At 40.9% G+C, this 72,089-nt stretch overlaps 1 long non-coding RNA gene across 1 annotated transcript; it reads right to left on the bottom strand.

Annotated features, from left to right (window-relative positions):
* Positions 1-23,819: 23,819 nt before the first annotated feature.
* Positions 23,820-51,123, bottom strand: LOC126204417 (uncharacterized). The gene is made up of 3 exons (XR_007540497.1): positions 51,020-51,123; positions 41,097-41,201; positions 23,820-23,984 (listed from the first exon to the last, which is right to left on the bottom strand). It is a non-coding gene; the product is annotated as an uncharacterized LOC126204417 (long non-coding RNA).
* Between the last annotated feature and the right edge of the window lie 20,966 nt (positions 51,124-72,089).

Raw genomic sequence — 72,089 nt, 5'->3', positions numbered from 1 at the left:
AATTTGTTGTCTTTTATGGAATAAATTCCTCTTCTAAATTTACTATGGCGTTTCTGACTATCTGGGAGGAGACTGAGTAGTGGAACGTGTTACTTTTACACGTAAACAAGAACGATCTGTCACACTACTACACTTTAAAACACAGTATATATGTAATTCATGTCACACAGTCTCATACGGAACCTACATCCGCTTTCTGTTATATACTGTATATGATAAGGTACTGTCATCCCCCTTCCCTTCTGTGTGAGAGGATGAATGATCAAATGTGTTTGTAGTTGCATGCTTGAGGGTAGCAGACAAGGCTGTCTGCTAGAGAACAGTGGGACCAACGTCGGAACAGGTAGCTACGGTTCCTAAAAGCAAAGAGGTTTCTATTCTTAGTATGGTCCGGTCCGTCCCTTGTCATGTTGGTATAGGAAGCTGCCCCTCTGGCCCCTTCCGTTTGTCTTTGTGAGCGACCCTCAGGAAGCACGCTGAGCAGTTAGAGTTGCAGTCTGGCAGTAGGCAGTGGCAGTCTGGCGGTGGCGAGCGTCTGAAATGGTAAGATCTCCGGCTAAGCGCGTGTCTGCTAAGTCCGTAGGACAATGGATTTGTTAAGTTCAGCCTAACTGAAAGTTTAATCACCGTGATTTCAGGTTTAGCTCTAAAATATCTAATGCTATCTTAAATTGCAGCGTAGTGTAATTCTCGTGTCAAGTTCAGATTATTTTGCGGTAGTTGCTTTGTCATTACTTTGTGAGTAAAGTGGAACCACGTGTTGGTCAGTAACTCCAACTAAGATCAATCTTAAATGCGAATGCTTGTGTGATTATAACGTCTCGTCTTAACAATATTTTCAATATAGCAACTTTTCTTTATGTTCAACCCACGTGGGGTGTACTTTGCGAGACCAGTACCACGTGCTTATATAACTGTTTGACCCATCAGGTTAATAGTAAGACGTTAGTAACCAGTTCAAGGTTTTTCTTTTGTCAATTGCTTTTCGATCGAATTTATTTTATTATCAAAATTACTGTGGAGTTATACGCTTTCTGTAAACCAAGTTGACCACGTGAAGCATGTGGTGGAATCATCAAAGTAGCCCTCAGCTATTCTTCTTGGGAAGATTTCACAAAGAGTTAATATGAATTTAGTATACCAGTGTGTGGTAATTACACGACGGACAGGATTGTGCTACGAATGTAATTTCTTTGACTGAAAATTTGAATCTGTTGGTTGTGGTTAACTTTCTCTTGCATGTGTTTCAATGTTCTTTGTGTGTTGTTTTATGAATGCAGTGTTGTATCCAGTCTCCCAATCTTGGCTCCATATTTTATGTGTTCCGTAAGATTCCAATCTCACATTTTCACAATCGTAAATAAGGCACCAGCTCAGTATAACTCACGTATAATATGCTGAAATTTCAATGATCAATCTTAAAATAAATTTGCAAATATAAACTGATTTCTTTCTTTTTATTTAAATTCTCCTTTTTTATATATAGATATATTACCGGTTGTTGTATGACTGTAAAAGATTATAATCAATGTTAGTCTGTTTGGGAATTTGGTAAACCTAGACTAGATACCCAGTCGTGAAACTGTTGCTTAGTAATGCAAGATTAACTTCCCCAGACAGCTCACGGCTTTCAACCCGGTTTCATTGTCCATCAGTACCGTTAGCCAGCATTCCAAATTCAAGTAACAATATTACACATGGCGACCCTGTTCTGTGATTCCGCTAGACTCTGGAATCTCTGAAACGTTAGATTGCGAGCGTGTTATAATCTTAATTTTTTTCCCTACAGCGCTCAAACAACTTCTGCGTTGTTTCTGAGCAGACTTTCAAAAGATTCACGGCGTTGTTGATCGGCGTTGTGTTGTTTGTCTTGTTTTGTTTTCTATATTTGTGTGTTTTATATGTGTGTGTGTTTTTTGTTCTCGCTTGTACATTGTACTGTTTCGATCAAAGTTAAAAATTTGTTTTGCGTGTGAAAAAGTGCGTACTAGGTTGGGTATCTTTCGTGTGACTGTCGTAATTTTTGGGGGACACATTTATTTTGATTAGTGTGTCGCGTACCGGGTATAAATTGCACTAATGCAGACACGTAACCAAGCTAAAAGTAAGCGGTCCGACAACTTAAGCAACATGGACCAAGGGGATAATTTGATTTCGAATGTTAATGCGTCGGGCAGTTCCGAAAATACAATGGGAAATACTTCAGACGAAATGCAAAACAGGACGAACGGGCTCACAGCAGAGCCAGAAATAAATTTGCCTCCTACTAACCAAATTGATTTGGCAGAACTCTTGAAAACCTTATTGCAACAAAATAAAGAATCATCCGAAAAATCGATCCGCGAGGTAGGTGAACAAATGACGCAGAAATCAGAAAAATCGTTCCGAGAACAAAAAGAATCATCTGAAAAATCTATCCGCGAGCTAGGCGAACAAATAGACGAAAAACTAATCCAGCAGACAAATAAAGTCGACAAGTCGATGCAGAGAGTGTCCGATGATATCTCACAAAGAATAAACAATCTGGCAAGTGAAATAAAAAGTGATATTATGAAAGAATTAGGCCATACATTTGAACAAATCGATGACCATCTGCAAGCCCTAGAACAGAGCAAGCTGAGTGGCGAGGCCGAATCTAAAGAAAGCGAAGAACGGCTACTTAGGAATTTCCAAGAGCGGAGGGAAGAATGCCAAAGGGAACACCACCAGGTACTCTCGAGGGTCCAAGAGGCGGAAACGCATTGTCCCACGTCCATTAGCAACACAATAGCGGACAACAGTTTAGCGATCCACGTGTTGGAACAGCAGGTTGAACAATTGAAGCAGACTGGGGCGGAGGACAAGAGACAAATAGAGGATAAGATTGCGGCATTAGCGGACATTGTAGGCACGATGAAGCTGACAGAAAGCGAGAACAATAGTACACCGGTAGCGGCCGCAGAGACCGAAGAAGTGCGTTCGCTTCTTAAATTTCAGAAGGGACAGTTCGAAGTGAACAGGCAAAACAAAGCTGTAACAGGCGAATTAAAAGAACGCGTGGCGCATCTGGAAAACTGCATGGCGTGTGATTCCGAACTCGCCAATAGCACTAAAAATAGCCGTATGAACAGTGTAGAGAGGGACTCTGGCCACGAGGGAGATTTTGAAGACAGGGAAGAATGTATTTTGAGGGGCAGACATGAGACGAATAGAAACATTCAAGGGCCTCGCCAGGAGGAAATGCGGGGATTTGATTTCAAACATTTCCTTACGGTGAGAAAGTTTGAGATATTCCGAAATTCGCAAAAAGGAATACATCCACGAGCATGGCTCGAGCAATTTGAGTTTTGTCTTCCTCCCGACTGGGCAAGTTCACATAAGATAGAATATATGTGTGGCTATTTGGAAGGCGAACCGGCGATTCGCATGAGGTCGGCAGCGCGTCACTGCAACTCCACTCGGGAGTTTCGACAAGCCTTTCTCTCCGCCTATTGGTCGGAAGCGGCACAAGATAGGGTCAAACATGGCATAATTATGCTGCCAAATTTGAACCAGTCTGGTTTCGGCAGCCTTCACGCCTATTCGACCACATGCTGCAGGCAAATCAATTTTTATACGACCCATACGGGCCTGCGGAACTAATTAGGATATGCATCACCAAATTGCCGATGCACTTGCGGCACGTCATTCTTGCGGGACGATGCAAAGAGGACGTGGAAACGTTTAAAACACTTCTCCAAGAGTTGGAATACAATACAGGAGAATGCCCGTCTAATCAGGCACAAAGTTATTATGGGGCACAGCAGCGCGATCGCAGTCGTGGCCGTCGTACTAATCAACGGCGTGACCGGTCGTCGCGACGCGAACGGAACAATAATCGGGACAGGCCGTATAGAAACTGGGGTAACAGTCGCGAACACAGGTGGAACAGCGGAAATGATCGAGGACGTGGACAAGATCGTGAACGCTACAGGTACGGCAACCAGAATCGTTACTACGATGAACACGGTGGGAGTAGGATTGTAGGCGGAGCCCCACATGATGTTGAAATTCGGCCGGCCAACCCTAGACATAATCCAGTAAATGGAAATGAACGAAACCGGCAATGACAAATGATCAGCCCAGAAGGCGCCAAATCGGAACAAATGAGCGACATGGCAAATGAGTAGAAAGGACAGTGAGAAGTAGAGAGGACGGTGAGGAGAAAGAATTGATTAGTTTAAATTTGTGACATATGCATTTTGAATAATATGTTGGTAAAAATAATGATAAAGATGTTTCTATGTGATTGATTGAAGTGATGTTTTTAATTTTTTTCTTTCCTTGTGCAATTAGGATTTAGGTTGGTTCAAATGTGAACATAAAATGTTTCTTTGTGAACGAGTAAAATGCTGTTTATGTTTTTTTGGTGTGTAAATTGAATGGAGTCGCTCCTGAGAGAAGCAAGATCGTTGCTGAATTAGTGCAAAAACTCAGGGGAATATCCGATCTGTGGGTATTATGGGTCTGGCAAACCCAGGTCCCTAGCTGTTAGTAGCCTTGTTTCCGATTTTCTGCTTTCAGTGCTACTATCTATCTATTACTATTCTATATCTGTCAGTATAAATGAGGATCTCTTACTATAGTATGCGTGCTGTATGAATATTTTTAAGATAGGAGGACTCTGAGAAAGGAATGAGTAAATCTGGAATCTTGAAAACAGGATGTGATAATACGATTGTTTAACCATTGGCTTCCCAATATGCGATGATATGTTAATATTGATGATATATGTCTTTTTTTTGTTCTTTATAGCTGAGTACGTAAAGTGCTGTCTGTGGATTTCGTAAGTATATTGATTCCCTTCAAGGTGAAAGAAGAATTGTGGTTTGTGTAATTTACGTGGCCCTGAAATATTATTGTGGTAGTCAAATACGAGCAGTTTTTCAGCAAATGGAGAATGGAACGGAAATATGGATCCTTTTTGTAGTCTTGATTGATGTTGACCCAAAGCCTAAAAAATTATTCTGCGTTAATACTTGTCCTAGAAAAGCGACGTTTATGTGTTTTGCTGATGCTGTGAGCATTACAGTCTACTGTTTTCACTGGTGCGGGATGCACTGCAGCCTATATGATTTGTACTGAGGAAATTTCCCTCTTGAAGGTAGAGGATGATTAAATAATTTTGATTATGGGACGAAGGAAAGCTTGGTTTAAGGTAATAAGGATGAAGCAAAACATTTGTCATTTAAACTACAGGAGGATTCGAATCTTTTGTGTCTGTTGTAAGTTCAATATGTTAAGATGATACTGTTTTACAGAATAGAGGTGACCACAATTTTTGCCATTCATGAGAAATGAATCCAGAATAACCACCACAGGCGAAATAACTGATTTGGAAGCGAAAGGTAACTTAAGGAAGGAACGAAATCGCAGCAAAATGGGTAAGAAAATGTAGTATAACCTGTATAGTGCAGACATTTTTTTATGGTTCTCAGAGTCATCTGCGTGATTAACTCTTGTGATAACGTAATTTTACATGAAATTTTCTTACTGTTTTATGTGTGAATATATGAGTATGATAAAAGTATAATTGCGAGTCTCTTTTCAGGTGTGTGAACTGGTATAAATGTTTTGGCGTGTAAATAACCATTGTTCTTTTTAATGTGTATGTTTCAGGAAAGTCTCCATATTCATTATATGACAAGACGTATGCCGCGAGCGTCAAGAAGAGGGCGAATTAGAACATTGCTGTAGTGGTATATACACGGTGTTGAAATAGAATTGGAGTAGCTTGTGGGCTTAACTAGGAGTGGATAGAAGTAGAATTATGAGTAATGCATGTTTATGGGTAGTTAGTTTGTAGAATAGACAACAGGTCTGCATGTGTGTGTGTAAATAACATGTGAACCCTATGCTGTCCTGACCTATACTTGCACAAGGGATAATCCTATTCATTTTAGTGAATTAATAAGTAGCACTTGATTTATTAAAACGTAAGTGAACCACATTAGTGATGTGGATTTAAATATTATATTGTCAGTTCATTTAATTTTAATTTTTTTACATTGTCAAGTCATTTCACTTTTATTTTTTTTTACATGGTCAAGTCATTTAAATTTTATTTTATATTGTCGATTCATCTAATTATTTCTATAAAAAAAATAAAAAAATTAATTAAGTTTCACTTTGTTCTTAAAAATTGTGAAAGACAATACTAAGTGGTATTATGTATGACATTGTGTAATCACATAAGAATGATGAAAAATTTCTGTGAATGCAGTTGAGAACGTGAAAGCGAACCGGCAAAACTCTTAAGAGACAGCGGGAGCAGCCGGACTAGTTGTAAACTGGCGGGTTTCCCAGCAGGACACGCTGTCAGCCAGGCCACTTCGGGAGCGCGGCCGACAACAAAAGAAGGGCCGCCGCAAACACTTTCCCTTGTACCTGGAGCTAATGGGCGGCCACCCCGTGCGACCCTTCGTGAAGGCGTTGACCTGAGATGGGCGAGCGGTCCACCGCGCGGAAATCCATCTGCTGGCAACACACCACACGCACGCGACCGTGACGAGACGGCCGCGGTGAAACAAAACAAGGGGCGTGGAGCCTTTTGACAGGTACTGTCCAGAGAAACTTGCAGACGTCAATGACGCCTATCGACATTTCCTGAAGTATGCCTACTGTCAAGCGACAGTAAATCATGGTTTGATGTTCTCTGGTCGCTAAGGGTGGCACAAAAGAAGAGCCATTAAGTGTCATCCTTGCCCAAGAATATCAACCTGGCGTGTCAAACGAGGATACCCCACGAATTTGACAACACAAACATGGAACCAAATCGAGATGTACGTGACACAGACCACCAAGAGAAACTTCATGAGAGGGCAGAGACGGCGGGATTGCACGCAACAGATGGACAAAAATCCCTACTGACAGCTGCGGCGACGAACCCCCTCCCCCTCCCCTTATATTGTGCCTCGGAACAGTGGAACTAGTGAGTGTATCAGTGAACAGTGATTATACGGTTCTTAGTTCAATGCATATACGTGTGATTCTGTCACAGAAACTTTGACTCGTGTGTTTTGCAGGGACTCGATTTATTGGTGTTTATTAAACTCTGACTCTTGTATTTTGCAGGTGTTCTATATTTTTTTTAAACTTTGACTGTTGTATTTTGCAGGTGTTTTATTTATTGGAGTTTTGTTTTAGATGTTGACTATTGTACTGTTTTATTGATCAATGTTTGTTCTTGTGTTATGTATTAGATTTGTGACATTTTGTTTCGTAAATTCATTGCAGTGGCATTGCTTCGTTTATCAGTCAGATTGCTATTCATTCTCATTGGACTGTGATCGATTAGCCTTTGCATGGGGCATATTAATTGTGAGGAACAATCACATAATTATTGTAGTTTCAGTATAATGACACAGTGCTCATTGTTTGCTAGCTAATTGAAATATAGTAGAGTGATTAAATTAGTGCCACATAGTTATTTTAATTCTACAAATTATTAGTTTTGTAAGATATAGATTTTTTTTTGCGATAACCACTTTGTAAAACATGTTTTTTTTTCTTATCAATTTTTTTGCTTTTGCGAATTGTGCATTGTAATGTTCTGCTTTATAATACTGATGTTATTTCATGTTCTTTTTTTTAATTGCTGTGGCACCTTTGCTATTTTCATAAATTTTGCTTGTTAATAAACAGTCATAAATTTTTCTGTGATGATTTGGCTCTTGCAATGAGCAAATACTGGTGAACTCCATAAGGGTAACAACCAGAAATTGTTTTCATATTAATGACACAGGAACCATTGTTTTTACTTGCTGACCGATTTAGGTCCACACGATCTTTTAAATAGGTGTAACAGATTGTGTTTTTTTTTCTCTCTTTGAAATTGGTAGATTGTAAAGATGTTTGAAATTATTGTGTTTTAGCAAGTAGCTGGTGACCTTTTGCCTTTTCTTTACACTTTTGGTTTAAGTAGGGTGTGAGAAGCCTGCTTGGGAATGTCCTAGCATGGCCAGAAAATTCCCTGCACAGTCTTTTCCCGGAGCGTTGGGGTTATGAAAGGTCTCTGTTGGATTCCTTTCATGTTTAATTTCTCAAATTTGTTGTCTTTTATGGAATAAATTCCTCTTCTAAATTTACTATGGCGTTTCTGACTATCTGGGAGGAGACTGAGTAGTGGAACGTGTTACTTTTACACGTAAACAAGAACGATCTGTCACACTACTACACTTTAAAACACAGTATATATGTAATTCATGTCACACAGTCTCATACGGAACCTACATCCGCTTTCTGTTATATACTGTATATGATAAGATACTGTCATCCCCCTTCCCTTCTGTGTGAGAGGATGAATGATCAAATGTGTTTGTAGTTGCATGCTTGAGGGTAGCAGACAAGGCTGTCTGCTAGAGAACAGTGGGACCAACGTCGGAACAGGTAGCTACGGTTCCTAAAAGCAAAGAGGTTTCTATTCTTAGTATGGTCCGGTCCGTCCCTTGTCATGTTGGTATAGGAAGCTGCCCCTCTGGCCCCTTCCGTTTGTCTTTGTGAGCGACCCTCAGGAAGCACGCTGAGTAGTTAGAGTTGCAGTCTGGCAGTAGGCAGTGGCAGTCTGGCGGTGGCGAGCGTCTGAAATGGTAAGATCTCCGGCTAAGCGCGTGTCTGCTAAGTCCGTAGGACAATGGATTTGTTAAGTTCAGCCTAACTGAAAGTTTAATCACCGTGATTTCAGGTTTAGCTCTAAAATATCTAATGCTATCTTAAATTGCAGCGTAGTGTAATTCTCGTGTCAAGTTCAGATTATTTTGCGGTAGTTGCTTTGTCATTACTTTGTGAGTAAAGTGGAACCACGTGTTGGTCAGTAACTCCAACTAAGATCAATCTTAAATGCGAATGCTTGTGTGATTATAACGTCTCGTCTTAACAATATTTTCAATATAGCAACTTTTCTTTATGTTCAACCCACGTGGGGTGTACTTTGCGAGACCAGTACCACGTGCTTATATAACTGTTTGACCCATCAGGTTAATAGTAAGACGTTAGTAACCAGTTCAAGGTTTTTCTTTTGTCAATTGCTTTTCGATCGAATTTATTTTATTATCAAAATTACTGTGGAGTTATACGCTTTCTGTAAACCAAGTTGACCACGTGAAGCATGTGGTGGAATCATCAAAGTAGCCCTCAGCTATTCTTCTTGGGAAGATTTCACAAAGAGTTAATATGAATTTAGTATACCAGTGTGTGGTAATTACACGACGGACAGGATTGTGCTACGAACGTAATTTCTTTGACTGAAAATTTGAATCTGTTGGTTGTGGTTAACTTTCTCTTGCATGTGTTCCAATGTTCTTTGTGTGTTGTTTTATGAATGCAGTGTTGTATCCAGTCTCCCAATCTTGGCTCCATATTTTATGTGTTCCGTAAGATTCCAATCTCACATTTTCACAATCGTAAATAAGGCACCAGCTCAGTATAACTCACGTATAATATGCTGAAATTTCAATGATCAATCTTAAAACAAATTTGCAAATATAAACTGATTTCTTTCTTTTTATTTAAATTCTCCTTTTTTTATATATACATATATTACCGGTTGTTGTATGACTGTAAAAGATTATAATCAATGTTAGTCTGTTTGGGAATTTGGTAAACCTAGACTAGATACCCAGTCGTGAAACTGTTGCTTAGTAATGCAAGATTAACTTCCCCTGACAGCTCACAGCTTCCAACCCGCTTTCATTAGCAGTAACGCTTTCATCATACCAAAATTAAAGTTAAAACGTTACAAGTGTTACGGTATTCATCTTAACAGCAACTGCCTTGTGGTCGCTAATCCCTGTAACCGTCATGATACTCCCTATTTGTCTAGGGTCATTTGTTGCCAAGAGGACAAGTATGCTTTTGCAGTCATATACGCTTCGATTGGACTCATGTTCTAATTGTTCTAAATAATTTTCTGAGAAAGCATTCAGTACAATTTCGGGTGACGTTTTATGCCTGCCGCCCAATTTAAACGTATATTGTTTCCAGCATATTGAGGGTAGACTGAAATCACCACAGATTATAGTATTGGGGTACCTATTTGAACTGAGACTCAAGTTTTCTTTGAACTGTTCAGCATCTTCTGAGTCGGGGGGTCGGTAAAATAGTTTAGTCCGATTGTCAAGTATAACCTCTACACATACTATTTCGCAGGAACTATCTACTTCAATTTCACTAGAAGGTAAACTACTTCTGACAGTAAGAAATACTCCTCCACCAACTATATTTAATCCATCCTTTCTGAACACTGTGAGGTCGTTCGAAAAAGTTTTGGCTGAACTTATTTCTGACTTTATCCAGCTTTCCGTACCTGCAACTACTTGTGCTTCAGTGCTTTCTATTAGGGCTTGCAGCTCTGGTTCTTTCCCAACACAGTTACGACAATTTAATACTATAATATCGATCGTTTCTACAACTACCTTACTGTGTTTTACCTGCCCCCTTTCAGATGGATTCCTTTTCTGTGGTTTCCTGAGACCCTCTAACCTAAAAAACGGCCCAGTCCCTTCCACACAGCCCCCGCTACCCGTGTTGCCGCATCCTGTATGTAGTAAACACCTGACCTATTAAGCAGAACCCGGAAACCCACCACCCGATGGCGCGTGTCAGGAAATCTGCATCCTACACGATTACAGAACCGCCTGAGCCTCTGATTCAGACCCCCCACTCGGCTCTGAACCAAAGAACCACAGTCGGTTCTGTCGGCGATGCTGCAGATGATGAACTCCGCCTTAAACTTGCAAGCAAGGCTGGCAGTCTTTACCATTTCTGCTAGCCTCCCAGAACCAGAGAGAATCTCTTCCGATGCAAAGCGACACACGTCATTGGTACAGACATGAGCCACCATCTGCATTTGGCTGCACGCTGTACTCTTCATGGCATATGGAAGCACCCTTCGCACATTTGGAATGATTCACCCACCCTCCCCCCACAGTATGCACATGGAGTGAGCACTGGCTTCCTTCCACTCCTTGGCAGCCACGTTCCTAAGTGGTCCCATTACGCGCCTAATGTTGGCGCTCCCAACTAATAGCAAACTCACCCTCTGGGAAATCCCAGATCTTGTAGGCCATGAAGGTTCCTCTGGAACAGGGTGGACGACTGTATCCAGCTAGGAGACTTCGTCAGCCACAGACAACGCCCGAAACCTCTTCGTCTAACGGACCGGGGAGACCCTATGGTCAGCCCCTCGGAATGTCTTTTGCTGCCTGCCAGACTTTGGGATGATCTCCCACTCGACCACCGGTGAGGGGTCAACTTCAGTGCATGCAGTACCAGGGGCAGCCAGAGAAGTGGACCGATTGGGGGACACATGGGACGTCCTCGACGTCCCCCACATTTCCGCTTCTGACCCCCCCACAGTGACACCCCTTGGCAGCAGCCCCAGGCTGTGTGATGGAAGACAACACTGCCTGAAACTGTGATAAAAGGATCACCAACTAAGCTCGCATCTGCACACAGCAATCACAGTTCCTATCCATTACTGAAATCGCTCCTTTTTAAATATGTAACAAACGAATGGTGTACTGGGCTTATTAGCAGCACGAATTCGAGGTGCTCTCTCCTGACGATCTAACTGACACTAAGCTGTTATAACCAAAATAAACAAAAGTCTGTACGGTAAGAGGGTCGATACAAGGGTCCATAACAATGGCAGTACTGTACGCTACAGTCTGCAGCTCGTGGTCTAGCGGCTAACGTTGCTGCCTCTGGATCACAGGGTCTCAGGTTCGATTCCCGGCCAGGTTGGGGATTTTCTCCGCCTGGGGACAGGGTGTTTGTGTTGTCCTCATCATTTCATCATTATCATCATCATTTGTCAAAGTGGCTAAAATTGGACTGCATGAAGATTATGACTTTGCACAGGCGCTGATGACCATGCAATTTGGTGCCCTACAAACCAACCAGAATCATCATCATGCATGCTACACTGTTATTAAAATAAAATGTTGTGCATAGTAATCACTCTAACACACAAGAAATTACAAAAATATACTAGTAACTACACAGATAACCGAAAATAAGTCATTCCTGTTTGAAGCTCGTAAAAATATGTAACAAACGAATGGTGTACTCGCCTTATTAGCAGCAGGAACTCAAGGTGCTCTCTCACTGCAGTCTAGACGTGAACGCGAGGACATGCTGAGGATAATAATGAACGTGGTAATGAAGATAGGAAACGCAAGCATAGAAAATACGACGATAGGTATTAGGTTTTGATTTTAAGTGTGCTGTTGTGAACATTGAAGAGAGGCCACAACGTGTTTAGTGTCTGAAAGTATTTTAAATACGTTCTGTCTGGGGTGGGATTTTGGACAGCAGCTTGATGATGCCATTGATACCAGTATAGATTTATTTATTTATTTGTTCATATTAATCTCTTTTGTAGCACATATATCGTACACAAGGTATTGTATGGAAAACTGCTGTTGGTTTTACATCCATTAACCATATATCTTTTAAGTTTTTATAACAAATTGAATCTATACGGCAAATAACTACAATGTTTATAACATATTTCTACAATTAAATGTATGAATTACATGCTTCCTTGCATAAGGTACTGTCAGGTTGAATAGTAGCAGCTTTGCAGTAGGTGGGCTGTTATAGACTTTTTAAGGTTTTGTAGTTTAGGAAGACAATTTATATGCCTTGGTAATCTGTTATAAAGTTGCAAAGGATTCTTGCTACAAAGCTGACTTTAGGTAGTTCTGAATTTAGTAATGGGGTATGGGAGCTCCATTTAAGGTTTTCTAAGATACGAATCCTAAAAGATTTAGTTTCAGTGACAGCACTAATGTCTTGAGTATCTGTACATATTACCGGTTGTGCTGCATTTTTATTTTGATCTGTGTGGAAATTCGTGAGCGCTGTTTTTGAAGACTAACTATAGTCTGTTTCTGATAAATCACTCAGACACTTCCTTCGCAATATCTTTTGTAGTTGCAATAAGACTTGGTCCACATGGTTCTGAAAGATGTTCCCAGAGTTCATTTCCTTCTAAATAAGAAATTTCAGTTATCTGAAAGCTATCTTGCATATATGCTTTAATCCACTCATTTGGCACACATCTTCCACCATCTGTTCAAACTTTGTCATGAGCACAGAATGATCAGTCACATTAAAAACGTTTGTTAGGCCCAAGAATAAACCGGAGATTTTTCTTTTGTTGTCTACTGTATTTAACACATGGTCGTTCAGGTTGAAAGTGGCTGTTTCAGTTGACTGCAGTGCCCTGAAGCAATCTTGACATCCAAATATAATATTAGTGTTGTTGAAGAAAGTAGTTAGTTGTGAAAACAACAGTTTTTCAACAGTTTTCGAAAATCCTGACAGTAGTGCCAAGGGATATATTTGCCCATACATAGCTGATCACTTTTTTTAAGTAGGGGAATTACCTCTGCCATTTTCAGTTGCTGTGGGAGGGCACGACTTGATAGGAGTAAATTTCATATGCCTAATAAAAGAAGGAACATGTGTCCTGCTGTTTATTTTGTGAGATAATGTTGAATATCATCAATATCAGCTGAATCATTACCCATTAGTGAATTAATGCCATTTAGGACTTTCGTTGGGCCAACTAGATCAACGAAATAGATGGAAATTTTTTCAAGGCTATACTGGGTGGGTTCACAAACTTTTACGTCACTAAGTTCCCAGCTACAACTGCATAATAAGAATTGATGTTGTTTGCAACTGCCCTAGAATCAGTGACATTTTTGCCATCGTGCAATATCTATTTTTGTGAGTTGTGTTCTTCCCCATAATACTGTATACTGCCCAGTTTTCCACATGGACTTAGTTTTGTTGGCGACTTCATCATATATTTCTCATTTTCCTTACGTTTTGGCTCTTATGACACGTTTCGTAAGCATCATGTATTTTTTTGAAATAATTACAACATTCTAAATTACTGCCAGTTTTTGAGAGCAGGAAAGGTCCCGCTTCTTTTTACAAGATACTAAAATCCTTCTTGTAATCCAGTTTTTGAATCTGTCTATGATTCTGAAAATCACTTCCCGTTTTGGAAAAGCCATATGAAAGTTATGCTTGCAAATTTTCAAGAAAATTCCCATCTGTTCAATGATAAGAGAGGTATCATACACCCCTCTCTAAGATTGTTCACTGATTAGATACTGTATGTGTTCAATATTTTTCTGTCTATAACTCCATTTCAGAATGAAATTTTCACTCTGCAGTGGAGTGTGGTCTGGTGTATAACTCACTGGCAGATTAAAACTGTGTGCCGGAGCGAGAACCGAGACATATCAGTGCCCACTCTGCTGCAGAGTGAAAATTTCGTTCTGGAAACTACCCCCAAGCTGTAGCTAAGACTTGTCTCCGCAATATCCTTTCTTCCACCACTGCTAGTTCTGCAAGGTTCACAGGCTAGCTTCTGTGGTTTGGAAGGTAAGACACGAGATACTGGTGAAAATAAAGCTGTGAGGGGAAGTAGTGAGGCGTGCTTGCGTAGCTCAGGTGGTAGATCACTTGCCTCCAAGAGTCAAAGGTCCTGAGTTTGAGTCTTGGTCATTTAATCTACGAGGAAGTTTTATAAATCCTTTTATGTATCACATTTCGCACACTGGTTGAAATGTGATTTACTGATAAGGGTAGTAATTGCCAAAGGAGGAAACTATAGCAAGTATCAAAGTTTTCTGATGTGCACTTACCTGTGTTTACATATACCTGATCAAGGAGAATGACAGTAGTTTTTATTGCTCGTGTTGGAGACCTGACAGTTACACATAGACTGTAGGCTTTTATTTAAGAACTTTTCACTGTGAAGACAATGGCTCATAAAATCAGAATTAAAATGTGTACACAGTACCACAATTTTCCCAGTTGTCTTGAGCTTGCCTAAGGCAAGGTCAAATTTTTTGAAAAATGAGAAAGAATTTAAAATACCTATGTTGCTAACAAGAGATATGCACCCACACAAAATTATAGTTTTTTAGGGCAACAACTCAATAGCTGAGGTTTTAATGTCCCTTTCACAACCTAGTTGCATACAGAGGCTATACTCTGATAATCCACATTTTCTTTTACTTATATACAAGTTCCCTCACTTTTGATTACATTCTACAAATGCACATAGCAAGGTTAAAATCCAATATTTTTAAGTGAAGAAAATATTCATTTCATAACCAGTGTTCACACAAACATAAAACTGAGGAGTATGCGGGCTTTCAAATACAAAATGAAATGATGGGACGTGTGGCCCTCAACTACATACCCTCAGACTGAGAATTGAAATATTAAAAGTTTTGTCTGGTTGCGATGTCTAGGGGCTGGGATACATAGCTGCCACATTACAAACCAAATACTGCTGATTCAACAGTGTACAATATGAACATAAACATGAATCGAATGGGCAAAAGTTCCTATCACTCAGCAATTGCGAATGTAATGTAGAAATTTATAAATGAAGGATTGCAATTAAATAAAATCTGCAGGTGGTATTTTAACGACTTTAAATGATAGTAGAAGTACTTTTGAGAATGCAGTATATTTCTGCAAAACAATTATTGGTGTCGATGGTCCAGCAATTAAATAAAATATAAGTTGAATAACATGGAAACAATAGATTCCTACTTTTCATAATTAGTTATGAGCGACAACGTAGCTCACGACACATTCACTTCTAATCGCTTACTACGTGTTCACTGTAAAAACCATGGAAATCTCACACGTTCACAAGTCAGCACTCCGAAGTAGTTCTATGTCCCGTGATCATGTGAAAACCACTCCACACTCTCCAAGTCTTCCCTGGGACCGAACGTCCATAATGCGGTACTGTCCCTCGCCCCACACTCTTCCGAACTCTCTCGTGTCCTCTCCCATACTGTAGTCCTCTCCAGAACTCCTCCTTCATTCACTTTGGTAGTCGCCACCCTCAATAACGAGCGCTGTGATTGGCTAAAGCGCTCCCGTCATGTGTCACAAACATTTTGAAACACATTCGAAATACTGGATTTACATTTAAATAACTTGAAATTAAATAATTATTCCTATGGCTGGACCATAAACACACTCTAACACACATTATTAAATACATAAACAATTAATTAAACATATATCAAATGAATAGAAACAAATTAGAGCTATAGCCTAATGTCTCTGTGCTTTCTAAACACAGCAAATGTTTGACCAATTTCTTCATGAATAGTATATATTGGATATAAACAAAGACATAGACGAATAAATATATTTATAAGCATGCTGCCACCGGTTTTTTTTTCGTGTGACTGTGGAGTACTTATGGTCTGACGCGGTTGATAGTAATCAGCCACTTTGGTGTCCAATAACGCATGTACTATTCAATTTACATGCCTGTAATTTATACCAAATTAGGTTTACACTAATAGCTTTCTACAGCCACGTCGATCGACAAAATCGGATGAGCCATTTATATTTTGGAAATTTGTTGCTGGGTGTTACTTGTATAATTTACAGTCAGATACTAAACTTTAAAGTAATAAAGATACTAAAAATTTAATAACAACATCAGAATCATCGTGCAAATACTGGTAATGTACATGTTTCTTTTTGAGGTATCATGATTCATCTGGTTACTATTAATATCTATACGAACTGTGAAATGTCTGCCAGTAAGGTTTCACAAAGTCCGCCATCTTTGGCACTCCTGGCATGTCTCCTTCATCGACACAGCATCACCATGGAATTCCCAGCCATGTGGTCCCTGGACCCTGGCTAATGTATGGCACCACGTGCCCACCGACGAGCCACGGCCCGCAGAAAGGCCCCCGCACGGCCACGCCAACTCCTCACTTAGAATATTTCCAGGGCGCCACAACTCGCCCGTTACCTCACAAGTATATTTTCATCAACTTTGTTTCTTAATGACTGTACATTTTGTGAAAAACCTTTAGTGTGTATTTCCAGATTAGTTCTGCATCACATTTTTTTGTGATACAGTCTACTTCCATAAACAAATGTCGTTAGCTCTCTTTATAGACAATGCATCCTTCTTTATGGCCCTTTTGTCGAAAGTACTTTGGACTGGTTCTATACTACGCCTCTTATGACTCAAGTTTACTAACAGTCAGATTTCTTCAACCAAAAACTTTTTCCCGCTGTGATCTATATAAAGGCCTTGGCTGGTATACACGGATCCGTCTAACTTTGCTTACATTTCTTTAGTTCACATACATAAATGTTTTACATACCTCATCTATCTCTTTGTTTAGTACCGAGCGAGGTGGCGCAGTAGTTAGCACACTGGACTCGCATTCGGGAGGACGACGGTTCAATCCCGTCTCCGGCCATCCTGATTTAGGTTTTCCGTGATTTTCCTAAATCGCTACAGGAAAATGCCGGGATGGTTCCTTTAAAAGGGCACGGCCGATTTCCTTCCCCATCCTTTCCTCACCCGAGCTTGCGCTCCGTCTCTAATGACCTCGTTGTCGACGGGACGTTAAACACTAATCTCCTCCTCCTTCTATCTCTTTGTTTACTCTTCCTATTAGTTTATGTACACATGACCAAGGAGACAGAACGTATATGTGTGACTGATTTACATAAGCTACATTTGTGTTAACTAATATGAGTAGTACACTTTCAAGAACTGTGACGAGTTCACTATCTGGCAACGTTATCTGTACCTGCACAAATTACGACACAGTCTTCTGAGCCAAGATTTTCACACTATTTCCCCATGGTTTCTGTCACTTCATCCACGCCTGCTCCTCGCCTGACAAAGTACTGCCCACTTACGTCAGTTTGCGTATCTGCCACTTATGCAACTCTCTGATATTCGCGATTTTCGGCAAAAATTAAAACTTTTCGTTCTTTTTGCACACTTCAGACTGTCGAATTCAGACCGTCGACTGATTTTTTAATCATATTTGATTGTTTACTAGTTAAGAAGCGCGATAAATTTACGGTGCACTGCTCCTGCTCTTTTTTAATTATTTTCTGGACTCGTATGCTTCTGAGTGGCAGCGTTTGTAGTAGTACTTTTGTCGGTATAGCTATTTGATGCACCTAATTTTGTATTTCGAAGTTTTGTCCAGGTTTCCACTGTCGTTCTCGCTTTGCTTATATCACTGGTAGCCAATATTTCCTTGAGGTTGAGTCGATGATCTGTTTGTTGGGTTTTGTAACCATGATTTTGCAGCTGTTTCTCCTATAAGCCTACTGTCCTTTAAAGTTCATCGATTTCACTGTTTATTGTAGTTAAAACGAGACGAAAGTCATCGCAACGTTTACGTGTGGATGTCACTGAACTTACACTTGCCACAGTTTTTTTTTTTTTACTTCACTTTGATCTTTTGGTGTTTTACGTTACCTTCGCAGCAATAACATTTTACAGGTCGAAACACAATACTTCTTTCCTCTCAATACATAAAGACTTATCCTTTTTTGCGTTTTCCATACCATTGTTTACCGCAATATTACCAGTTTAATTTGCCGTGTCCGGTATGTTGGTGAAAAATATGAAGAAATAATGGAAGATATTGTTTTTTTAAAAAAAGGATATAAATTCAAGTACGAGAGGCAAAGATTTGTTCGAAATAATGGACGTTCGTGACAGAAAACCAAAACCGTGTTGCTGCGTGTACTGATGGTGTCGAGTCATTACAGTGGTTCACAAGCACGTATTCGTGGCGAAGCCCCTGATATTTCGTGCCCCCATTGCATTAGCCGTAGAGAAGCACTTGATTCGTACCATATGTCATTCTCAATCAAGTAGAGCGTACTGTCATAAATATGGGGAAAGTTATTATTTGTGCCACATAAGCGGAAGCTGGCAGGCGTGTTTCTACATCTGAAAGATGACTTTACCAAAATTCCACGACAGTCGCGTTACGAGTGGCGCTAGTAACGCCACTATCACGATGAAAATCCGATTTGCTTTAAATACACATTGTAACGGTCGTGATTGTTAGTTATCTTTGAGACTGGAAGTGGTGAGTTGATGTTAGACAAGAATGCCTTTAAGCCGACGAATACGTCGCTGCCAGCACCCCAGTTGAGTTTGAGTTTGAACGAGGTCACCTCACAGTGCTACGACAAGCTGGATGTTCCTTCTGCAATGTTGTAGAAAGATTTGGCAGGAACGTAGCCACCGTACGTTATTGCTGGCACCGGTGGTCACGGGAATATAAGGTCGGCCGCAGGAATATCGGGCTCCAAACGACCACGAGGCACTACCTAGAGGAAAGGTCATCGTTTTCGGCGTATGACACTGGCAAATCGTACTGCATCTCCAGCAGCAATTTGAGCAGCAGTTGGCACCACAGTGACACAAAGAACTGTTCCGAATCGGTTATTTCAATCACGACTACGAAGCAGACGCCATGTTGCGTGCATTCCACCCAAAACCACCGCCATTTGCGACTTCAGCGAGAGCTCATTGGAGGGCTGGGTGGAAGTCTGTTGTGCTTTCTGATGAAAGCTGGTTCTGCCTCGGTGTCACTGTTGGCCTTGTGTTGGTTAGCTGGAGACCAGTTGAGGGCCTGAAATCAACCTGCGTGCGTGCTAAGCACATTGGGCCTACACCTGGAGTTGTGGTCTGGCGTGCGATTTCCTATGGCAGCTAGAGCACTCTCGTGGCCAGCCCACGCATCCTTACTGCTAATTTGCACGTAAATCTGATGATTCGATCTATTGTGCTGCCATTCATGAACAGCGTTCCAGAGGGTGTTTCCCAGCAGGACAACTCTACCACGCATACTGCTGTTGTAACCCAACATCGTCCACAGAGTGTCTACATGTTGCCTTGGCCTTTGCTATCAGCAGATCTGTCTCCAATGGAGCACATGCGGGACATCATCGGACGACAGCTCCAGCGTCATCCACAACCAGCATCATCCATCCCTATAGTGACCGACTAAGTAAAACAGGTATGGAACTCCATCCCACGAACTTACGTCCGGCATCTGTACAACACAATGCATGCACGTTTGAATGTTTGCTTTCAGCAATCTAGTGGTCACATCGGTTATTAATATGCCAGCATGTCACATTTGCAATAGCTTATCTTGCACTATCATTAACCTGTGATGTTGCAGTGTCAATCACTTACGTATGTTATCTAGACAAGTGTATTCCCGAAATTTTCTTTTTTGGCATTGGGATTTTTTTGCGCCAATATATTTCAAGGACGACTGCATGTGTAGCTTCACTGCCAGGTGTCGATGGGAATACATTGTTTTGGAACTGGTAGTCTCCTCAGTCCGTCCAAGTAGTTACAATGTTGTTGTTGTTGTTGTTGTTGTGGTCTTCAGTCCTGAGACTGGTTTGATGCAGCTCTCCATGCTACTCTATCCTGTGCAAGCTTCTTCATCTCCCAGTACCTACTGCAACCTACATCCTTCTGAATCTGCTTAGTGTATTCATCTCTTGGTCTCCCTCTACGATTTTTACCCTCCACGCTGCCCTCCAATGCTAAATTTGTGATCCCTTGATGCCTCAAAACATGTCCTACCAACCGATCCCTTCTTCTAGTCAAGTTGTGCCACAAACTTCTCTTCTCCCCAGTCCTATTCAATACCTCCTCATTAGTTACGTGATCTACCCACCTTATCTTCAGCATTCTTCTGTAGCACCACATTTCGAAAGCTTCTATTCTCTTCTTGTCCAAACTGGTTATCGTCCATGTTTCACTTCCATACATGACTACACTCCATACAAATACTTTCAGAAACGACTTCCTGACACTTAAATCTATACTCGATGTTAACAAATTTCTCTTCTTCAGAAACGCTTTCCTTGCCATTGCCAGTCTACATTTTATATCCTCTCTACTTCGACCATCATCAGTTATTTTACTCCCTAAATAGCAAAACTCCTTTACTACTTTAAGTGTCTCATTTCCTAATCTAATCCCCTCAGCATCACCCGATTTAATTTGACTACATTCCATTATCCTCGTTTTGCTTTTGTTGATGTTCATCTTATATCTTATATGATGGAAGAATATAATAATTAATGCCTTTTTCAATCGAGTGTGAAAAAGATAGCGTATCAGTACATGATTACCTGAACGTGCATCCTGCCACTCTTCTCCTAACCTTCTCATAAACCTCATAAGCTGGTTTCTTTTTTGCAATTAATTTTCCTCCAGTAATTATCATCATTAGGAAGCTAGAATACAGGGTGTTTCAAAAAGACTATACGTATTTCGAACGCAAGAATTTATTAAACTTTAAGACATACGAATATGAACTTAACACACATATTTACGAACCTCTCAAGTTTAGATTACAAATGTTCAATATGTCCTCCATCAGCGACACGAACAGTATCACATCGATTAATTCTTCCCATACTCGGGCAAGCATGTCCTTCGTCACTGATATTATGGCAGTACGGATCCGGTTCTTAACTCTTCCAGCTTGTAAGGGGTCCGTAGGCCCTTACTGTAAGTTTGCACTCGGCACAGGTCGATAGGGCAAACAATCGATAGTGTCGGGTTGCGAGAGCGAGTGTAGAGTTGAAGTCAGTTCTGAGGTTGCGGGCCGAGCCGTGCGGAGGCCGGTTACTGTGATACAAGGCTTACCGACAAAGGGAGTGGCCATCGCCGCGGTTTAACCCCTTTGTGTTAGAATAATACGGGAAAGTGAAAAAGTATAATTACGAGAGTGATCAGTGATATTTCTGTGACGATATTTATTTGGTTTCGCGTCTACCGCGCCGGCATCATTTGGATTGCAGTGTTGGATTGCAGTGTTGGATTACAGTGATTGAATTTGCGTGTGACAATAATGAATAACGAAGAGGCCTGTGCTGAGATTAGCCGTAATTAAATATGTATGACGAAGGCAGTGGCTGTCTCCTCTTTCTTGCGTTTTTGAGACGAATATAGGTCTTGATTAGTGAAGCTGTGTTGTTGTTCATCTTGGTACCAGACATTTCATTATTACAGCATCTGAGAAGGACAAAATGGAATGTAACAACTCCGTAGCAGTCAAATCCGATTGCCAGCCCCATTAGGTACACGGTCACATCATTTAATTATTATTTGGGCTGCTATCAGATCCCGATCGAGCGGGATACATAAAATCGGAGTGTTACAAGCTTCTGTGAGAGTGGTGGTACATAAACGTTGTGTTTAATGAAACCCCACAGGAAGAAGTCAGAGGGTCAAATCCGGCGACCGTGGAGCCCAGCTGAGACATGCTAAGTCGCCAGCTCCTTGACGACCAATCCAACGGTTCGGTACGGTTTCATTCAGATATTCACGCACTTGGCGACTCCAGTGAGGGGGTGCACCGTCATGTTGAAATGTGGAGTTGTCTTCGCGCAGCCTCGGAAACAGCCACTTTTTTAACATAGAGAGATACTGCTGCCCGTTAACCGTGTTTCCATCAAAGAAGAGTGGCCCATAAGCAGATGATCGGGATATCGCAAAAAAGACATTGACTTTGGGAGAATTTCGTATATGTTCAATGGCCGCATTTGGGTTCTGTAGGCCCCTTGTGTTTGTCTGCCTGACCACTAACATCGAAAGTCGCTTCATCACTAAACACGAAGCGTTGTACGAAAGTGTTTACATTGTAAATAGCATCAAGAATCTCGTTACAAAATGCCATGCGTTTGCGTTTGTCATCAGGATGCAGAGCTTGTAACAGCTGTAACTTATACGGCTTCATAACCAACCGACGTCTCAAAACACGCCAAACTGTCGGTCAAGACAGTTTTAACTCCCGACTAGCACGAAGAGTTGATTTTGAAAGACTACGTTGGAAAGCAGTTTGAATTCGTGCAACATTTTCTTGAGGAAGACGAGGGCGGCCAGGGCTCTTTCCTTTACATACACATCTTGTATCTAGAAACTGTCGATACCATCTGCGAATGTTCCACCCACTTGGAGGATCAATTTGGTACCTCTACGTCAAACGTCTTTGCACTCTTATCACGGAAATGTACTTCGCAAAATGGAGAACACGAAATGATATCTGCTGTGGAGTAGCCATTTTAAACATATGACGGTTACCAAGCAAAACAAAAGACAATTGAAATCTGGCGGCTATTAATATAAACTAGACTATGTATTCGTTTCTCCAATAGCCGAGCCGAGGCGCAGTGATCGACAGTTTGGACAAAATAATATTTTGTAATATATATATTTTTGAAACACCCTGTATTTTACCTGTTCCCTGCTATCTTTTCCAAATAATGTGCATTATCATGACCAATAATAAACATTGTGAATTTATAAAATCGATTTCTGAAGATTAATTCTATCTGAAGTCAGTTCCTCTCCTCCTTCGAACAACAGTTCCTCGTGAAGAGAGTAATGGAAAAGGCAATGAAATGCAATAATATAGTTGTAAGATGGTGTTACGTTCAGATAATTTAAACCACTCCATACGTAATCAGGTTCGATCAAAGAGCGTTTCCGCTGTGCATAATTTAAATCAGGGTTCCTTGTTAATTCGAAATCCCGGTCGAGTGCATCGATGTTCAGAAAAATAGCTATCCCTGTCTTTCAAAAATAACTGTACACTTAGACCAACTCCTTTGCACTTTTCCAGAGTTCTACCGACGACCAGTAACCTGACATCTGATTTACCTTCGACTGAACTTCTGTGATCGTTCCATTTCATATCCCTACAAATTGTTACAGTTATTTGCATGCGGTGACAAGTTCCATTTGTGACTCGCTGAAATTATGTTTTTCTCGTTCCATGAACCGCAAAATTTAACATTTCTGTAATATTCGAAAGAAATCAATCACAGGTATTGAGAAGAAGGTACTGTACATGCTGGTCAGAAATAACAAGATAACACAGTAGGTACTTCTGAATATTTTTATTATTTACAAAATGATACAGAAAAATTTCAAATTAATAGAAACGTTTTCGGTGCAGATGGACTTCATGGAAGCTGTATACATGCCGAAATGTTCTCGAGGACAGTAGAAGGCGTACGTCGCTGCTGCCACTACAGGTGTTATTAACTGCTGACATTCTCCAGCAACAGCCAGGATTCGGAAGGAATCCCTGCGACGGGAAATAAAGATACAATTAGCTGAGCTGTATAGGTGAACTTATTTCTTTTAATTTAGCCTAGCCTCACACTCTGGGATATTTCTCTCCTATGTTACATCCTCTTGACGTCTCAAGCTTTGGGGAATGCTGTCAAACGCTTCCATAATTTTAGACGTTATTTCTGTTGCAAGAGCCATATTCAAGAGCTGCTCCAGTGCTGCAACTGTAAATTCAAGTGTGTTGCTCGGGTTATTGGGTAGGTACCTCCACGATCGATACCGAAACAGTAAACCAGAAAGCTGATTTAATGAAGTGGGGCTGCGTCTGTGGATTTATGAAGGTTTAGAAAGAGTTTACCTGCACCCTGTCCATAGTAAAGAGCCCTTCTTATGTAACACTTAACGTGTGTGTGTGTGTGAGCGCACTCTTACGCTTTTACTGAACAGAATCAAGCTGTCTTATTCTTGTCACGTAACTAAGAACACTTTGACAGTTATATCACAGTACGTCATCGGAAGAGGAAGATTTTCCGACCTCTGTTCGTGTCACATGTAGCTGACTTGTCTAGTCAACCGACTCTCAGTCCTTGCAACGTTGTAAAGATAAATCCTTCTGCATGAAAACGGAAGAGCTATTTCGGTTAGATTCATACTGGCCGAATGAGCTAGCATGGAGGTAGGGTTTCCGCGGTCTCCGTGTTCTGTATTTACTAGCAAGTATTGTAAAAGTAAGTGCTGACGAGGATTAAACCCGGAACCTCGTCTTTCGTGGGATTTCTTGTTCTCTTTGGGTCTTTGCACTTCCCTTCAAGCCTATCCTTCCCTCTCCAAAACTGCCTTCCTGTGCACCAGCTCCTTTTTCTACGGACACAATTTCAAACGACGTATCTGTGTACGTGACTTAAACCTTTTGGCTATTAATCCACATAATTAACTGAAAGATCTTGTCCCTTGAAAGCTGAGTCTTCCTTCCTTTAATGGAGCGAGGCTGTTTATCTTTGGATGTTTAAAATTTACTACCCAAAACATCATCGTAGAAAACTAAACCCTAGATCTGACTGTGGACTGAATTCCAACCTTAAACCGTCTATTTTCTTCCAAGGAAAAAAGCGGAAAAGGTGTTTTTCTTCTAAGCCCTGTTCATTTTCAAAATAAAATTCATATTCTGTTTTTTACTAAAAAATTTAACGACCTTCAACAGAAAACCCTTGATCCATAAAGTTGGGAAAATGATGTTTGTGCCTGCAGAAGGCCAACTTCCATCCAGAACGATAAACGAAAAATTGCGAGAGTCTCAGAGTGAGGACCCCGGCGCAGTGTTAGGTATCCGGCTCGGCACTGGTTGACGTGATATCCTCCTGCGGGATGTCATACCGAATTCCGTCCAGTTGGCGCGTTATATCGTCAAAACCCGGAGCTGTTTGGAGGACCCTGACCACAACTCTCCAACGCAGCTTTATCCGCAGAGATTCGGCGACCTTGCTAACCAAAGTATGGTTTGGAAAGCACGAAGACAAGCAACACACACTCGACGTGTACGGGCGAGCATTATCTTGTTGAAATGTAAGTCCAAAATGGCTTCCCATGAACGGCACAAGACGGGGCGTAGAATATCGACGTACCGCTATGCTGTAAGATTGCAGCGAATGACAACCAAAGGGGTCGTGCTATGAAGAAAATGGTACTGCTTGCCGTCACCCCTGGATGTCGGGCGACAGTCAGTAGACTGTATTCGAGCACTGCCCGGGCGTCTCCACACACGTCTTCGGCCTGAAATCTTCAGCGATGAGTCTCGCTTCAAATTGAGCTCAGACGACCAGCGAAGATGTGATTCGAGATGCCTTGAACAGCAGCGGGATAGCTATCTGACTCTCGCCCACTATACGCTTCGACATACGGAAGTGACTGTCTGGGGTGCCATTTCATTTCATAGCATGACCCATTTGGTGGTCATCCGCAACTCCCTTACAGCACAGCGGAGTGTCGCGATATCTTACGCGCTCTTATCTCGGCCCTCCTGGCAAGCCATCCTGGGATTACATTTCAGCAACATAATGCCCGCCCACACATGGAGAGAGTTTCTACTGCTTGTTTGCGTGTTTCCAAACCATACCTTGGCCGTAAATGTCGCCACGTCTCACCTCTATTGGGTTGTTTGGGGGAAGAGACCAAACGGCGAGGTCATCGGTCTCATCGGATTGGGGAAGGACATGGAAAGAATTCGGCCGTGCCCTGGCGAAGGAACCAGCCCGGCATTTGCCTGGAGCGATTTAGGGAAATCTCGGAAAACCTAAATCAAAATGGTCAGACACGGGATTGAACCGTCGTTCTCCCGAATGCGAGTCCAGTGTGCTAACCACTGCGCCACCTCGCTCGGTCTCCACTATTCAGAACGTTTGGAAACTGTGGGCAGGGTCCTCCAAACAGCTCGGGATTTTGACGATCTAACCGCCAAATGGACAGAATTCTATACCATGTCCCGCAGGAGGACAGCTAACAACTCTTTCAATGAGTACCAAGCCGGATAACGGCTTGCTTAAGCATGAGAAGCGGACCAACGTGTTTCTGATTTGCTACATTTGTGAAACTCTTTCTCTTGAATAAATCATCCAGTTTTTCTGAAACTCTATTCACTTGTTTGTCTGTACATTATATCACATGACCGATTTCGACCCCATTCGGATAATTCTTTCCTGGTGCGTCGTTTGCTACGTCTCAGAAAGTATATATGGCGATTCTGTATCAGATCATTCAAACAACACAAAAACAAATATAAATTCTCAAAGAAACAAGAGTAACTTTGAGGCTCCAATTACAATAAAAAGAAACTACATCTTCAACTTTTTTAGTCCTGTCTTCCTCAGTTGCGTCTAATATTACGGTATATTGACAATTTTTACTTATGGACACACAAATACAGAACAAACACAACATTTCCAGAATACAAAAGAACTCACAAGCTGAAAACTTACAAACACACTCAACAAACACACTCAACAAACACACGCAATGACAACACCATATAGAAAAGAACCAGATGGTACACCATGACCTACACTCACAAACTAACACACAGAGTTGCAAACATCCTAAAGAGACAGGGCTTCAAAATAGCATATAAGCCTGGGCAAACCCTCCAATCACATCTAAGCCAGCCAGCTACCAAGAGGGACAAATTCCAACAATCAGGAATATATAAACTGGAATGTCAAAGTTGTGATGCTTGTACATAGGCATGACATGCAGGAATTTTGAAACAAGATACAAAGAACATATCAGATGTTGGAAGTATGAAACAAACCATTCCACATTTGCAGAGCATTTAAAACACCATAACCATCATCCTACAAACATGGAAAAAGAAATGAAAATAATGAGAAAACTTCCACCTCCAGAAAGCCATAGCACAAAACAAGCATGTGATAAATGAGCAAACACACATCAGCACAGGCTCCCTACTACACTTAATAAAGGAAATGATAACATAAAACAAAAAAACTCTTCCCCACACCATGTGGACACACACACATACATACATACACACACACACACACACACACACACAAACACACACACACACACACACACACACAGCCCAAAAAAAAAAAAACCAAACAAAAAATTATACCACCCAAACACACACACACACACACACACACACACACACACACACACACACGCATACACACACACACACACACACACACACACACACACACACACACACATACACACAGCACAAAAAATTATATCACACCAAAACACACACACATGCACACACACACACACACACACACACACACACACACAAACGCACACACAAATGCATACACGAACAGTTCACAGATACTTCAATAATAACACTCGAAAGTTTGGCAATAACATTCAATCTTTGGCAAAAACATTTGACAGTCGGCAACAGAAACCAAAACATTGCATTGAAACAAGCGTTCAGTTCATAGTGCTGTGGAATGTGGGAAAAAACCGCAAATTGGCATTCATAAGAAGAAGAACAACACCAAAAATGCAACAGGAGCGTAATATGTAAGAAATTGTCCACGAAACCTGCAAGTACAGTTCAAAACATTACTACTTAATAGAAAATACCAACCACCAGAGCTGTTTATAACCTATAGGCACAGTGAAAAAAAATGTAAATTAAATAGCTAACATATGTACATATTCCAGGCCGCTGTTGATGTCTTGCAGAAAATAATGGCGAAACGCGTATGTCACTAAAATTGTGATTTATTCAGTTGCTGTCAGACGGTCCATAAGTAAAAATTATCAATATACCGTAAGAAAGAAACTACATTTCTAGCAACAACCTGGTACCGAAAATTATAAAAAATGAATACCAGAAAATCTAGAGAGTCTCTCAGTTCAAATATTTAGGTGAAACTGGCGTAGAAAAGAGTGATTACAATATCAATTGTCACGGCAAAAATTCTGCTAAAAAATAACAAAAATGTCACACTACAAAACAGGCATGAAACCAGAGTGTCTATATGGGGTTATAACACTAATTTTAATCGGAAACAGAAACATTGAAGAAACTCAAAAGAGAGAAGGAAAATTAATAAGGAAAATATTTGGTCCATATAGTTGTAGGGAAGCAGCCTACTCACGCCGTAGTAAATTCACATCAGTCTTTCCATTGTGTGCCAGCCAGTCCGCTGTAACTAGCTCTGACGTCATAAATGTTGCGCAATACTTTAAAAATCAAGCAAATAACCTAAAACGTTTCTAGCTTGTCAGGAGTAATACTAAATCAACATGTGTTCAATGTCAGTTCAATAACTTTAACCATTTCCGAAATTTGGACTTTTTCTGTAAAAATCATTGGCGCAACAGAAAAGAGCTAGAGACTTAAAAATTTATATTTAGATTCCTTTTCCATAATAATTTAATAGAAACAGTATTTTGGATCTCACAAATTAAGATTTTAGTTGAAATTCTTAATTTTCTGGTTTTTGTCTTAAAAATTAAGGAAGCAAGATAGATTACGTAGGCTAATAAATAAGGCTAGGATGTTTATATTTAAGTAGAATGGAGATCCGCTATAACCATAAAGATGTGAGAAGTTTCATTTGAATAACTAGAAAACTATAGCGATAGCATATCTCCAAAGGGCAAGTTCAGAGCTCGCCTACTGCGTGCAATGTAATTAAATTAATTCTCTCGCCCAAAATATTTAACTTAGCCACGTCAAACTTTTATTATGATTACTTACTTGTGTGTTGAATGCACATTTAAATTGAGAGTTTCATCGGCCATCAGCAAAAGAAGCTATGATTTATTCGGTAACTTAAAGTGGTGCATTACTAGTCCAGCGGCTAGTCGGGAGAGCCGATTTGATCAGGCGTTCCCTTAGCCATCCGCACCACGGCTTTATATATAAGAACGCTGCGAGAGGAAGCAAGGCCCCAGTTCTCTCCAGATGCTGAATAGCACACCATCCGTGTCGTGAGTCGCGTCGCGTCGGTATCATTGCTATAAACAGCCTCGGATGCCGTATTAAGTTACTCGGGATACGCGTAACCATGTAATCATTTTCGAGTGAAGTGTTAATTCTGGGATGACTTTAATAATCTATCTTCAGTTTGCGTATGTCGTATTTTCACGTGCCGCTGCAGGACAGACCATTATTTAGCGTGGCGTTTGATGAGCATTATCATCAAATTATGGCGAGCATTCACTTAAACATTTAATTTGGACAGTTATAGTTGCATCAGCGCATTAGACTCTGAACTGCTCTGTTAGTAAGATTGTGTGGATTCTGTTTTTTTTTTTTTCATCTGTGACTTTCAGAATACAGAGAATTTTTAGAAAATCGTTTTTTGATTATGACTCCCAGACAATCTCCTAATTTCTCACAGCTATAAGCTGTAGCTATAAGACTGTTTCTCAGATGAAGTGGGCACTAGGAATTCTAACTACAGGCTTCACGTTTTGCTAATCACTTTCTGGTTGCCAATATTGTAGTTAGAGAGCCAGTGTTGAGAACGGCAAAAGACAGCATAAATAATAGGAACTGGTTTTACATTCTACATTATATATTAACAATATAAATTCCACCACCGCCCCACAAATGGTTAATCGGCCTTGAAGTGTTTCTACATTCAAACATTTATACAACAGTAAATTTTCTACCAGCCGCCCCATATGCAGTGCATCGGCCGGGAAATGCAGTGTTTCTACATTCTACAAAATTTTATACCACCATAAAATTCCACCAGCCGCCCCACATATGGTGCATCGGCCGGGAAAGAAACTGAGTAAAGTGAAAGTGATTTTAAATATTCGGATTCGGGAGTGAAATGCGACACACAACTGAGTAATAGAACAGTGAAAGTGTTACGTGTGTATGTGGACGACGCAATTGGATTAACAACGCATCTGGATTGACGGAGCTGGCACTGAGTGTAGCGGCGCTGCCGGCATCGCCAGAAGTCAGTTTCGCCGCACCGCAGTCATCCGCCGGAGCAACCGGAGCCGCGCCTGCAATTGCGGGCCACGCAAACACACAGCAGCCGTCGGAGTGCCGTCTGCAGTTCAACGCGTTGCATCAGTAATCCTGGTACGCCGCGCCGGCAACGCCATACGTCGTGCAGAAGGAACTAAGTTAAGTGAAAAGCTGTTAAAAATTTTACTAACCTGCACTAAAAGACTGTCGGAGATGGAACTGCCAAAAGAAACCGAGGTTAAACTTAAATCAGAACCTATGTCTATTGAGGGAACTGTAAATCCAGACAACGGTTCAAGTTTAAATATGCATGAAAATAGTAATGTTAAAGTGAAATATGAAGTATTGTCTCCTGACAGTAGTATGAAAAGGGGCAATGATTCAATAATAGAGACCCCTGTAGTAAAACAGAAATCAGAAATTGTTAATTTATTGGATGATAGTTTCTCTGTTGAATTAAAAATGAAACAGTCGTCAGAGGTGGTAGAGTTTAAAAAGGATAAGTTAGATATGACTGATCAATCAGAAGTTTCATTTAGTTTTGATGATTCTGGTATTGGAGCTAGTTTTTCGTCACCTGAGTGTGATAAAAAGCCAGCTAGTGAGCAACCCAAAGATGCTGGGGCTATTGATTTAAATGTTATATTACAAGCAATAGCTGCCAGTAATGCAAAAATGACAGCTGAATTAAAGTCTGAAATTGTGGCCAGCCAAACCAATTTTAATAAACGGTTTGAGGAAATGGACAATACCTTCAAGGCTGGTTGCAATAAGTTGAAAGAAGATCTGGACAGTTTGAATTATAAAATTGATTACAATCATGAGGATATTAAGAAAAAGGTTGCTCAACAATTTTCTGAAATGTATAAAACAGTAAAATCCGAAGTTTCTGAGGTTCACAGAGACTTCCAAATGGAAGATGCGAAGCTGGAGCACAAGTTAATAGAAAAGATCGAGGAGGAATCTGAACTGTGCGCAGATAGGTTTAAAGATGTTAATATAAAAGTAAACGTATGTCAAGCAGAAGTAGACGCAATCAAAACTGATACTACTCATATTGTGCAAAGAGTAGATAATGTTGAAATGAAAGTAGAAAATATTAGTACTAACATTGCTAACATTGAGAGTAAAGTAGCTTCAGTAACTTCTGGTAATGGTAGTATGCAACAAATTGTAGCTGCAAATGCCGCTTTTATCGGTTGTCGGCAGTTCTTGCGGTTCGATCCAGATGAAAATATCCACCCGCTAGATTTCTGGAACGATTTTGAAGATGTGATTCCACCAACTTGGTCGGAACGAGAGAAAATCTCATTTATTAGAAGCCATTTAGCAGATGACGCCATGCGTTAGTCAGCTGATGTTATGTTGAAGTGTAAAACATTAGCGGAGTTTAAAACAGCTTTCATTAATGAGTATTTGTCTAGCAATAAGCAAAATGAAGTGTTGAGAGAATTTTGGAGTGGAAAACGCTTCAATGCAGGCAAGGAATCTATTAAAGAGTTTGCCAGGTCATGGATCTCACGTTTGTCACATTTGGACGAAAAACTAAAACCTGAAATGATAATATTAGGTCTTGAAGCCAAACTGCCATGGTATTGGCCAACTAGAATTATATCTGCCCCTAGAGACAATCTGGATCGTTTCATTGAGTATTTGGAACGTGTAGAACGTGTTGCTGCCAATGAGGAGCAAGCACGTAGTAACAGAAATGCTAATAACACTAGTAGTAATTTTAAGAACGAGCAGAATGGCAACGTAAACATCAGAACAGTAGGTGTTCGCCATCCTAAGAGAGGTAGGAATTGGAGAAATAATTATCAGAACCAACAATGGCATCCAAATGATAATAATTTTGTTCCAAACAAAATTATGCAGGTAAACAACAGTATGGAAAGCAATGCTGTGCCAGTTAACTATAATGGAAATAAAGGAAACAGTAGTAGGCCGAGGCAGGAAAACTAGTTCCCGTCTATGAGGACACTGGCGCTCACCAGGCGGTTACTTTTCCTAAGCCAGTAGTTACGGGAATTGGTAAGACAGATCAGAATACTCAGACTGAACATGTGGATGAAGGGTCGGTAGCATCTAAGAATACAGCAGAAATATTAGATCACTCACAGTATTTGATAGATACCGTGTTAGAAACGCTTTCTAAGTGGGAAGAGAAAGAGAAGGAGCAGCAGTGTAATGGTAGGGAAGAGCTACAAAATACTGAATTGACAGGTGAAGAAGCAGAAGAACTTCATGCTTATATTTACAATGAGGATGATGTGCTCTTATCTAAAGTGCCTGTGCAGGATGTTGATACTGTACTAATAGATTTAGGACAGGAGGTAAGTGAGAATGTAGAGGGTAGCCTGTTGGGGGTCGATGAACCCAGTAGCTGTGACCAGTTGTCACTTGAGAAGGAACCCGACGATAATAATGAAAGTGGTTTCGCTGTAACTAGTGTTATGCCCGGTCTGGAGGCGCAGAATCGCTCAGACTACAGTAATTTGGGTCATGTTCAGCAAACTAAATGTAATGAAGTCGTGCGGTGTTTCGATTTAAAATTAATAGACCGACTGGGAAAGGCAGCTGAAAATGTAATTCAGGAAAACCCTACACACTTTGACCTAAATGTAATGAAGACAGATGTCGATCACTTTCGTAGGAGACAAATCCAAAAGGAACTATTGGATGAGTTTGAGGAACCACCTGTACAAACTAGAATAAGCCACCCTATAATAATAGTGAATATGTTGGGTATCAATGTACGTTGTCTCTTAGACAGTGGAAGTGAGGTGAGTGCGATATCTCAGTCCTTCTTTGATACATTACCTGGTAAAGACAAGCTTACAGTAATGAGGGTATCAGGACTGAGAATAATTGGTGCTACCGGCAAAGTGTCAAAAACGGTAAAGCAAGAAGCTTTGCTGCCCTTTACCATTGAGGGTAATTTAATTGATCATCCATGCTTAATTGTAAACAATCTCAGTATTGAGGTTTTAATTGGCATAGATTTCTTGTCGAAATATCAGAGTGTTGTTGACTTTGAAAGAAGCCAGTTAAAAATGGTCTTGCCAATAACCGGAGTAATTACAGTACCTTTTAGTGATAAACATGTAGTAACTAATGATGAAACTTGGGAGCTGCCTATACGAGTTCTGAAAAATAGGAGCTATTGGGACGAAGGTGTTAATCTTAGTACAAGTAAGCTAAACACAGAAGAAGAAGAAGCAATTATTTTGGACAAAATAGAAGCTAAATTGCAGGAAATCGATAAAATTTCAGCTAATCAGAAGGAAGAACTGAGACAGGTTCTAAAAAGGCATCATAAGGTATTTTTAGATCGACGTGGTGTGGTCAAAGGTTATGAATGAATGCTGTAGGGAGGAGGTTGTTCTGTAACCTCTACACAGTGTGGCAACTGTGCAGTCCCACCTGTGTGAGATCTTCTTTCCATTTCAGGTCTCATTCATTCTTCATCTTTCCTATCCACCTAAAATTTCGACCTCTTCTTTCCAACACATTAAATTTTCCGTTATGGTTATCAAGCCAATAATAAACTAATGAATTCTGTAGGGAGGAGGTTGTTCTGTAACCTCTACACGGTGTGGCAGCTGTGCAGTCCCAGCTGTGTGAGATCTTCTTTCCTTTTCAGGTCTCATTCTTTCTTCATCTTTCCTATCCACAAAAAATTTGACCCCTTCTTTCCAATACGAAAATTTTCCGTCATGGCTATCAAGCCATGAGTTCTGTAACCATTCTATCCACCAATTAGTGAAGAAAAATACCTAATGTGACAAACCTAACAGTGACATAAACAACAGAGAAGTATGACGTAATTAAGATACAAATGTATTTGAGTAACAATTGTGTATAGAACCCTGGTAATATTGTAAGTACAAAGTGTTGTTTTATTTGAAGTGGTCCACCAACAATATTTAAAAAAAAGATATACAAGTTCGTTTATAAACAGGATCTGAAGTGGCAGTGAAACCTATTGTATGCTGTAGAGCTAAGAGATTGCTTAGTGTTATGAAAAATATGCAGACAAGTTGTAAGAATAGACTCACCTTGTGTAGCAAGGAATGGCAGTGTAACAGAATTGAACAGTGTTTGTGGTTGAGACGTGTAGGACACGTCCCTGAAGTATTTATAAGGTTGGAGCTGGCCGTTATTTGGTGTAGTGTGTGACAGGACACACCTACATGTATTGAGGTTATGAGTTGGATGCGTGAATGCGACCGTAGGTACCCTTACGGTAGAAGAGACAGAGCAGCTCATGGTGCCCTATAGGTTTAAGGAATTTAGCATTACGCTCATCCATAATTACTTAATGCATTTTAGTGGTAGGTCGAGAGAGACTACCTGTGGTTTCAGCGTCCGATAGAGTGGAAATGGATTGCCACGTGAGCAAACTGATCAGCTGCAATACACTATATATATGAAATAAATGTGCTATCCTATGCTTTAAATGTTAATAGAGTGAGTGTTAAATAAGTACATACACTAGCAACATAATTGAGTAACATAATGGCAGACGTGAAACACTATTTATAGCTCAGTATAAATACACTTCGATAAAGTAAGTACATAATTGCAGATGTGGAACTGACACAACAGCAGAGGACCAATAAGTGGATTTAGTAGTCAACTAAACGTAGTGTGTTTTGAACACTCAGAATTGTACTATTACCACAAGTTACTCACATGTACAAAGGAACTGAGATGACAACTACTAATCAAATATACTCATACTATCTCTAAGAATAAGGTAATAAAAGATGAGTCTTCTAAGTGAATAAAATACAAATGTATCAGGAATGTACCGAGCATTGGTTCAGTGTTCCGGTCCAGAAATAATAAATTCAGATTAAATAGGATTTATGATTGTATGCCTTGAGCATAAATTTTCTCTAGTACGTGACTAACGGCGTTTTGAGCCATTTGTTTACCAATTTTATGACAATTAAGTAACCACGAGAGTAAAACTGAAAAAGTTCTGTTAACTTTGTTCCAGCAAAATATTGAAGGATAAAATGTATATATCCCCATTTCATTGAGACCCACCCTTAGATATTAAGTGAACAGAGTCTGAGGCACTCTTTTTGTTTGTTCTACAGGACAAACCAGATAATGGCAGCCTGGTAGCTGCGTGAAAGTGTGGAGTGACTTGGACACAACTCACAGTGACCCCTCCCCTTTCCCCATGTAATTTAGAGTGATCGTGAAGGACGCACACCATAGCAACTTCCCGTCCTCTACCCTTGTGAATGGAGGTGTAGAACGCCAGCCAAAGCGGCTACAACCACATGTGTAAAAATGATTTGTGAAATTTTCTTTCAGGTTCAGAAAAGACTGCTATGATATAATCATCTGTTTATGTATCATGAATAACTGTGTTATTTTCTTTGAATTTGTGTATGTAAAAATGTATTTAATGGATTTAAGATTTTCATAATTTTACCTATTTGTGTTTGTCTAAGGCAATATGTATGCCAAAGTATTTCATTGATTTTGATTAAATTTTGAGTGACAATGTTGCTTAAGAGGCAGTGACCATGCGAGCAATTTAAATAATTAAAGTAGGTAATCAGTTTTCTTTTAATATTTCTATATGTTTACATTTCAATTTTAATTTTTCATAGGGAGTTAAGCTGTACTCTTGCTTCCCTTTTTGTAATTAAATTTTTTTTTTGGTCATTAACATTCAAAAAAAATTTAAGTAGAGGGTGATGTAGGGAAGCAGCCTACTCACGCCATAGTAAATTCACATCAATCTTTCCATTGTGTGCCAGCCAGTCCGCTGTAACTAGCTCTGACGTCATAAATGTTACGCAATACTTTAAAAATCAAGCAAATAACCTAAAACGTTTCTAGCATGTCAGGAGTAATACTAAATCAACATGTGTTCAATGTCAGTTCAATAACTTTAACCATTTTCAAAATTTGGACTTTTTCTGTAGAAATCATTGGCGCAACAGAAAAGAGCTAGAGACTTAAAAATTTATATTTAGATTCCTTTTCCATAATAATTTAATAGAAACAGTATTTTGGATCTCACAAATTAAGATTTTAGTTGAAATTCTTAATTTTCTGGTTTTTGTCTTAAAAATTAAGGAAGCAAGATAGATTAAGTAGGCTAATAAATAAGGCTAGGATGTTTATATTTAAGTAGAATGGAGATCCGCTATAACCATAAAGATGTGAAAAGTTTCATTTGAATAACTAGAAAACTATAGCGATAGCATATCTCCAAAGGGCAAGTTCAGAGCTCGCCTACTGCGTGCAATGTAATTAAATTAATTCTCTCGCCCAAAATATTTAACTTAGCCACGTCAAACTTTTATTATGATTACTTACCTGTGTGTTGAATTCACATTTAAATTAAGAGTTTCATCGGCCATCAGCAAAAGAAGCTATGATTTATTCGGTAACTTAAAGTGGTGCATTACTAGTCCAGCGGCTAGTCGGGAGAGCCGATTTGATCAGGCGTTCCCTTAGCCGTCCGCACCGCGGCTTTATATATAAGAACGCTGCGAGAGGAAGCAAGGCCCCAGTTCTCTCCAGACGCTGAATAGCACACCATCTGTGTCGGGAGTCGCGTCGCGTCGGTAACATTGCTATAAACAGCCTCGGATGCCGTATTAAGTTACTCGGGATACGCGTAACCATGAAATCATTTTCGAGTGAAGTGTTAATTCTGGGATGACTTTAATAATCTATCTTCAGTTTGCGTATGTCGTATTTTCACGTGCCGCTGCAGGACAGATATTCTACCTTATTTAGCGTGGCGTTTGATGAGCATTATCATCAAATTATGGCGAGCATTCACTTAAACATTTAATTTGGACAGTTATAGTTGCATCAGCGCATTAGACTCTGAACTGCTCTGTTAGTCAGATTGTGTGGATTCTGTTTTTTTTTTTCATCTGTGACTTTCAGAATACAGAGAATTTTTAGAAAATCGTTTTTTGATTATGACTCCCAGACAATCTCCTAATTTCTCAGAGCTATAAGCTGTAGCTATAAGTCTGTTTCTCAGATGAAGTGGGCACTAGGAATTCTAATTACAGGCTTCACGTTTTGCTAATCACTTTCTGGTTGCCAATATTGTAGTTAGAGAGCCAGTGTTGAGAACGGCAAAAGACAGCATAAATAATAGGAACTGGTTTTACATTCTACATTATATATTAACAATATAAATTCCACCGCCGCCCCACAAATGGTTAATCGGCCTTGAAGTGTTTCTGCATTCAAACATTTATACAACAGTAAATTTTCTACCAGCCGCCCCACATAGTGTTGACGAAGGAACAAGCAGATTAGGAGCAGATATCGAAATGGAGACCAACTATGGAGCCACTTTCCAACTCTGTCAGGTGCTCCAAACTTCATAGAAAGAAGCTTCTCTGAGTACCTCACAGGTCTAACAGCCCTGGAAGGAAGAGCCTGTCTCATCCCAAGGATGGGATAGTCGAACCAAGGATTCTTGCGTTTCGTTGACAGTAATAGTCAATGTGAGAAGTATGAGTGCGTCCAACCGATCGACAGGGAATATTTACTTGGTACATGCACTCATTCCCGCGAATATCCTTCAATGCACTGAAAAAATAAACAGTTTTGCGGTGAACACATAGTGCGTAGTGGAGCGATCACTCTGTTTTAGCCAGCTGTGGCGACCGAGCGGTTCTAGGCGCTACAGTCTGGAACCGCACGACCGCTACGGTCGCAGGTTCGAATCCTGCCTCGTACATGGATGTGTGTGATGTCCTTACGTTGGTTAGGTTTAAGTAGTTTTAAGTTCTAGGGTACTTATGACCTCAGAAGTTAAGTCTCATAGTGGTCAGAGCCATTTGAACTACTTTTGAACTCTGTTTTAGAAATGGTTCAAAAGAAAAGATCGCTTAAATACTGTTTACTGGATAACCGGTTTCAACACACTAAAGGCGCCATCATCGGATCTGAATGTAGATTAACATTTATAAATCATTTGGATATAACGATACTTGAGGCAGATCAGTTGATGTAAACTTTTGTGACAACGATTTTATATCAGCTGGTCTGCCTCATGTATCGTTATATCCAAAAAGTTTATAAATACTAATCTACATTCAGATCCGATGATGGCACCTTTAGTGTGCTGAAACCGGTTATCCAGTAAACAGTATTTAAGCTATCTTGGCTTTTGAATCATTTCTAAAATTAACAGTTGTCGTGCGGCTCTCAGCATGTGCGAGACTTTATTTTTGATGCCATTTCGAAGGTTTGCGTGTCAGTTTCGCTCCTGATCAAGTAGTTTCTCATTTGATCTCACGAGGCTTAAGGAACCCCACTTTGCCACTCCTTATGCCACAGAAAAAAATGAAGTCAAAAGGAATTGGAGACATCATGTTTCCGACAGCAAGCAACGATCATTTTTCTAAGTTCTTCCACTTCATTGAAGAACGAAACAAACGAAGTGCTTGTTTTGATCTGCTTAAATTATCGACCATTTCTTAGCCCAAAGACAGTTACTTTATTGCAAAAATGGTGCACCTCCTTAGAGACATAGTTACAGAGTGCTGTTCTAAATCGTTGAACTGCAAGCACGATATTGGATGGCAAGGTTTGTGATCTTTATGATTACGTGACGAAACTTTGCGATATCATTCTTTGGGGACTATCGAAGTCTCCGTTGTCAACCCAGTTAAAAGGCTTGGAAACCGTTGTGTGCTGAGATACCATACAAGAAGAGTTTGTGATAGTAGGTACCAGAAACACCGTCGACATCCGATCGCACCAGGAACATCGCTGCGCGCAAACCAATCATGCTGCCCGCGAGAATCACGCCCCCTGTCGATGCGAGTCAGATAGAAACAGTGCAGGATAGGCAGACAGTGGTTACTCTTCAGTAGAAACAAAAAAGTGAATAGAATTATCGTGTATGGACAAAGACTGCCTTTCTAGAGATTTACTGTGTACGGTTAGTTTGGAACTTCTTTACTAATAGTACATCAACACAGAAGATTAGTTTTCTTCTGACTTAGTTCAGAGAACATTGTTTAGTTTGTGCGTTGAACTGTAGTTAATATGTTAAACTTGCATTCCACAACTGCTGTAGCCACCGTTCCCACACTAAACTAAACTCCATCCGAACAGGCCATGAAGGCTCAACGGTACCGACTGGCCGCCATGTCATCCTCAGCGCACAGGCGCCACCGGATGCGGATATAGAGAGGCATGAAGTCAGCATACCGTTCTCCTAGGCCTATGTCAGTTTACGACACCGAGCGTTCCCAAAGTTTTTCTGTGTTTCTTTCATTGAAACCACGCATCCGTCCTACCATGACGCCTTCATTACTCTTTTTCAGCGGCAGCGACATTTTCATCAAAGCACAACAGAAACAGAACTGAAGCAACAGTAATATTCAATTGTAGACATTCTGATCGAGTTTTGTAACGTCTGAGCAAAGTGCTGAAGGCTGATAAAGGGTGTAGGAAAATCTCGCGTCTCTAGTCGATATCTGTCGTGTGACACATTGGCGCCTTAGAGTACCTATTGCCAATGTTTATCAAAATTAACAAATATTTCACGGGCTGTTTCGGAAATTACATGAGAATAAACGATAAGGTTCTGTGGTGGTTCCATGTAACTCTATTACAGTAGTAAACATTTGAAGCAGAATGCTATAAAATTTCGTCTGAAACGTTTTCGAACCAGTCTACATCATATGAAAGCGATACCTACTTTCGGTTAGTATCATTAAATAATTTATGTTATTCCAATCCTTATCTCATGACAAGTGTGAAGGTGTAAAAGAAGGTGTCATATATTGAATGTGATCCCAAGGGTAAAAATCAGACAAAAACTGACTAATTCCAGAACTTTTCATAGAAATTTTGATATGTAAGGGATGTAACTGAGCATAAACAGACATAATGTCTGCAGGGATACCGAAATCGCTTGTTATATAATGTTACTTATAATCCGTCTTGATTGCAAAAATGTTTATTCACATGATCGGTTTCGGTTCCTCTAGAACCATCTTCAGATCTACAATTTCGGTTACAGGAGTAACCGAAAATGCAGATCTGAAGATGGCTCTAGAGGAACCGAAACCGGTCATGTGAATCAACATTTTTGTAATATAAGACGGATTATAAGTAACAGGGCGTAACTGTGTTAAGTACGGCTAACAGCCTATGTAATTTTACCTTTTTTATTTAGTCATAAGGACAGGCCTAGAAGGATAAGGCTATTTCCCGTCCTTCCGTCAGGGACACGTATGGCATTTGACACTGCACGACGTGCCCGGTTCGCAGAAAATCTCTGGAAGAATAAATCACCACACATTTGTATGTGAAATTTTATTCACTGTCCCTTGACAACAGTGTCGGGGCTCTTAAAGTAGCGAACATATTTAATTTATGCTGCGACTTGAACACTCGGAGGCACTTACGAGCCTAATATTCTACTGTGATCGAATTATAAATAATACAAGGGATAGTAGATAAGATGTAAAGAAGAGGTACAAGAGCACAGTACAAGTAACACTCGGGGGTCAGCTTCCTATTTGACTGCTGAAGCTCTGCAGAAATATGCGTGTACTATATAAAGGCATGAAATGTCATAGCACTAAATGCATTGCATTTCGAAGTGAAGTGTCAAACAGAAAGAGGACACAAACTCACGTCTCTTAACGGGCTGGCAGCCCTTGCGTGTACAGGCCCAGACTCCAGTGGGGGTGCAAGTGCATGTGTTGCAGTCTTGTTTCTTTGTCTGGCCAGGTGTACATTCTGGAAAAAATCAAAATATGATTGTTCTTAGCTTGTAAATCACAGCTGGACTATCCATTCCATATGACAACTAATTTATAAGTAAATATCTATACTCCGTCTCACATCAATGCAGATCCAATTGGGGAGGGGGTGGGGGAGGGCCGGGAGCCCCTCCCCCTCCTTTCAAAGAAAATTATTTTGTAGAAGCGTTTATCAATTTCCAAATAACACAGATAACTTTCAGAGAATAAAGCAGCATTGAAGTGAAAAGTCTATAAAGTGGAAGAGACTTGTTGCAACTAGAAACTCGATGAACACAGAACTCACTTCAGTGGACAGGACTGCGACCTCATGAGTAACATTCCACCCAGGTGAAAGCAATTATTCACAGGCTGTGCCTACCGGCTGTCAGCAACAACTCCAACATGGTTTGTGAGCCCCTAAGGCAAACTCCCCTCACGTACATGCTCGTGTAACCATTACCTGCAGACCTGTGCTCTCAGAATGAATCCCACCATCCTTTAACCCTTTCAGGGGAAGTGGTTCCGTTTGAAACCACCTACAATTTTCTAATTTTGTGGCAAAAGGGCAGTGGCTACATTTGGGACACAATTCAGCAGCCTAGTTGGTGCTGCCCTCTAGCGGCTGTCACTGGAACCGCTTCAAGGTCTGTAAATATTAGCAAGTAGTGAGGCGATTTGGATAGCCATTTTTGTACGCTGTGCGCGAACGTCTTTGTTCTCAAACTGTGACTGTATTCTTCTATATTAGGTAACTTTTATGCATGTATTAAATGCAGAATCCTGTTCTGTTTACATTAATACTATATGTACTGCAATAATAACCAAAATAATGCGTTTATTTCCGTGAATGTTGTGGTGGTTCCATTCGAAACTACTGCTCCTGTAACGGCAGCATTAGTAGGTGTGACAATTTTCTTTTTTTCGAGTTCCACGTGATGTGTTCTCACAGACTAAAGGATGAGGAAATTCTGGAGTGCCTTTTCGCAGATATTCCTTCAGATTCCGACTCACAGATTGACACAAGCAGTGACAGTGAAAGTGATGTGCTAGCTGAAGACAGTGATCTGGATTTGCGAATGAAAACACCTGTTTTATCTCAAATTATTTCGGGAAGTGAGAGTGAGGACCATTTTGACAATGACAGTGATGATAGTTTCAGCACTAATGACGATTTGCCACTGTCTTCCATTGCGAATTTTCCTCGGAGAAAGGACGACGTGCAATAAACTTTGCCGGCAATTTTTCAGAGGAAGCTGGTGTACGAGGAAAACTTAAAAATGACAGTGAAGGTATGCAACCAGTAGATTTCTTTTGTGTCTGTTTTGTGACACTATGTTTGAACACACAGTTTTCCAGTCTAACCTGCACACCACACAGAAAGGTGGTAATTTCAGGCCTCTTTCTAAAGCAGAACTAAAAGTGTTTTTGGCTATAAACATTCTACTGGGAATCAAGAAACCTTGTTATTATCGTGATTGCTGGTCATCCCATAAGGAACTTCGGGATGAGTACATTTCCTCACTAATGTCGGTAAAAAGGTTCAGCTAGATTTTGACACATATTCACATCAATGACAACGCTGTTATGCCTTCAAGGGAGAGCAGAAGTTATGACAAATTATATAAAATCCGTCCACTAATCAATCAGATACTGATAAACTTCAAAGAATTCTATGCATCTACTAAGTAGCAACCTATAGATGAATGCATGGTGAAGTTTAAAGGACGAATCGCATTCAAATAATATATGCCCCAAAAGCCAATCAAGAGGGGATACAAAATGTGGGTCAGAGCTGATAAGCTTGGATATATTTGTTATTTTCACATATATTCTGCAAAAGTTGAATGCATAGTGGAAAAATCCTTAGGGGAGAGAGTTGTGAGAGATATGTGTAAAGAGTGGGAAGGAAAGGGATACCACATATACTTGACAATTTTTTTACCAGTGTCTCACTTTTACAGAAGCTAAAAGATTACGGACTTTTTGCCTGTGGAACAATTAGATCACACAGAAAAGGACTTCCTACGCTAAAAACAGACAAAGAGTTGCAAAGAGAAGAGTTCGACTGGTCAGTTCGTTCTGATGGCATTGCCTGCATCAAATGGGAAGACAAACGTGTAGTCATATTGTTGTCTACAGTTGATTCGCCTGTATGTGTTGAAGAAGTCAGCTGTAAAGAAAAGGATGGAAAAATCACAAAGGTACCTTGCCCAAAAATAGTGAAATCATATAATGCAAATATGGGATGTGTCGATAAGGCAGATATGATGAACAGTTTTTATGCAATAGACAGGAAATCACGAAGGTGATGGCTAATATTATTTTGGTATATAGTTGATTTTTCTATTGGAAATGCATTTGTTCTGTTTCGATTATGTAATCCAACAGCGAAGCAAGTGCTAAAGGATTTTCGAAGACGTGTTGCCACAGGCCTGGTAGGCTGTAATGTCTTTAAAGATGGTCCTGGCCATCTCAGTACACTGTCAGAACCATCTGCAAAAAAATTCAAAACTGTTGTTCCCCATGAGAAACGTATATCAGAAGCAAAACATCTGCCAAAACATGGAACCTCAAGGTGCTGTGTGCACTGCAGCAGAGAGAAAAAAAACCACAGAAGCAGATGGACATGTAGTCACTGCCAGGTAGCCTTATGCTTATCTGCAGAAAGGAACTGCTTTTTACTGTATCATCAAAAGTGATAACATTTAGTGGGCAGTGGCTCTATTTGAAACCACCCTGTATATGTTCAGTTTATGTATATTTCATTTAATTTTTACATTTTTCTATCTCACTGTATGAAAATTAATAGAATAAAAACAAGGAAAAAAATTATTATTTTTTTATTTTGCCCCTGAAAGGGTTAAGGTACATGGACAGTTGAAGCGCATGACGCTCACGGACCAAAACACAAATGGATGTTGAAAAATGCCATGTACCCTGTACAACTAGGGCCTTTTGCGAACGTCTTGAAACATATCGTACCTCCTCTCTTGTAACCATGAACAGTAATCCAGTGGAGACGTATCTGCGTGCCCCATCCAATGGATGTAACCTCACAGTTTCTTAATTTAGACTTCATTTCGCGTATATTGTATAATGAAGAGGAGGACATGGGCAAAAAGAAAGGGGAGGGGGAGATCGACAGAAAGTGGTGGAGGGGAGGGGGGGCTTGTAGGAGGTGGGCAAAGAGAGGGGATGGAGATGATGAACAGAGGTTGGGGAAAAGAGGGGATGGAAATGGAGATAGGAACGGCAAATTAGAAAGTGAAACTCTGGAAATTCAAATAAAAATAGAAATCTTCTTTTCTTAACGAAGAGCCGAAACTTTTTTTTTGTACCACAAAAAGTCACCCTTGGCGATGAAACCACCGGACTGAGTTGCGATAAGCCTTCTCGAAATAGTTGACCTAGTTGTCGAGGAAAGGAGGTAGGTGCTGAATTCATGAAATGTGAAAGAAAGTTTGTGAACTACATAATGTAGCGTCTTCTACATGTATAAAGCAGTTTTCCTGAGTTGTGGGCTTAATCCATACAAATTTTGATTTAATTAAAATGCCTCGTCATTTTTAAGTTTTTAACTCTTAAAGGAAAATTGTAGAATAATTGCTATAACTTGTCCAGAACAACGTTTTGAGATTCAGGCACTGTATCCAGCATTCATTGCCTTACAGTGGCATCGCTTTTACGGGTTTATTTTAACGAGATAGGTAGACGACGGGATAATAAATACAATGAGCTTGTTTCATAGAGCAATTGTATCATTTCCTACAAATATTACGCCGTTACCACAGTATGTAGGTAACGATATTCAACATACAGCGACCTCAGGAAGAACTAGATGTTACTACTAACTAGAGTAACATGAAAAGAAAAGAAAGAAGGGAAAAATAATAAGTAAAATGATGTCGTTCAAGGGAGAAAATTTTAAACTTTATGTCTATACCGGCCTCATTGCTATTTATAATTCTTTCTTATTTTCTCGTGTCCATACTTTAGTTCCATCCTCCCTCTCGCTTAACTTTCCTTTCTCCTATTTGATTCTTTCTGCCCCCCCCCCCCCCCCCCCCGCCCCTTTCACTCTCTCTTTCCACACAAAAACACACTCACAAGGGAGTGCGCACGACGCACAGCGCACACGCATGGACGTTTACGTAGCTTGACCGGCCACGATTATCTGTTTCATTAGCTACATCCCGCGGCAATATATTTTATCTCTGAGGTTCAGTTGCGTTATCACGGACGTCGTTGCTGCGTGATTGCTGTTGCTGGCAGTAATTTTCCTTGCAAGTATGTCTCCCAGTGACACACACAACGCTTGACAGATATGACCAGAAACTCGTATTCTTGAGCTTTTTCACGTGTGAACTACACAGATCTCCAGTGCAACAACGAAACATTGTCACTGTGTGTCTCTCTGGGAAACTGTAAGGTTTCAATCAGCATTGTTTGCGTTCTCTGACAATACGATTGGTACAATTCAAGTGCGTTATGCAGGGTTGCTTCAGTCAACACTGATTACGACTGATGTGATTCAGTATATAAAGCCAGCAAGTTGCCAGACACTGTCTTTTATTGAAAAGTCTCTCACTGTATTGGGCTGCAAGTAGCTCGATGTTCCTGCATACGCTGGTTCATATATACACTCCTGGAAATGGAAAAAAGAACACATTGACACCGGTGTGTCAGACCCACCATACTTGCTCCGGACACTGCGAGAGGGCTGTACAAGCAATGATCACACGCACGGCACAGCGGACACACCAGGAACCGCGGTGTTGGCCGTCGAATGGCGCTAGCTGCGCAGCATTTGTGCACCGCCGCCGTCAGTGTCAGCCAGTTTGCCGTGGCATACGGAGCTCCATCGCAGTCTTTAACACTGGTAGCATGCCGCGACAGCGTGGACGTGAACCGTATGTGCAGTTGACGGACTTTGAGCGAGGGCGTATAGTGGGCATGCGGGAGGCCGGGTGGACGTACCGCCGAATTGCTCAACACGTGGGGCATGAGGTCTCCACAGTACATCGATGTTGTCGCCAGTGGTCGGCGGAAGGTGCACGTGCCCGTCGACCTGGGACCGGACCGCAGCGACGCACGGATGCACGCCAAGACCGTAGGATCCTACGCAGTGCCGTAGGGGACCGCACCGCCACTTCCCAGCAAATTAGGGACACTGTTGCTCCTGGGGTATCGGCGAGGACCATTCGCAACCGTATCCATGAAGCTGGGCTACGGTCCCGCACACCGTTAGGCCGTCTTCCGCTCACGCCCCAACATCGTGCACCGCGCCTCCAGTGGTGTCGCGACAGGCGTGAATGGAGGGACGAATGGAGACGTGTCGTCTTCAGCGATGAGAGTCGCTTCTGCCTTGGTGCCAATGATGGTCGTATGCGTGTTTGGCGCCGTGCAGGTGAGCGCCACAATCAGGACTGCGTACGACCGAGGCACACAGGGCCAACACCCGGCATCATGGTGTGGGGAGCGATCTCCTACACTGGCCGTACACCACTGGTGATCGTCGAGGGGACACTGAATAGTGCACGGTACATCCTAACCGTCATCGAACCCATCGTTCTACCATTCCTAGACCGGCAAGGGAACTTGCTGTTCCAACAGGGCAATGCACGTCCGCATGTATCCCGTGCCACCCAACGTGCTCTAGAAGGTGTAAGTCAACTACCCTGGCCAGCAAGATCTCCGGATCTGTCCCCCATTGAGCATGTTTGGGACTGGATGAAGCGTCGTCTCACGCGGTCTGCACGTCCAGCACGAACGCTGGTCCAACTGAGGCGCCAGGTGGAAATGGCATGGCAAGCCGTTCCACAGGACTACATCCAGCATCTCTACGATCGTGTCCATGGGAGAATAGCAGCCTGCATTGCGGCGAAAGGTGGATATACACTATACTAGTGCCGACATTGTGCATGCTCTGTTGCCTGTGTCTATGTGCCTGTGGTTCTGTCAGTGTGATCATGTGATGTATCTGAGCCCAGGAATGTGTCAATAAAGTTTCCCCTTCCTGGGACAATGAATTCACGGTGTTCTTATTTCAATTTCCAGGAGTATATATATATATATATATATATATATATATATATATATATATATATATATATATATATATATATATATATATATATCTGCCTCGTGATAACTGGGTGTTGTGTGATGTCCTTAGGTTAGTTACGTTTAAGTAGTTCTAAGTTCTAGGGGACTGATGACCATAAATGTTACGTCCCATAGTGCTCAGAGCCATTTTTTTAGTAACAATGAGTATGGTTTAAAATAACCCGTTAGTAGGTGTGTCCTGTTTACTTGCAGGAACAGAGCGTGTGTGACGTGATTCTATACGAATTGTTAAAGAAAATAAACTGGCTGCAGCAATTAACAGCAGGGTCACTTCGGTAATATTTATACACACAAGCGACTTAATCTTTGAAACCGCCCTTCTGCCGCCCCTGTCAGTTTGACACTCCAAGAAACGATTTCTGTTGACGGGGCCTGAAACCGACCCTGATTATCGGTAATGTTTTATGTGTGCTTTCAGAATATTGAGGCTGACTTCCAAAAGCTTGACGAACTTACAGTGAGCGGAAGAAAAAAAATCTAAGGGTCATGTAGACTACAGACTATCGCTACGTGCAGTTGCTCTCTTCAAGGTTCGGGCTCGGTCACGAAACAATGCGAGGGGATATTCACTGTTGTTGATCAGCCCTTACGGCACCAGCCTTCGCAGATACGCTTAGTGGTGTAAGGAAGAATTAAGAAAAACATGGGTTGTGGACGAAGAGGAAGACTTCGTTAGTGTTAAGGGGCACAAAAATGTATAAAATTCGGAGAAAAATTGTGACACTAGTAGACAACTACCTCATAATGTCTTCGAATAGGAAATATGTGTTCAGTATATTTAAAACGATATATAAAGAGCATATTAGGAGATGATCGTAGCGTACAAATCGTTCTCATCAGATTTAACACGTTTTTAAACGACATCGCACACCCATAGTAACGAAAATCGAGGTGAAAGTAATCAGCAAGAACCGCTGTGATGAAAGCGTAGTGATACTTAAAGACAACTACAACGCCCACACTCACGTTGTCACTCATGAACCATTTCCAGTCCCCGTACAGCACGGCGGAACACAAATAGCATTTTGCAAATACGTTGCACTGAAATTTAAGGTGTGTAAACCCAGGTAACCATATGACTATCGCATTATAAGGCAATCTGAAAATTTCGACTGTGTTGCACCAGAATAGAAACTTAAAGATGTCATGCCATGGGTAGCGGCTAGCTCTTATAAAATTGTCCGAAATGGTTCCAGAAAAAGGACAAGATGTTTATAACGTCATTTCAGGTTACCTGTGGTACTTTTGGGCGGAAGAAGGAAACGTCAGGTGCAAATCTAAAGCATGTTCACAGTTGAACAAGTGAAGGGGCTGAAAACTAACCTATGAAACGCAGTGTTATGGAGTAAGTAATAAATTAAGACACAAAGGAGTTACAGACATTGACTGCGAGTGAGAAACTGATTTAAATACGGGGAAGTTTGAAAATTTGCGCTGGACCGGGATTTGAAACCGGGTCTCCTGCTTACTAGGCAGACACGATAGACCAGACAACACATATCTGTAAGTAATAAATATAGCGTAGAATCAGGGACGAAACAGTTAGTGGCACAAGTAAAAAAAGACAAGTTTGATAGAACATGTCGTGAAGACATCAAGGAATGTTTAAACTGGTAACGGCGGAGGGCGTGGGAGGTAAAATTGCAGAGGAAGACCAATGCACAAATATAGTAGGTAGGTGGATATGTGTAGGAGCAGTTATTCTGAAATGTAGGGACTTTCATAGGATAGAGTTGGGGAGAGAGCTGTATCGAATCAGTCTCCGGGCTGAAGACCACAACAACTGCAACAACAACATGTCCAGTTTAAGTCCTGTTCCCATTGGTGAAACCCTTTACATTAAGCTGAAGAATGCGGCCCTGAGGGAGGCCTCTGATTTGCACCAGTCTTGGGCTCTGCCCTTATGTGTGAGAACAGATTGGGCATATGATTAGTGAAAATGAATAGTTCAAATTTCTAGGTGTTCATATGGTAAACTGTCATGGAAAAACCACTTTTGGGATCATGTTCAAAGTCTTAATGCTGCCATTTTTACTATTCGAACGGCATCTGAAGTAAGTGATAGTTCGACACGAAAAATAGTCTACTTTGCTTATTTTCATTCACTTACGACGCGTGGTATTAGGTATTTTGGGGTAATTCTTCCCCTCTCAAAGGATATTTTTGACTCAGAAATGGTCAAAAACCCAGTCTGCATTGGAATCGCACTTCCTTGACTCTTGCACAAAAAGGTGTGCAGTATACTGGTACATCCATTTTCAATCAGCTAATACAAGAATTCAAAAATCTTAGAGTGATCCACGCACTTTCGAATGGAAACTGAAGAGTTTCGTCATGTGTCACTCATTGTATTCCGCCGAGAAGTTCGTTGAAAAATTAAGCTAATTGCTGTGTTACATTGTTGATTGCGTTTACATAAGCTTGTACTTGTCTTTTTTGTGTTCATCAACATTTTATTTTATCTGTTGAAACGTCCCCTTAGAAAAATTATACATGACTGTGCTTAAACTGACATACAAAATTTTTAGCGCAACGCAATCTGACTTTCAATAATCCCTACAAGAGAATGGCCCTGACTAACATTAACCTATACGTTTCACAGATCACTTACCTCACAAAAATCTTCGTTACTCAAACTACTGCAATACAGCGAGCGCCACTACTGCCAGCTAAATAAAAGATTCAAACTACTGAAGGCACTAACTACTGATAGGCGTAGTTAGCAAATGAAAGATTTTGATAGAGAACAAACAATGTATTTACCTTAATAGTGTTCAAAAGTCATAATATATATATATAGCAGTTCATGACATCCCTTCTTACAAATGTACTGTTTCTGATGGACACAGGTCCAGATCACCCGCTCTCAAAAATCCGGCATGTCACCAGCCTACTTACACTGTTACTAATATTATGTTATAATTTCATATACTGACACATTCCATGACCGGGGAGATTTGCTCCTACATCTACATCTACACCTACATTTATACTCCGCAAGCCACCCAACGGTGTGTGGCGGAGGGCACTTTACGTGCCACTGTCATTACCTCCCTTTCCTGTTCCAGTCGCGTATGGTTCGCGGGAAGAACGACTGCCGGAAAGCCTCCGTAAGCGCTCGAATCCCTCTAATTTTACATTCGTGATCTCCTCGGAAGGTATGAGTAGGGGTAAGCAATATATTCGATACCTCATCCAGAAACGCACCCTCTGGAAACCTGGACAGCAAGCCACACCGCGATGCAGAGCGCCTCTCTTGCAGAGTCTACCACTTCAGTTTGCTAAACATCTCCGTAACGCTATCACGCATACCAAATAACCCTGTGACGAAACGCGCCGCTCTTCTTTGGATCTTCTATATTTCCTCTGTCAACCCGACCTGGTACGGATCCCACACCGCTGAGCAATACTCAAGTATAGGTCGAACGAGTGTTTTGTAAGCCACCTCCTTTGCTGATGGACTATTTTTCTAAGGACTCTCCCAATGAATCTCAACCTGGCACCCGCCTTACCAACAATTAATTTTATATGATCATTCCACTTCAAACCGTTCCGCACTCATACTCCCAGATATTTTACAGAAGTGACTGCTACGAGTGTTTGTTCCGCTATCATATAATCATACAATAAAGGATGTGGTCCTACGGAATTCGACGTGTAAAGTAAAACAACAAGTGCAGGACTCACCCTGTTCGGCCTGGACCAGGACGACGAGGAGGAACGTGGCACAGAGAGCGAGAGCGAGCTTCATGGTGAGCGGTGAGTGGTGAGTGGTGCTGGTGATGACGTGGTGCGTCGACTGCCGCAGCCGGCGTCGGGACGCCCTATATACTGCCGCGACGCCCCTCCAGCTCCAGGATGCCGTGGCTCAGGTGAGGGGGGTGGGCGGTGAGGTGGTGGCGGGGGCGGTGGCGGGGGGGCGGGGGGGGGTTCGCGAAGCCAACCCTTCCTGGAAACATTCCGCTGGGTTGACAGATGCGATTCATCCAGATCTCTAAGGGCATCGGGCTTTGTTATTTTCTCGGGTATTACCACGCACGTGTGCTAGATTTTTCGCCAGAACTATGTCGTACAGTTGTAGTGCACCTCTGTTTACTATTTATTTGATTCCTTTTGTGGAATGAGCGGTGGGGGTAGTGGAGGGGGAGGGGGCGAGGTGGCGAGCTGGTAAGGGGAGGTATGAACACCCTACTCTAGAATAAACGACATACATTCACTGATGTGACCATGGGTTATCTCCTAATGTCGTGTCGGACCTCCTTTTGCCTGGCATAGTGCGACAGGTCGAAATGACACGGACTCTACAAGTCGTTGGAAGTCCTCTGCAGAAAAACTGACCCATGCTGCTGCTAAAGCCGTCCATAACTGTCAGTGCAAGATTTTGCGCGCGAACTGACCTCTCGATCATTTCCCATAACTGTTGGTGGGATGTATGTCAGGCGATCTGGGTGACTAAATCATTCGCCGTACTGTCCGAAATGTTTTCAATCCAGTCGCGAACAATTGTGGCCAGGTGTCATTCACTACTTCCCTCGTTCTTTGCGACTATGAAGCCCATGAATGTCTGGAAATGGTCTCCAACTACCCGAACTTAACCACTTCCTGCCAATGATCGGTTCAGTTGGACCACAGGGCCAAGTCCATTCCATGTAAACTCAGCCCACAGCACTATGGAGCCAACATCTGTGTGCACAGTCCGTCATTGACAGCATGGGTCCTTTGCTTCTTGGGGTCTACGCCACACTCGAACATTACTGTCAGCTCTTACCTACCAAAATTTCATCTCACTACACCACGATTTTTCGGTCCTCTATAGTCCAGTGTTGAAAATTATATGGACTGATAAGGTAAGAATTGAGGAGGTTCTGCGCAGAATTAGAAAGGAATTATGTGGAAAACACTGAGAAGAAGAAGGTACAGAATGGTAGGGCGTCTGTTAAAGTATCAAAGAATGACTGTCATCGTATCGTTGGGAGCTGCAGAGGAAGACAGAGATTGGAATATATCCAGAAAGTAATAGAGGATGTAGTGTAACACTATTGACCTTTTGAGAGTCGAGAGACTTTGCACTCATGAAGCAAAGAATGAGATTTGTTCACTATGCAGTGTATAAGAGTGTCTGCAGACGACAATATTCTTTGACTATGTGAAGTTTAATGTTTATATGCAATTAACAAATATTTATAATGTTCTGTAAGTAACAATAACTATCTTTTATTTAACTATGTATAATTGTTTGTAAAGTGAAGTCAGCACCAGCTCAGGGCTAAAGTTAAATATAGGTGAAAACCAGTAGGGACCTACCGACGTTTTGGAAGGTCAGAAAAGGTGGATATTTTTTGCTGCTAACGGAAGTAGGGAGGAGAGGGGAGAAGCAGAGCGGGTCAGGCAGGCAACGAAAGCTGATGCGCGCTGTGCTCCGCAGTATTGTTTTAGCAAAGGCAAATTGTTAACTACTTAACAGACGTGAGTGAAGGGGAAGTGCTAAGGTATATGTGTGCAACGCATTAGAGGAGATATAAAATTATGTGTGCAACGAGTGCTGGTTCCTGGATGGGAAAGGTCTAGGACATCCATTACTTAGACCGACGCAGATCCCCAGGAAATCCAAACTCACAATTGCATTGGTATAAGTGGCACAATTCGACGCCACAAAGACAAGTAATAATCTCCGTCGTTGCAAAACAGTACGTGCCTTCTAAGCACCTAAATCTCCAGCAACTGTGCCCACGACAACAATACTGAAATTAACCGTCCATAGTTCTGTATATGAGCTGGGTTGACAAATTTTTGTGTGTTTTATTCAATAACCATTTAATTGGGTTTCAAACGCAAAACGACTCATTTATGGGGGGGTAGGACGTCAAACGGGCTGACTTGGAGCAGGAGAGGCACCACAGGACATTTTAATTTCTACTGTCTATACTTTTACAAATAAATTCCTAAAACTTTGTCATCATGACCAGGATCATTGAGGACTCACACTCATAGCAGTGTAAATTCCAAAACGTAGCAAATTACCTTTTTTTACCTGTGAAACTTGATTTTTTCACTTACTACTGGCTGCATTTGTTTCTGTAGGTACACTTTTCGTCCTAAGTAAGAGAGATTCTTCGATGAATTTTGCACAGCATACAAGCAGTACTTACAGGTGTATGAAACTCTAGAATTTTCCAAATCTATGAAAAACTGTGGTAAAAATTGAGATAATTAACTATAAAATTTGAGTTTTTCCTAAACATGAAGTTTAAAATGTAATAGTTCATTCATTTTTTCATAAATTAAATACACTCTAGAGTTTCATACAAATGTAACTATAGTTTGTATCCTGTGCAAAATTCATCGAAGAATCTCTCTTACTTAGGAAGAAAAGTGTACCTATAGCAACAAATGCAGCCAGTAGTAAGTGAAAAAATGATGAAATTTCACATGTAAAAATGTATATTGTTACGTTTTTGAGCTTCCACTGCTATGAGTATAAATTCTGAATCCTTCCAGATCATGCTTTCAAAGTTTTATGAATTTATTTGTAAAAGTATAGACAGTGGAAATTAAAATGTCCTGTGGTGCCTCTCTTGCTCCAAGTCGGCCCGTTTGACGTCCTACCCCCCTTAACCTAATGTGTTCCAAGTAGGGATCCTTTCTTATACTCAAGAGAAAGAAACCCAGCATCCATTGGTGTGAAACATTATTGCGCAACTGAGTGTTTTATTTCAAAGAAAATTTAAACTATCACTCCAGTGCTACAATTGAAGTAAAAGTGGAAAATTGTAGATTACATTGAAAGTACGTAAAGTGAATAACAATTCTACCTAATGTGTGAACTTTGTTAACGGGACTTTCTGTCCAAGAAATTACGTTAAGTAACTACAGTATTTCAATAAAACTGAGAAAACCAAGTATAAAACCTTTTGCAAGCATTTCGATACTTAAAAAGGTATCGTAAAATATTTCTTGTGTATAATACATGTTTTCAGAGGCAGTGTTGCTGATCTTACCTTCAGAAACGTAAGTAGGTATTTTGTTTTTCCGGCGTTGTTTTCATGGACCAAAACTTTCTAAGTGTCTGCGTGTGACCTGTTCTGAAAGCAGTCATTGCTCAGCTACCTACGTGCATTAGCCTGTTCCTTCGGTGGTACAAATTATTAAAATAGAAAAAGTTTTAATAAGAACCAAAATATAGTAAAGACCAAATTTGGCGAATTTGTTGAATAACGTCAATCGATTCGTTATTTTCGCTGGCGACCGTGTTTTTGAGTATTATTATCTCACGCAAGAAGTACTTTGACGGAACAGAAAAGCTGCTGCAACCAAGGCTATTCGATAACTTCACATTTCACCGAGCTTTATCCATTACGCGGAATCTGAGGTCACTAGCGGTTGTTGAAGGAGGTAGTTGTGTTTAAGTGCTTCAATTACCGAAGCTAGAATAACATCTGAAGTACTAAACGAAATTGCAAGAGTAGAAACCGTGAGTGTTAAAAGCGGCCTTTAGACAGGACTAGAACAATTACTACGCCTAAATACTACCGTTGTATACGCCTTAAGGTGGCAGAACAGCACTTACATCGCCATACTGCCATTATAGTAGGTTGCAAGTGCTACTGCGAGATGAAGAGGACTGAGAGAAATTCGTGGACGGCGGCATCAAACCAGTCAGCTGCCATAGCCCATTAACGACAAATTTCGCCACACTGACCTAACGGATACATTCGCCGTTTGCCCCTAATTGATTTCTGCGGTTATTTCACTCAGTGTTGATTGTATGTTAGCACCGAAAACTGTGTGCAAACGCTGCTGCTCTCGTTCGTGAAGTGGAGGTCGTCGGACTCTGCGTTGCCCGTGGTGAAAGTTAACGCCTGAAATTTGGTATGCTCGGCACACTCTTGAACCTTTGATATCGGAATATTGAATTCCCTAACGATTTCCGAAATGGAATATCCCAAGTGCCTAATTCCAACTATCATTTAGCTTTCAAAGTCTGTTAAATCCCATCGTCAGGCGATAATCACATCTAAAACATTTTCAGATGAATCACCAAAGGACAAATGACACATCCAATACACCGCCATTTTACACCTTGTGTGAGCGGTACTACGGCCATCTCTTTATGTCCACATCGCTATCCCATGAAGTTTGTCATCTCTAAGTGAATGCTTCTAAACGACGAGTGATTGAAGCGAACATGTCCACGGTCTAGAAAAAAGGAAACACTAAGAAAACAACACGTTACCATGCTTAATATATTGTTGACTATCGAAATAACTTCCAGTCGTCTCGGAATTGGTAAATACGGATCCTGGGTGATTTTAAAGGGAATCTTACACCATTTTCCCTACAAATTAATGACACATTCAGGTAACAACGATGCGAGAAGGTAGTGATTACGCACGAAAGCAGACCACAAACGCTCAGTATTGTTGAGATCTGGTGGCTGTGAAACCGAGCGGAGTGGCCGTGCGGTTTGACGCACCATGTCACGGATTGCGAGACCCCTCCTGCCGGAGGTTCGAGTCCTCCCTCGGGCATGGGTGTGTGTGTTGGTCTTAGCATAAGTTAGTTTAAATAGTGTGTAAGTCTAGGGGCCGATGACCTCAGCAATTTGGTCCCTTACGAGTTCACACAGATTTGAAAGTATTTTCGGTGATTGTGGTGACCAGGTGACACGCGACAACGCATTCTCGCGGTCACAAAGCCAGTAGCGGACGATGGAAACTGTGTGAGCAATGGCCCTATCTTCTTGCAACACAACATAACCGTTCCGCTAGAAATATTGTACCATGAGGTGGACCTGATACGTCAATATGGTCAGAGAGTCTTAGGCAGTAAAGTGACTTCGCAGAGTAACCTTAGGGCACATGGAATACGACGATATGGCTGCCTAAATCATCACCGAAATCCCTTCACATTTCAATTTTGGGACGTAGTCTCGGTCGGAAGTTGAAATAGTTTAAAAGAAGACTCATCTGACCAATTGATTCTCTTCCATTACTCCGTAGTCCTGGGTTTATGGCTTGGGCACCACGTTTTCCTATTACGGGAATTTGCATCGTTGATATGTGATTTTGGAACTGCAGAACGGCCGGCAGTTCCAGCTTATGGAGATCCTGTAAGTAGGCTGTTTAGGTTTTCTTCATTGGTAACGCCAAAAATGTATGAAAATCACTGGCTGTGCTTTGTGCAGTCTGTGGCTGGTTTGCATTGTTGTCTGCCATTGTAGTGTTGGGCAGCTGGACGTTAACAACGCGTAGCGTTGCGCAGTTGGAGGTGAGCCGCCAGCAGTGGTGGATGTGGGGAGAGAGATGGCGGAGTTTTGAAATTTGTAAGACTGGATGTCATGAACTGCTATATACATTATGACTTTTGAACACTATTGAGGTAAATACATTGTTTGTTCTCTATTAAAATCTTTCATTTGCTAACTATGCCTATCAGTAGTTAGTGCCTTCCGTAGTTTGAATCTTTTATTTAGCTGGCAGTAGTGGCGCTCGCTGTATTGCAGTAGTTCGAGTAACCAAGATTTTTGTGAGGTAAGTGATTTGTGAAACGTATAGGTTAATGTTAGTCAGGGGCATTCTTTTGTAGGGATTTTTGAAAGTCAGATTGCGTTGCGCTAAAAATATTGTGTGTCAGTTTAAACACAGTCATGTATATTCAAAGGGGACGTTTCATATGTCGACCCTTAGCCGAGGATACCTCACTGGAATCTTCTGATTTTTTCTTGTAGTTTGTGTAATTAGTGTAGATTTTGGTTATTGCTAGCGCGTAATTGTAGAGAGAATCACCTTTGTAGTTGCAGTCTTTCATTGTTGTACAGTAAAACAGGTGTGGCACATATGTAAATTTGCACCAAGTATTTCGCAGCTGCGCTTGCAATTAACTAGATATTATTTTCAGTACTATGTTAATGTGTTCTCTTATTTTTGCTCTTTAAATTGTGTTTTTCTGTGTTGTCGTGTGATATATTGTGACAATAATGGCGTGTGAAAAACGTAATACTAGGCTCCAAAGTAAACTGAGAAATGACAGTGAAGACGAAAGCAGTGTGTAATGAATTAACTAATATTCAAAGTAGTAATTTGGTAACTGTGCATAGGGAAATGGAGCAGGCGTCAAATAATGGTGTAGACAGTGAAACAGGTAGTGAACAGGGAAGCATTATCGATCGATCGCTCGGCAACAGCTCGCCTCAGGAATCGGGAATGACAGAACACAATATTGCAAATACCGTAGACTCAGGTTTTGGGTTCTCACCGTTTTCTCAAATGAGTCAAGACACATTTTCCGCTTGTCGAAATGTGAATGTTGCCGGTGCAAATTCACTGCCGAAAAGCACTGAGGAACATATTTCAGACACCAGTGCATTGTTATTACAATTAATGCAACAAATGGGACAAAAGCTTCAAAAGTTAGATACAATGGAACAAAATCAGAGACAAACACAGCAAAAGCTTCAAAAGTTAGACACAATGGAACAAAGTCTTCAAAAGTGAGACACAATGGAACAATACCAGAGACAAACACAGCAACAGTTACACACAATGGAACAAAATCTTCGGAAGTTAGACACCACACTTGAACAAACACGTGAAGATTTAACTACTGAGTTACATAACATTGAATCGAAATGTCAAAAAGTCTATAATGACGTAAAAACACAAATTTGTGAGCATTTCCAACCCATTTTTTCGCGTCATGAAAATGCATTACAGAATCACGAAGCAGCCATAAAAGATCTGCAAACTATTGTTCATGAAAATCACGACACCTTGCAAGCTAAAATTGACTCAGTTGCATCTACCGATTCGGTTACGCAACTTGCAAAAACTCAGGAAAACTTAAAGGACACAGAAGATACGATTTCAACACAAATGGACACTCTGAAACTTGGTTCAGAAGAACACACAGAGGAAATAATTTCACTAACGGATAAAGTAGTCGAACTTTCAGATCAGTTCACTAGCTTATCTACAAAGGTAGATGATGATCTGAATGACACAAGACCTGTAGCCTTCACTGACACTGAAGAGTATGAACAAATTAGAAAATTCAACCAAAATCAAAATCAAATCAATACACAGTACAAAAGAGAAATCCGGGAAGTACAAGATCAGTTGACACAAGTAATACAAGAATTACATATTTCAGAGGACACTCGCGCTCCAGTACGGGAAGAGGGACATAGAAAAACGGAACAACCACAAAATAATAACACAGGACACTTCGGAAATTATGAAAGAAATTGGCAAGGCGCATTGGATTTTGAGATGGAACCGCCGAAACGAAGTAACAATGAGCGATGTGCGACTCGCCGACACGATGATTTTGACTATAAGCTGTTCATTACTAGACGTAAATTCAAAACATTTAAGTATTCTGACAACGACATTCATCCACAAGCATGGTTTCATCAATTCTCTCATTGTTTTCCTCCCAACTGGTCATTGGAGCACAGGTTAGAATTTATGTGTGGCTACTTGGAGAATGAACCAGCTATAAAAATGCGATCGGTCATTCACGATTGTCACAGTGAAGGAGAATTTTATCATGCCTTCCTCTCAGCGTATTGGTCTCAAGCTACACAAGACCGAGTAAAACATAGCATCATAACGATGAAACATTTCGAACAGGCTGAATTTTCCAGTCTTGTGAAATATTTTGAATACATGTTGCACAAGAATCAATACCTGTCAAACCATTACAGCGCCTCAGAACTCATCCGCATTTGCTTAATCAAACTACTTGAGCATTTACGACATATTATTTTGGCAGGACGTTGCAAAGACGACATTGAAGCTTTTCAGGGACTCTTACAAGAATTAGAAATTGGCACTGACAATCGCGGAACGCGAAAACAGGAACACAACAATTGCAGGTCACATCCGTCGCAATTCCGCGATGAAAGAAATAATAACTGGACACGACAAGGCTATTCTCACAACACGAATCGTGACCAAAACAGACACCACCCATATGACAACCACTGGCAGAGTAATAATAATTACAGAGAAAGATCGCATTTCTGTAGTAATGAATATGACAGAGATTACCATAGAAACAGACAATATGGGAACAAAAACAATTATTATCAAGGGAGACAGAATGTCTTCAGACGCAACAGTTCAGCGCGCAGTTACGATTCTGGGAGAAATTCTCCACCACATGACTGACAAACAAGAAACTATGTAAACTACCGACAAAACCACAGACCTAAATTCCATCAGAGCTGGCGAGCTTCAAACAGGGCAGGGCCTTCTCGTCAAGGTGAATTTGTTGAAGTTAGGTTTCCAAATCCCAATAACGATGCGCGCCAACAAAGAGACAGACAATGACTCGCACCGCAGGCAACCACGTGCGCCGGCTGTCTCAGAGAAAAATAACACAGACGCTAACCTTGAGAAAAATTTTAGCATTCCTTACCGACGCATATCACATGATAATTGCATTGAAGTTGAAACTCTGCGTACTAGGTAGAGTAAAGGTTTACACCACATTTCACATGAAAAACCGTTTATTGAAAGATAATCTGTTTTTTAACTTAGTCTTTGCCATAAAACTTTTCACCTCATGCTACTAGTACAATTTGTCACACTGAGAAACTGTTAACAGGCAACAATGTTTTGAAGTTAACTATCCAGCCTAGAACCTAGGGAACATTTTTAAACAGAAATTACGAATGCATTGTTATAGTGAACAGATGACACAGTGTTGTTATTTGTACATTCTTGCTTGTTAGTTGCACGATTACATAACGACTATCAGGCTTACATACTTAGAACATACTGCCAATGAGATTTTAATGCAACATTTTGGTTTACTTGAAAAGATACTCTTTATTTGAAGTACATTCGGTGAGATTAAAGATGACTTAGCATTTGGTTTCTTTGATAGCTACACGATTATATCACGACGCTATTAATATGTGACACAATTTACATTGTTGCTTTTGTGCTGTATCTGCTTTATATCTGCACAGTTTTTCTGAATTCTTCTTGAAAGGAATACATGTGTTAGTAGTAACTTTTGTGGTATAGCTACAATGAGACAGCCTTTTCCGTAGCACAACAATACGTTACAGTACAGTACTTACTTCATCACGGCAATAAGCGTAATAACTATGATATCTATAGCCAAAGCATTTCACTTTTGTTTATTACGAGGTACGTACATTGACTTCTACAGAACTTTGCTTACGGACGACGATAATTACGACACTTGGCACATTTTTTACCCTTAAGTAATGACAGAGATTGTCTTACAACAAGAAGCACTGTTTAGCGCTACAGTACATGTATTTGAGTGATTGATTTTGTACTTAAAACATTTATGTTTAAAGATTTTTGAATTACAATGATACAAAGGTTTTCCATGATACATTTCATTCCATTGTTGTAATCAGTAACACCTGAGGGTATAATTACATTAATCCTCAAGGGGTACACGCTTACTTTGTGTACCATGTGTGTAGCAAGCACAAGGAGCCCTAGCTAATGTGGTATTTGCTTATACAACTTAACACATCGGTACCATATTTCTCTAACACACAAATTACGCAGCAATCTGATCATTTAACTGAGAGATAAACATTTATTTTACTACATCAGTGACACATGTTTACGCAATTACACAGTTGGATAACTTCACACTTATGAAATTGTATTTTCTCTGTACTTTGTGAACTGTTCATATATTTTTTCGGAACCATTGTGATACTATGAGAGCTTTGAATGATATATTTGATGTGGGATCATGATTTTTAAGGTACGTTTGAGATAGATGACACTTTTGACATGAGCAGAGAATTATTTTAGGTTTTGAAATTATTGCTGAAAGCTACGACGTTTTTGAGATTTGGCTGAGGTGTTATGGTGTTATTATTACGATGACAATGTGTATTATGCTGTTGAGGGATATTTATGTTCAATAAGCTGATGCTATATGAGGAATTTGATTATGCTACGTATTTATTATGATGAAATATTGAAGAAGTGTCGACGAATATTGATATGTGTAACAAGGTAAGGAATAATGAGTAGTGGTTAGGCACTCTGATTTGTGGAAAAGGATGTTGGAAACCAAGAATCGTACTTTAAGAGTTATGAAATGTGTGTAAATGCGCAAATGTATCACAATGCCAACGAAAACTTTTTGAACACTGTTATATTCATAGGATTTTGTTTCTACACATTTGCAACGCAAATTCTCGACCTGTGAAATTTTTTATATGAGACTGTCACTAATGCAAACTGGTGTCGTAAATATTTCAGTAAGAGAGTTAAGTGACCACCTTCACATAATGCGTCATGGGCACCCAGCTGCGCGACAATCGCCTGGAAGAAAGCCATTAGTGTGTGCCTTTCAGAGTCACAGATGGAGAAAAAAAAAGGGAGAGGCCATTATCCTCGCTATTGACATTTCTTTGTAGAAAGCATCGCAAATACGACACGCTCAAACTTGAAAACATATGATTACACTATGGAGCTCTTAATTTATGATATTTACTAAAATGCCTAATGAAATGATGAGAAACATTTTACATCTATTGTCTTTCTAGTTGAGAGATTGCTCATTTTGTTTAATATCTGGTTTCCAGGTGTGTTGCAGCATTAGTTTTATAAAATAAAATTAAATGCATTTGCTAATGTGAACACTTTCTGTCAACAGATCTATTAAATAATTACTTTATGATCTACATTCTTCTAAAAAGGAGCTCTTGGAATGGAAAGAACAATAAGAAGGGACTAATAACAGTAACTGCATATATAATTTTGTTTTCAAGTACTTGGTAATTTTTTGTAGAATTAGTTTTTGTGGTGCACCACTTTAATGACATAGATATTAAGATGTTAACAGACATTTCCCTTATCTGCGTTGTTGTCTTTAGTGTACTATTTTTTCTGCTTGAGCTTTGTCATGTTTAGGTATAAGTTATTGCATTTGCTGCTGCTTGCCAGGCATAGTGTTACTGAATTTGCCTTTGTATTACTATGTTAAGCCAGTTTTACTACTGATTTATTTTTATTGTTTGGTGCACATTGCCTTATATTAGTTGTAATATTGCAATTGCTCTGCTAATTTATTTTAGTGCTGCTTGCTTTGCCAATTAGAATTTTTTTTCATTGCTGTTTGTCTTAATTTGTTATGTGCTGGTGCATTGCCTCGTCCCTTGGCATATATATCTGAGCTCAGTAGATTTAAGTTAGCTTAAGAGGGGGTAGACTATATAAGAAACTAACTATGATGAATTGGAAGAAGTGCATTGAGAAGCTATAAGAAAATGGTTTGGCCAAAAGAAAAGGTAGTGTACAGTGGAAAAAAACTATTTTTGACAGAGGATGTGAACAGAATACAGAAAGCAGGCTTAGATAGGAATTGGGAATAATGATGAACGAAGGGAGATCTCCATGCAAAATACTGCAGTAAAACAAACCCTGTTCTTTCCCTTTGTGTCATCCCTCTAAATGTTTGTGTACCCTTTTGTATTTGTGTTTTTCCTGTCTTTATGTGTTTAGCTGATGAGAGCTATGTTGTAGAATTTTTCTAATACTATGTTATTTACTTTGTAAATATGTTTAGACATTATTTATTCCGTTTTGTTGCTCACATGTGAAGGTGATGTTTCAAAAGTTCTTCTGATCTTTATGTATGTACTTATGTCATAATTCCTGTAACACTGATGTATATGTATATTTCTATTCTTTTGTAAAGCCTGTATTACTACAATTGTTATCTGTATTATTATATTTTAATGATGTATTTTGTATCTTTGTTATTGTATTCTTATGTTATAAAATTGTAATTGACACCAGTTCATCAAATTAACTAACTTGTAAGTTACATTTCACTGCACATGTTTCTGTTGGTCATAGTATATGGACAATATGTGAGAAGTAGGGACTGATAGAGTTTGCACGTGTTTTAATAATTCAGCAAGGGACTGATTAACAGCATTGCTGGTTCTAAGGACAATTCCAAAAACTTTGTCAGTGCACAAGTGGTGTTTTATGGACTTGCTATATTGTCTGCAAGACTTCTAAGGACAATTCCAAAAACTTTGTGCGTGCACAAGTGGTGGTTTATGGACTTGCTATATTCTCCGCAAGACCCCTCGATGGTGATTGTGCACCTGCACAGTCGCAACAGATGGCTGCTGGCCGTCTCTACAAGGATTGCAGTGGGTCTGCACCTCTGGTGGCCCACCAATACCATAATCTCTACTAGGACTACAATGGGTCTGCTCTGTGATGACCTACCTACCAATGTTCTTCAAAACTTCGACTAACTCTGCTGTGGGTTTGCTCTGTTGTGGCGCATTACCTGTCTGTATGTCAAGAGTCAGCACTGTCTTTCCATTGGAAGGACAAAACTACTTCTTCAAGACTGCATGGAAATCCACTACTTCCGTGTGCATTCTCTTTTACTGCTCAGACTTTGAGAAAAAAAAACACTGCAATTTTACTGTGATGAATGACTGTCTTTATGGTCTGTGAGAAAATTTTAGCGTTTGACCAACATTGTATCAATAAGTGTGTGCATTTGATATCTTTGTTATTGTAATTATGAAAAATTTTATCAAATCATTATTGGCCACTGCCCAAAACAATTTGTAAAATTTTTTGTGGGGAGCATGGGGGCTATGTAAGTAGGCTGTTTAGGTTTTCTTCATTGGTAACGCCATGTAGCGCTCTGTATGAAAATCACTGGCTGTGCTGTATGCAGTCTGTGGCTGGTTTGCATTTTTGTCTGCCATTGTAGTGTTGGGCAGCTGGACGTTAACAGCGCGTGGCGTTGCGCAGTTGGAGGTGAGCCGCCAGCAGTGGTGGATGTGGGGAGAGAGATGGCGGAGTTTTGAAATTTGTAAGACTGGATGTCATGAACTGCTATATACATTATGACTTTTGAACACTATTGAGGTAAATACATTGTTTGTTCTCTATTAAAATCTTTCATTTGCTAACTATGCCTATCAGTAGTTAGTGCCTTCCGTAGTTTGAATCTTTTATTTAGCTGGCAGTAGTGGCGCTCGCTGTATTGCAGTAGTTCGAGTAACCTAGATTTTTGTGAGGTAAGTGATTTGTGAAACGTATAGGTTAATGTTAGTCAGGGTCATTCTTTTGTAGGGATTTTTGAAAGTCAGATTGCGTTGCGCTAAAAATATTGTGTGTCAGTTTAAACACAGTCATGTATAATTGCTCAAAGGGGACGTTTCAATCCTTCCGTGGTTTTTCGACGCCGGCAGTGTTCCGAGTGCGACATTCCGTTTTGCTGTGACTTTTACAGCAATCGTCTTCTTCTTTTTCGTCGCAATCCTCTTCAATGACTGTGTGTCACGATCAGAGACTTTCGTTCACGTTGTCACTTCGAGGATAATGTTTTCCCGCTATTCCCGTCTGCGGTACAAATCATCGGTAGAGTGCCTCTTGGAACACCAAACAACTAGTTACGGAAACAGCTGCCAAATGAACACGAACAATTCGGCCACGTTCGAATTCACTTAGCTCCGGCATACAGCACCGACAATAACGTAGGACACTTGCAACGTACTCAGGGCACTGTACAGGTGTCGTTCGTGGTCAAATACAACAGTTCATCCTCCAGGCTTGCCTGTCATCTGCATTATTCTTCAACAATCCATTTTTCGCGGTATTTTCGTACTTTTTGCAACCTTCGTATCTGTTATGCTGCAGGTAGTATCATCATCGCGATACCGACATGGAGAGCCATGTGAGCAAGGTGTAGTTCGCCATGTCGTCATTTGCTTCATACGCGACTTTGATGTTGCTACTGTGGATAGTCTGTGTGATGTCGACGGTAAATGGCTGGTGGCTTCCGCCAGTTTTGTGTGGGGCAAGGGACTACATGTGGTTATAGAGAAGTGAGTACATGATACGTTTATGCAGGATGAATGCGAACTCTACTGGCAAAACTCAAGATAGTTTTCATGGATGTTTTAATATAAAAGATAAGTGGTCTCCAACGGCTATTTACAGAATATGTTGCATTTCGTTTAATTTCTAACCACCGCGTATTTTCGTATCTGTAATTCACTGAAACTATCTGCATGACAGTGCAAGCTTCGACGTTATCACTTTGTAACGATTCATAGGAGACCACGTGTCCCTTACACCAACATACTCAAAAAATAACCCGGATAACCTGTAAACATTTGTCGGTGCAGTTTGTGTTCATCCTGTGCATGTGTGTGTGTGTGTGTGTGTGTGTGTGTGTGTGTGTGTGTGTGTGTATGTGTGTGTGTGTGTGTGAGAAAGAGAGAGAGAGAAAGAGAGAGAAAATGGTTCAAATCGCTCTAAGCACTATGGGACTTAACATCTGAGGTCATCAGTCCCCTGGACTTAAACTACTTAAACCTAACTAACCTAAGGACAGTACACACATCCATACCCGAGGTAGGATTCGAACCTGCGACCGTAGCAGCAGCGCGGTTCCGGACTGAAGAGCCTAGAACCGCTCGGCCACAGCGGCCGGCTGGACAGAGAGAGAGAGAGAGAGAGAGAGAGAGATTATGTGTGCATAGGGATCTGTCGTACTTGTTTGTGAGATAAGAATCAAAGTTATGAAGGAATATCAAGACTATAGAATCACACAGATTGCCTCGAATAGCTGGTTTCCTGCACTTAGGCATCATGGTATCGCCTGAGTGGTTACGTCTTTCTGCCAAAGAAACCGATTTAATTAAGGGTAGGATATCCTGAGGAGCTGAAGTTTTGACTCAGCGCTTGTTCGGATGACGTAGTTGGTAGCTCATTGCCTGAGTTTTAATCCCATTAGGGCGCATACTTCTAACAATTCCGCTTTATGTTCTCTGAGAGTTTCCGTTGCACTGTCCTTCAAATCTCAATTTAAGCAGTCTTAAAGTCTCTGTTACACATTTTATCTTGGTTATAACGAAACTGCGGATCTGGTGGAGCGTTACTGTATTTCTTCGATGTATTTCGTCAGATGTTCTTCGTAACAGCCCCAAAGAATGGAGTACTTTTCTGGAAATCGTCAAACTAGAATTTCGTATGGGGGCTATTCAGTGGATCCACTTTCCTCGCTCACACTCTTTCTTTCTAAGGACTCCAAATACCGAAGCACTACTCTAGAATGGGTCTCACTATCCCTGTAATGCATTTTGTGATTACTTCTACCATCGACGGTGTTTTCGATTTTATTCCCAAACCACATTTCATGTGTTTATTTTTATTTTAATGTCACTTCTTACATTTACTGATGGGTATTTCAGCAGTGTGATTATGTTCAGTATTTTTCCACTGACTCTGGAACCTGAGAGCATTATTGCTATTTTTTATACACATCATCTTAAATTTTTTCGCGTTTGACGAAATTCTCTTGTTGAATACAAATGGATGTAAAACTTAATTGATTATAATTACTTATCAAATTTCGTGGGACCATGCGAGCTAAAGGTCTTTGGTGATGAAACTAGTTAGTATGTCGTTTGATTCGAAAATTTATAAACAATTAATTACAGGACAAGGAAATGCAGGAAAACAGAGTGTGCTACTGCTACAACACATTACACAGAAACGTTCTCAAATAGTGCGGAGAACACCTGTGCAGAATGGAAGGAGTGTGCCATCAAGGCAATCTTTATACTTGGGTTTTATTACTTGGAGTTTATCACTCAATTTTTTCAGTTCTGTTTAAAGTCTATTGAAAATGTAAGCTACTTCATAGTGGTACCTTTCTGTATAATGCATAAGGAAGTGTTACACAAGTGTACAACGTATTTCCATCCACAGTGAAGCCCAAAGAGACTGGTATAGGCCTGCGTATTCAAACACAAAATGGCTCTGAGCACTATGGGACTCAACTGCTGAGGTCATTAGTCCCCTAGAACTTAGAACTAGTTAAACCTAACTAACCTAAGGACATCACAAACATCCATGCCCGAGGCAGGATTCGAACCTGCGACCGTAGCGGTCTTGCGGTTCCAGACTGCAGCGCCTTTAACCGCACGGCCACTTCGGCCGGCTATTCAAACACAGAGATACGTAAACAGGCATAAGACGGCGCTGCGGTGTGCTACGCCTATATAAGACAACAAGTGTCTGGCGCTGTTGTTAGATGTGTTACTGCTGCTAAAATGCAAGGTTACCAAGATTTAAGTGAATCTGAACGTAGTGCTATGACTCAGGATCTCCGAGGTAACGATGAAGTGGGGATTTTCCCTTACGACTATGTCACAAGTGTATCATGAATATCAGGAATCCGGTAAAACATCGAATTTCTGACTTCGCTGTGGCCGGAGAAAGTTCCTGCAGGAACGGGACCAACGACGACTGAAGAGAATCGTTCAACGTGGCAGAAGTGCAACCCTTCCGCAAATTGCTTCAGATTTCAATGCTGGGCCTTCAGCAAGTGCCAGGCGTGCGAACCATTCGACGAAACATCATCTATAGAGGCTTTCGGAGTCGAAGGCGCTCTCGTGTAACCTTTATGACTGCACGACACAGAGCTTTACGCCTTACCTGGGCCCATCAATACCGACAATGGACTGTTGATAACTGGAAACATGTTGTCTGGTCGGACGAGTCTCGTTTCAAATTGTGTCGAACGGATGGACGTGTACGCGTATGGAGACAACCTCATGAATCCATGGACCCTGCATGTCAGCAGGGCTGTTAAAGCTGGTGGAGGTTCTAGAATGGTGAGGGGCGTGCGCAGTTGGAGTGATATCGGACCGCTGATACGTCTAGGTACGTGTAGATACGACTCTGACAGGCGTTACGTACGTGAGCATCCATTCATGTCCATTGTGCGTTCCGACGGATTTGGGCAGTTCCAGCAGGACAATGCGATACTCCACCCGTCCAGAATTGCTAGAGAATGGCTTCAGGAACGCTCTTCTGAGTTTAAACACTTCCGCTAGCCACCAAACACCCCAGACATGAACATTATTGAGCGTATCTAGGATGCCTTGCAACGTGCCGTTCAGATGATGTCTCCACCACTTCGTACTCTTACGGATTTATGGACAGCCTTGCAGGGTTCATGGTGTCACTTCCGTCCAAGACTACTTCAGATATTATTCGAGTCCATGATACGTCGTGTTGCGGCACTTCTGGGTGCTCGCGAGGGCCCTACACGACATCAGGCACGTGTATCAGTTTCTTTGGCTCTACAGTGTAGTATTCACTGAATGAATGTTGCACTTTCTTCTGAATGAGTCAGTAATGATAACAACAAATCTCATGATGGATTACGTGTACAGGGACAGCAGAATTCGGATTTCGAGACACCTGAACAACAACCCACGCGAAGGTTGCGAACTAACATCGCAGAGCAGTCTGACTGCACTACTCTGGGCTAACAATATTCTTGGTGACTGCAAAGAGTAATCCCAAAAATAACACCGTACGAGATAGTATAGTAAAAGTAAGAATAATACACAAACCTTCGTGTTCTAGAGTGAGAGACAACGGAGATGACTTTTATTGTCAGGACAGCTGCATCCAGTGTCTGCAGTTCTTGGAGGTGATACATCCCAGAGAGCATTTCATCTACCATCAGTCTTAAGAATTTCAAATTATCGCCTTCACTGGCCCTTTGACCACGCTCGGACAGAAAATAAACGCTTTTACAAGTTCTGTCTCATAAACTGTGCCATTTCCTTTTGCTACTGTTGGGCGACAATGTGCTCTGAAAACCAAGTGCTGTTGTTACTGACTATCCTATTAGCTACAGTATAAGTACCGACACATCATTTATACTGTATTAGATTCCACGTCTTTAACAATAAGACTTCAATCGTGTGCTTTAGAGGAAATTCATTAGTAAATACGAAGAAAAGCAATGGATCCAGAACAAAACCCTGTGGCACTGCCCACTTTTACGTAGCCCTCATGTTCAAACTTTTCCCCTGTTTATTGACAATGCTGCTGTGAGATTTTCCACAATCCCATACTGTCCCAAAATACTCAACTTCTGACTTTCTGTAGGTTCTTTTAATCTACCAGAGAGATGAACTGACAGCACAGTACAAGTGCGAATGAAACTAATGTTTTGTCCATTATAGTTATCCGGGCTGTTATGCCGTGGTCGGCTGATGAATTTTGTCTCAATTCCCAACGTTTCGTCTCCGACTGTGGGAGACATCTTCAAGGGGGTCCGTAGATCGATGGAAGGTCCAACACACCCACTGGCTCGCTACTGACTGAGCCAGTGGGTGTGTTGGACCTTCCATCGACCTACGGACCCCCTTGAAGATGTCTCCCACAGTCGGAGACGAAACGTTGGGAATTGAGACAAAATTCATCAACCGACCACGGCATAACAGTCCGGATAACTATAATGGACATGATATTTCCGGCCGTGAAAGTCTACATTTTAGTATTAAACTAATGTTTGTCTGCCAAATGTGTCTAGCAACAAAATATCGGTGTCGGCAGCCCGTATTATTGATGGGACACATTAGCGCTTTTTCTGGTGTTGCTTCAGATACTGATAGCCTTTCGTTAAGGGCTTCCTTTTTCGTTTCACGTCCTAGTGACCTTTATTGAGACTGTCGACTAGACAGATAATCTGTCGTCGGAGGATTTTGTAGGAGTCTCTTAAATGGAATACAGCTGACAGCGGAATTTGCAACACGTGCATTTTGTCAATCGTTTATGATTTTACCATTCAACAAATACTAATGACATTAGAATGTTATTTCCAACTTTCTAGGAAACGGAAAGAATGCCACATTCGTAAACTCAGTACCTGCCTTCCGAGGGCAGAAATCGTGGTCTATTATATCAACAGTATATATTATAATCCACAGTGCCTCGACAGAGAAAAATACAACATAATGCACACAGTAAACTGTGACAGTCGACTCACAACAATGATTTCTTACTGAGGATAGATTAATCAATCAAGACCAGGTATATGTTAACATGTAGGGAAAGGTATAGTGAAGGAGAAAAAAGCATGACTGTGAATGGGAAAGAATTGGAACGCTATGAGAACTTTAAATATCTTGGGTCACCGGTAACTGGGAATAATGATATGATAGAGGAAATACGTGCAAGAATTACCTCTCATAACAGGAGCTACTTCGCACTGATTAAAGTGTTTAAAGCAAGAACCTTAGTAGGAATCTGAATCTGACAGTGTATCGTACAGTAGTGATACCTGTGATGATGTAAGCTTCGGAGACTTGGACAGCGACCCAAAACCAGATATCGCTGCAGAAATAAAGAGCAACAGACTACGTTGGTTGGGACATGTAGAAAGAATGGTGAAGTGCAGCATAATCAAGAAAGTTTCCAAAGGAAAACCAGTTGGACGCCACATAAGGAGCACACCAAGGACGAGATAGCAAGACAACGTGGACGAGGACTTGAGAAGAATGGGAGGTAGAAGATGGAGAGCCAAGGCAGCCAACAGAGAAGAGTGGGCGGAAGTTGTCCAACAGGCGAAGGCATACGTGGGCTGCGAAGGCGCTGTGTATTGAATTGCATTAAAAGAAAAAATCTTATGGGACTTAACTGCTAAGGCCATCAGTCCCTAAGCTTACACACTACTTAATCTAAATTATCCTAAGGATAAACACTCACACCCAGGCCCGAAGGAGGACTCGAACCTCCGCCGGGACCAGCCGCACAGTCCATGACTGCAGCACCTAGACCGCTCGGCTAATCCCGCGCGGCATTGAATTGTTACTGTGAAGACTTGTAGACACACGTTCAACGGAGAATTCGGTAAGTTGCTAGATACTCACAACCTCCTCATTAGAAATACCACCAAAGAGACAAACTGATTCCCCAACAATGCTAAACCCGTCGAAGAACGATTCTTATCTTAACTTTTACCCTTCCGTCGAAAACGAGGTTATTAAAGATGGAGCGCAAACTCGAATTTCGGAAGAATGAGGAAGGAAAGAGGCAGAGACCTTTCAAAAAAACTATCCGGGAATCTACCCTTGTCGTTTCAGGAAAATGATGGAAAACCGTAATCTGGATGACCGGACATAGATTTGAGCCGTAATCCCTAGAAACGAGCACAGTGAGCGAACCACTGTTCTACGTGATTTGGTGTAAGCCAACGGAATAGGTGTTAAATAGCTAAGAGTAAAAGTTATGTTACATCACAATACAGAAAAATGTGGTGATTCATTGAATCCTCTGCCAGGCACTTTATTGTGAATAGCAGAGTAATCACATAGATGTAGATGCAGACGTAGAATATGTGAGAAAGTTCATACCTATCACTGATTGTAAAAGAATTAGTGGTCAGGAAAGTACAGGTGATCAATTCCTTTGCTTCTTAATTCGTTGGGTTGTTTTTGCGTCATGCGATAATAGATCTGCTAGACGACGAAAAATTAATCATTGTAGATACTTGGTTTAACAATCGTAAAAGAAGGTTGTATTGGCGGAAGGGACCTGGAGACATCAGATGGATGCAAAACAATTCCAAGGGTGTACGTTGACCGTGACCCTTATTAATTGGTTATAGACGGTATAAAAAACTGAAGATGTCATTGAAAAGAAAATATAACGAATATGTGCATTTACAGATTATGTTGTTTTACGGCGTTTGAATACGTGTGCTCGCACTGTGTAACAACGACACGATCATATTTAACAAGATTGACAACGACATACAAATGTGTCAGCTTACATTACGTTGACATGGCTTAAAGCCGTAATATCAGCGCTTGATAGTGGTCTAAGACCGAAATTGCAATAGTGTGTAATAAAAACTTATAACAGTCACTGGTGTAAAGATGATGTCCTTCAAAAAG

Source organism: Schistocerca nitens, chromosome 9 (genome assembly GCF_023898315.1).
Source record: "Schistocerca nitens isolate TAMUIC-IGC-003100 chromosome 9, iqSchNite1.1, whole genome shotgun sequence".
Taxonomy (NCBI): Eukaryota; Metazoa; Arthropoda; class Insecta; order Orthoptera; family Acrididae; genus Schistocerca; species Schistocerca nitens.
This window is presented reverse-complemented; position numbering and strand designations above follow the sequence as displayed.